The 72089-nt window shown below is 33.4% G+C and overlaps 2 protein-coding genes, 1 long non-coding RNA gene and 1 pseudogene across 3 annotated transcripts; all 4 read left to right on the top strand.

The window, feature by feature from the left end:
- Window positions 1–41723: 41723 nt before the first annotated feature.
- LOC125423321 (uncharacterized) lies at window positions 41724–43625 on the top strand. Its single transcript, XM_048477047.2, has 2 exons — window positions 41724–42320; window positions 43004–43625. Exons 1-2 carry the CDS (start codon window positions 41844–41846, stop codon window positions 43115–43117), a joined length of 591 nt encoding a protein of 196 aa, XP_048333004.1. The 5' UTR covers window positions 41724–41843; the 3' UTR covers window positions 43118–43625.
- A 3901-nt stretch (window positions 43626–47526) lies between these two features.
- On the top strand, window positions 47527–49391 carry LOC107422721 (uncharacterized). Its single transcript, XM_025075340.3, has 3 exons — window positions 47527–48119; window positions 48635–48712; window positions 48855–49391. The coding sequence occupies exons 1-3, from the start codon at window positions 47643–47645 to the stop codon at window positions 49047–49049; spliced, it is 750 nt and encodes a 249-aa protein (XP_024931108.3). The 5' UTR covers window positions 47527–47642; the 3' UTR covers window positions 49050–49391.
- A 1665-nt stretch (window positions 49392–51056) lies between these two features.
- LOC112492231 (uncharacterized) lies at window positions 51057–52034 on the top strand. The gene is made up of 2 exons (XR_007242246.2): window positions 51057–51778; window positions 51863–52034. It is a non-coding gene; the product is annotated as an uncharacterized LOC112492231 (long non-coding RNA).
- A 3340-nt stretch (window positions 52035–55374) lies between these two features.
- LOC132803144 (uncharacterized) lies at window positions 55375–59532 on the top strand (annotated as a pseudogene).
- The last annotated feature ends 12557 nt before the right edge of the window (window positions 59533–72089 follow it).

Here is a 72089-nt window from a genome sequence, read left to right as displayed (position 1 = left end):
CAGTTTGTTTGTCCAACAAAAGCATAACCGGAATGGAATTCTTCCACAATGTCAAGAATCCATCAGGCAGGACAGAAACGGATTATCCACCGGAGCTCAATGGACCGTCAAGTTCGTACCCGACTCCAATGTCAAGAATCGCTTTTTTATTTTATTTTATTTTATTTTTTATTTTTATTTTTTATCTCTTACTGTATGTCATGTATGTCTAGTAACCTCTCTCCTCTCTTCCCTTTTGCATATTCCCGGTAAAGTTAGAAAGCACTTCTTTTTTCTTTCTTTCAATATATAAATGTCAAGATATATTTTCTTTGTCCTAGTAAAGTTTGGGGCATAGTAGCGTTCTTTTCAAGGGATTTTAGCTCTTTCACATATTCAAGTGTCAAGATTCTCATATCTTTGATTGTTGCTGTACTTTATAAAATTTCAGGCATTGATTCCATATCCATTAAGGCAAAAACATTGACAATGGCTATAAATAACTAGAGCAGAATAAAGATGGTAAAAAGATGCTGGTGGCGAAAAAGATTACCCATGATACACACCTTAGAAGCAGGCCGGTCGTGGAATTTTGGGGGGTTTAGGCCAATTTTATAGATTAGCTTCTTATTTTTAATTTTTTTCATGTTCAGATATATATATATATATATATTATATATATATATATATATAATAATAAAATTAATTAAAAACCGATAGAGCTTTAAATATTAAGCAGTTGGTAAATAATAGAACAACAATAGAACCTGATTGATTTTGTAAAGCTTTCTAATTAAATAGACAAATAATATTCTTCTTTGAACTGCAAAAATAATAAGAATCCATTAAATTAATTAGTTTCAATAAAAATATTTTTTTAAGAAAAAAATAAAGGGTAACTTTTTCATAAAACCATACCAAAATGGATATCTTAGTATACATCGAAAACATTTGTGATCTTAGAAAGAAAAGTTAGATTCAGATAGGAAGACATGGAAGATAGTTGGAAAGATTTAAATGGTAAGAAATTAGATGAGTAAGAATCTCAAATTTTTTTTATTTCTGCCTAAGAGTGTTCTATTCAAAAAGAGTGATTTATGTAAATGATCAAAAAAGAATGATTATGCACGAGATAAATATTCCTATAAAAGATAATCAGGGGCTGTAATGTTTTTTGGAAAATTACAATGGCATTTAAAGATATTAATTGCCATCTAATAAGAGCGAGCAGCCTAAAATCAAAAAAGGGCCCAGCTTATTTTTATTTTTATTTTTACTAGGTCATTTAATATTTTATCTTAAAAAATATGTCATTTAATATTTCAATATATTTAATTATTTTATATATTTTTTGAAAAAACAATTATTTTATATATTTTTTAAAAAATTACTCACCAAAAGGGGCTTGACCAAAAAGAGGTCTTTGTGTTATTGCATACCAAACTCATGATCGGGGCCGGCTCTGCTTAGAAGTTAATAACTTGATTAATGATGAGAAATAAGAGAAAATTAGTTTATAGGATTTTGTCTATATTAAGATTATTGGATGTAACGCTTGACACCTTTGTTTTTTTTGGGGTGTCACAAACTGTATTGTGGTTTTGATTTTTTTTTTTTTTTAATTGCACCAAGTAAACTGTATTTGTGGAATTGTATTTTTTTTTTTTTTAGTTGATCATAATATCATATTATTTACCCATTTAATTAATGTAAAATATTTATGTAGTAGTATAACATAATAAAAATTATAATATGATAAGGGTATTTTTTTTTTGTCTTACAAAACTATTGCAATTATTTTTTAATTACAAACTTAACGTTATGATTTAACTGTACATCTTTTTATAATATAAGAGGTTTTTTGTTATTAATATAGGTTGAAGGGTTATATGTTACTAACAAACAGTATAGTGGTTTATCTGGGAGGCTTCTCATGAAACAGAGATTAAAAGCGACCGAACGGACTTCTGGTGGATCCATCTTGAATGGTCTTCTGATGTCAAGGAAATGAAGTAGAAAATTAATGATTTCACAGGAAATATTTGTCATGATTTATTTCAAATCCGGCATAGGTAGACCACAATTTAGTTTGCAGAGTTTGGTCACAAAACATTCTCTTTTATTTGGCTATTGTTTTTGTTTTATGTTTCAATTATGGAATCTATTCCCAATGTTTTGCAAAAAAGTGTACTTCTAGCACAGGATCAAGCCTATAAATATTTTTATTAATTATTATTATTATTCAGAGTTATAAGTACGCTAACCAAAAAGTCCAAAACAATAACTGTAAAGCATTTGAAGTTTATATTTGGGTCTGAATGGAATTCTTCGACAAGGTGAAGGTGGTCGCATTCCGCAGAAACCATGAAAAATATTTACATGCCCACGAAGACAAAGAATCAGTGAGGCAGCATTCAGATGGATTACTTGAGATTCCACATCGGTTAGAAAAGATAACGAAGCATACTTTATAAGAGGATGTTGATACATTTCCCTTGAGATGCGTTTTAACAAAACCGTGCAGGCTGAGCCCAAAACGGATAATATCTCATGCGGGTGGACTGGGCTGTTACAGTTGGTATTAGCTAGGCCCCAAGGGGGGTGGATTGTAGACTGGGCTATTACAGCTGGTATCAGCTAGGCCCCAAGGGGGGTGGATTGTGAGATTTCACATCCCTTGGAAAGGGGAACGAAGCATTCCTAAAGCATGCCTTATAAGAGGGTATGGATACCTTTTCCTTGAGACACGTTTTGACAAAACCGTGTAGGCTGGGCCCAAAGCGGACAATATCTCATGCAGGCTAATGGTTCCTCATGGATACTTTTTTCTTGAGACGCATTTTGACAAAACCGTATGGGCTGGGTCTAAAGCGGACAATATCTCATGCGGGCTAATGGTTCCTTAGGACCAATGGATACTGGCCTCCTTGGAGGAATTGGATCACCCACTGTCCAGTCTCATGCGGGCTAATGGTTCCTCATGCTGAGCTGTTACAGTTGGTATTAGCTAGGCCCCAAAGGGGGGGGGGGGGGGGGGAGATTGTGGACTAGGCTATTACAGTTGGTATCAGCTAGGCCCCAAGGGGGGTTGATTGTGAGATTCCACATCCCTTGGAAAGGGGAATGAAGCATGCCTAACGCATGCCTTATAAGAGGGTATGGATACCTTTTCCTTAAGACGCGTTTTGACAAAACCGTGTGGGCTGGGTCCAAAGCGGACAATATCTCATGCTGGCTAACGGTTCCTCATGGATACCTTTTTCTTGAGACACGTTTTGACAAAACCGTATGGGTTAGGTCCAAAGCGGACAATATCTCATGCGGGCTAATGGTTCCTTAGGACCAATGGATACTGGCCTCCTTGGAGGAATTGGATCACCTACTTCTCATGCGAGCTAATGGTTCCTTATGGATATCTTTTTCTTGAGACGCGTTTTGACAAAACAATATGGGTTGGGTCCAAAGCAAATAATATCTCATGCGGACTAATGGTTCCTTAGGACCAATGGATATTGGTCTCCTTGGAGCAACTGGATCACCCACTGTCCAACTGATGGTCATGGAATACTCCACAACTCTGACTTGGAATGGCAGGTTAATATCCTTGAAACACGTCAAGGGGTCAGTGTACAAAAAAATTTGAGTTTTTATTATTATTATTATTTTTAATAGACAATTGGTGCGTTCGCGTACTGCAATTTGTTCCCTAAGTTATTATTATTGTTATTATTTTTTTCTGGCATTTATTCCCTTGAATCCATACATTTGTCCGTTTTAAGGATTTTCGCTCTTTTTCATCAATTCTCTAATGGAAAAATGCAATTGTACATCATCAATATGCTTTTTACAAATTCTTGTTTAATAATTATTAGTTTTATATTAAAAGTGAAGAGATACATATTCAAATTATATGTGTCAGGACCCATCTAAAATTTCTCACTGGAACCTTAGACAAGCCTTGATCTCAGGGAAATACTATCGAACCTTCCAGTGGAAAATTCAGCAGCATCTCCTCTAAGGGTTGGACTTACCACAAATTTTTCCTGCACATAAAATACACTCCAATAAACACCACCTTACTACAATTTGTTTCCACAAATTTACAGCACTCCAAAATAATAACAGGGAATCTGTAAGCAATTAAACAAATATCTGTCCAATCCATATACAGAGTGTTATACAAATAAATATGACTTTAATACAATGACAGATAAAGAAACAATACAAGATGAAGAGGAAAAAAGGGAAAAAATGTTTCTTGGACTTTTGGCAATGAACTGAGAAGTCGGACTCGCCCCGGACGATCAACGTCTCCCAACCTGGGCCTAGGGGAACAGAATTTTAAAATATGAGATGCTAATCATCTCAGTGAGTGACCCTATCTAGTATACAATTATAATATTAACAATATAATAATAAAAGAAATTTAATTAATCAATATCAAACAATTAAATAAATAATTATAATAAATATTTCAAATAATGTTTTCTCTCAAAAATCCTTACAGTTCACTCAGTTGGAAAAGTTTCCCTTTTAAAACATTTTCACAAAACCCAATAATTGTATCCCAAAAATTAAGAAATAATTAATTAAATAAATTATAAATAAGATACATTAAATTGAAGATCTAGAATGTATAATAAGAAACAAGAATAATTTTAATAACAATTATTAAATTGTACACAAAATGTCATAAATAAAATAGGCAAAATCACAATAAAATTTACAAAAAAATAATCAAGGAAATATCTAATTAAACGGAATACAATAATTTAGAATGCACATAAATACAAATATTAATTTAGAACTCAATATATACATTGAAAACATTTAAAAAATCCGATAATTAAATTTAGAATAAAACATCACTAAATAAAATCATAAATAAACTTATATTAAAGAAATTTGGCATAAAACAAAAATAAACTCAGTATATAAATTATAAAATTTATTATTTAAATCAATGAAATAATCAAGAAAATATTTTAATAGATTTTAAACCTCAATTTAAAATAGATAAAAGAATACAATAAAATTCATGTTAAAATCTCAAAATTTAAATAAATAATATCAGCATGGTAAAATAAAATTCTAAAACACCAATTTAAAATAATTGACAAAAATATGAATAAATACATTTTAGAAAATACTAATTGTAAATAGGTGATAAAACAAATTAAATACATTTAATTCAAATACGACTTTAAAACTTTAGGATTTGAAATTTATATCTGAGAAATAATACTTGACGCACCACACTATATACCAGTGATGCCCTAAGATACCCAGCGTCCCGAGCACCATTTGGCGGGAGGTTAAAAAGAGAAACTTGCATACGATCTCTTCGGCGTCCCGACAGTGCCGCTGCTTAAACCGTCATCCCGGCCATAGAGGGGGGCGGCTTATGGCCAATATCAAACTTGCATACCTTCGGTCCAATGGCAACTCACGGGAGATATTCTAACTTGCGCGCTCATCCACATATACAATACAGAACACCAGTACTATATGAGTGCGTCTAAAACAAATAACCATATTATTTGTTATATGATACTTTTTTCAAAATTCACTGTGGAAATCATACCATTTTTCAAATTCACAATCCCATATTTTTTCTCTAATATCTCCTGTGTAAAACCATCAATAATAATATATAAATAACTTTTTCCAATCATAAAATTAATCAAATAATATTTCAAGTGCAAAAATATATATTTTGAAAGCACCATAACTTAAACCAATATTTTTCTTGAAATCTTTAAAATCAAATCATGCCAAAAATATTATTAAAACCATATGAAATTCATATATTCTCAAAATAATGTAAACGCATTTGTTATGCATTATAAAATCAACATCAAACTCAACAATAATTAATTAAAACCTTAAACCATAATTCCTTTAAAATCCCAAATACATTTTTGGCAACAACACATATATTAAAACCATGATAAAATGGCATTGTAAAATTAAATGGAAATTCCTTCGAATATTAAACATATATTAAAATTCACATGAAAGCATTTCTAATCACATAATATTCCAACAATAAAATTTAACAATTATCAATAAAATTCCATATCCATAAAATTCTTGAAATCAAAATATTTTTTGATGCACAAATAATTGTAATTCATTCAATTTTGGCATCAAGATTCCAAATATAAATTTACTAAATATTCAACACATCAAATATATTTTTTCAAATAACTAATTAACATAAAATATATATATATTTTAACATCCCAAAATAATTTTGAAGGTGGGTCACTCACCTTGAGCACGCAATTAACCCAAGGTCATCCATAGGATTCATTCCACAACTCACTCGTGCTCCTAGAACAACAATATTACACAATTCAAATCAATTAATATTTTATCCGGATAAATAATACCCGGTATTCAGGGTTTTAACACAAACGGTGTCCAAAATTCACAAATAGATGCCTATGGAAAGCTAAGGAGACGAGGATCACATTACTGGCCTCCATTGACTCCAATTCCGCCAGTGGTGGTCGGAATTTGGCTGGGAAGTGCCGGCCGAACTTCACCTCCTCATAATTCGCAAACCACTTTGAATTTAAACATTTGGAGGCCATATTTGGACTCAGAAGACCCAAAATAGGGGGAAAGTGGTGGAAAATCGAATCGGACTGGCCATAAATGGCGAGAATCGCCGGAAAACTCAAACCCACCGCCGCCGAATTCACCAACCCGATCTGGGCACATCCCGCGACATTTGGCAAGGAAAATTGGCAGTTGGTGTCGTCGGGGAATGGGCTCCTTCCTTGACCGGCGCATGTTACCATCCGGCCACTGAAATCCGGCCAAAACGATTTGTCAAAGAGAGAGGGGGAGAGAGTCAAGGGGGAGAGAGAGAGAAATACCTATATGTGTTTTGCTGGTGCTTGACGAGCTCGGGGAAGAAGGAGAAGGGAAAGAAAGGAAAAGAAAGAAAAGAAAAGTGTTTTCCCACGTGGGGAAAAGGAAGAAAAGAAAGAAAAAAACAAAAGACAAAAACAAAAAGAATAAATAAATAAATATTAAAATCATAAAATAATAATATATAAAATAAAGACAAAATAATATAATATAGTATTTTCTTATTGCTGACATGTGTCACTTCTAAAATATTACACATGGTGCATCCCACTTGGTGACACGTGGCACAACTATTTACATTTTTAAAAATAATATTAAAATAATATTATATTTGTAAAATTTTGCAAGTCCATAACTTTGTAACAAAATGTCCAAATCAAGTTTACCACTAGTCTATTGACTCGTATCGGCGAGTACTTCACAACCATGCATGAGTCAAATCTCAACTTTGCATGAACAAAAAGTCAACTTCGGAACTCCTTGGACAGTTTGGACCTCAAATTGTTTTGCTCATAACTTTCAAACTATAGCTCCGTTTTTTACGTGCTACTAGTTTATGAACTCGTGCCAACGTGTACTTCGTAACAAGACCTCAGTCAATGTGAAATTCCATTAGGAGCAAAAAGTCAACATTTGATCCCTTCTCAGTTAATGATGATCAAATTCGGTCAACCTTTGTCAAATTTTAGAAATTTCCGATGTATTTCAGGACGGGGTGTTACAATATGTGTCTAGCAAATACTAGAATTTGCTATTAGGATATTATAAAGTAAATATGTCTTATAATTTTTAAAGCTAGTAGTGGGTTACAATTTATCTTCAACAAATTTTTTTAATATTTTTGCAATTAAATGTTGTTTTCTAAAAATTAATTATGACATTACCAAAACACTAATAGATTCAAATTAATTATAAAATTTATCAACTTAAAAGGTTTTGTTGAAAATGTTTATGTACACACACATTTATATATATATATATATATATATATGTATGAAAAAGTTTCGTATACAAAGTTTTTTAACAAAAGTATTTGATAAATAATATAGTTTTTTCACTTTATCTAATTTAAAAATTCATATTTTTCAATTAAAACCCTTCAATATCTTATATTTATATCCATATAATTTTTATTTTCTACCTCAATTATTTATTGTTTCCAAAATAATTTTGTTTTCTTTCCTCAATCTCAATCATCTCTGTTCTCTTAATCCCTAATCCTCCTTTTTTTTTTTTTGTTTTCTTTTTTCTCTCTCCATTATTTTTTATTTATATATATATATATTAAAATAGATCCATGTATTTTCATCTTTCTTTTTCCTTAATCTCCAATCCTTTTTTTTTTCTTTTTTACTCTTCAATATATATATATATATATATATATTTGAAATAGATCATATATTCTTGCAACCTCTCTGCAATAGATCCTGTGATTCATGAAGAAGAATGTCATAGCTTTAATAATTTTTAACACAAAAAATTATATGTTTTTCTTTTTTTTTTTAAGAAAAATTAATATATATATATATATATATATAAAAGAAGTGTTTTAGATTATTTAATTTTTGAAATAATAAATTGTAGAAAGAGTATATGGACAGCCATTTTAAATAGTATATTAGACCTCATCACAAGCATCTCCTGTTGCAGGGTACGACGTCTCAAATGCCCGGCTACGGTAATGTTCCTGCTCTTGGCAGTGCTCTACCTTCAGTTGTGGCCTATTATCGTCCTGCTCCTACACAAGTGAGTTAAAACTTTGAAAAGATGAAGCAGAAGCGACCTCATCAATAAAAAAATTAAAAAATTTTAAAAAAAAGGTTTTTATTCTTTTTTGAAGACGTCGATGTTAACTGCAGCGTAACGATTTGCGTATGGAAAGGCCGGAGCTACTTGTTGGGGCAGGAAATCTGCTAGTAAGTGCAGCAAGTCTAATGTTGCGAGACTCGGATGCGGATTACGAAGGTGCATCAGGGGCTGATGATGTATTTGGAGTTTTAGATGCGATCGGAAATGCGATGATGCAGCTGGAGATGCTTGTGATCAAGACTATTAATTAGTTTTGAAAATGATAAGCATTCTACTGCCCATTTGGGAGGTCTAATAGAAGATGTTTGTTTGCGAACACGTGCAGCCAGTAATTGTCCCGCCATGTTTAACCAGCTTTATCATATTTTAGTAGTCAGTTTGATTAAAGTGAATTAAATTTAGCAGTTATTTAACAAATTTATGCTGTATTTGAAACTCTAGTTTAATATAGATAGCTTGAGGGCATAGCTTTGCATAATATATTCATGTCACATGATCAGTTTTTAAGATATATATATATATATTAGTTAGATTGTTGTTAATTTTATTTTTTTTTTGGCTGAAATTGTTGTTAAAATTGTTGAGTGAGTTAGTTTGTCTGTGACATACGATCAGCTTCATCATATTTTAAGATAACATAGTTTAATGTGTTCATCTTATAATATTTCAAAATATATTTTCATTTATCTTAAAATATTTCACAATATATTTTATTGTATAAATAATATATTTTTAATCATTAAATATATGAATATTTTGATCTATTAGAAAAATAAAATAAAATAGTAGAGAACACGTGGCTGCATGTATGAGGTTTGTAAAAAGTAAAATGAATATTTTATCCTAAAAAATATTGAATCAAAGGCTTATTATTATTATTATTATTGTTGTTGTTGCTGGTGCTGGTGCTGGTGCTGGTGCTGGTGCTGGTGCTGGTGCTGTTGTTGTTTTTATTATTACAATGATTTGGCGAAGTTGAATCTAAAACTTAGGGCACATTTAATATATAAAATAATTTTAAAGTTATTTATATATGTCTTAGTATAAGATAATCAATATACTTTTAAATATGGTAGTATATTTATCTTTGAAATGAAGGACCGATTTTGAATGTTTTAAAAGTAATAACTATTTTTTAAAATGGAATATATGTATTCTCATGGAAGAGGTATCAAAATTGAAAATATTCCAAACAAAGAAATGATAAATTATTTAAAAAAATATTTTGTTTTCATATTTATTCTACATATTAAACATGTGTTTTATTGTTACTAAACAAATTAGTGTCGCAATATGAACATAGAGAATATATTCCAGCTGTTTTCTCAACCTAATATGTTATTTTTTATTTTTTTGGTAAATATATGATTCTTTCATGTCCATTCAAATTAATATCAACATTATAACACTTCTTATTGCAATTATAAGAATTTAAAATCTTATGCTTGTTTGTCTAACCAAAGCATAACCGGAATGGAATTCTTCCACAATGCCAAGAATCCAGCAGGCAGGACCGAAACGGATTATCCACCAGAGCTCAATGGACCGTCAAGTATGTACCCAACTCCAGCCTCCATTATCCAAATCTCCGAATCTAGAAATAGGGGTTTCTTATTTATTTTTTATTTTATTTTTATTTTTATCTCTTACTGTATGTCATGTATGTCTAAAACTTCCATAGCCTCTATCCTCTCTTCCCTTTTGCATATATTCCGGTAAAGTTGGAAAGCACTTATTTTTTCTTTCTTTCTTTCTTTCTTTTTTTTTCTTTTTTTTTTTTTTTTTCCTCCTAATATATAAATGTCAAGATATGTATTCTTTCCTATTTTGGGGCCTAGTAGCGTTCTTTTCAGGGGATTTTAGCTCTCACATCTTTAATTTTCAAGATTCTCATATATTTAATTGTTTATGAAGTTATAAAATTTCAGGCATTGATTCCATCTCCATTAAGGTAAAAACATTGACAATAGAAATGACACGTGATATACGCCATAGAAATAGACCGATCTTGGAATTTTGGGATATAGGCCAATTTTATAGATTGGAATTTTTTTTTTTTTTTAATGTTCAGATATATACTTTTTTCAGACGTGATAAGATTACTTAAAAATAGATAGAAGTTTAAATATTAAGCAGTTGATGAACAATAGAAGAATAATAAAACTTGATTAATTTTGTAAAGCTTTCTAATCAAATAGACAAATATTCTTTCTATTAAATTAATTAGTTTCAATAAAAATATTTTTTTTAAATGGGTAATTTATTCATAAAACCATACCTAAATGGATATTTTAGTATTCATTCAAAATATTTGTGATCTTAAAAAGAAAGTTGAAATAAGAAGTCATAGAAAATAGTTGGAAAAATTTAAATGGTAAGAAATTAGAAGACTGAGAGTCTCTCACAGTTTTTTTTGTCACACCCCAAGTCTATATACTCGAAATGTGATAAAACTAATACTTATTAACATTTAATAAAATTTAAAATACGGAACATAAAAAGTCTCCAAACATCAATAATAAATAATATCTAAAAAAGATTTCCAAAGAAAATGAACAAAAATAAACTCCACCACCCAAGAGATCTTTCAAGCCAACTGATAAAAATAAAACAACTAAATACCATTATCCTATGCCAAATCCAGCTATCTTGAAATTATGGTATACCTGAAACCATAACAGTAAATAATAAGTATAAAACTCAGCAAGCTATTGAGTTTTTCATAAATATAAAATAAGAAAATACTTAAAATTATAACAAATAAAGATCCAAAAATAATCTTTAACAACATAAACATAATTTTCATATAAACTCTAATTGTTAAATACTTAGTAGGACTTTCCATAACATAATATTATCCGTCAATAATTCGAAATCCGAATCAAATCGTGTGTGAGGCATGTAACAAGTGGGGAAACATAAATTTTAAAAACAAACACTCACACCCGAAGATATAAGTCATACCCTTACTGTGATCATCAGTAGGTACTCCCACATGAAACAATACGTTTAAACCCGAACGTAAAGAACCATAAATCATTAGGAAATACCCTTAAATGATTCATCTCAACACCCGAAAACATATCATAACATATCCATAAATGCCTACTAAATACCAACAACTAGAGCAAAAATATATATATCAATTATCCAACAATTTATTTGTACAATGCATATATATTTCATAAAACATAAGCTTGTAGAAAAACATAATAAATCAATAACACAAGTACATATTTGCTATGGTTTCAGTTTTAAAAAGTCCAGTAACTTACCTTGATCAGCAAAGTCCACAAAAGATTAACAACCTATGAATAATACCAATAGTCTCTCATCAGTATAAAACAGAACCATCATATACCATAAATATCTTACGTATAAATCTCATAATCAAGCTCTTAAATTCAAAATAAATGAATAAGAGTTGATACCAAAATATTATCATAGCCTAAGCCCCAAACCTTAAAATCATAAACTTAGAACAAGATCAAACCACTAACAGTCCAATAAAAACCTAGTAATCCATAAACAGTCTCTCAACAAGAAATTAAATCTTTATTTAAACGATATCATCTAAGTCTGAAAAGTTATGAGGATATTGTACACATGCATAAGTAACAGTGATTAAAACAATTTCATAAAATAATAATGAAAAATTATTCAAAACTCATTGAAAAGTTAACAAAGAAAATACTGAAACTATTAGATTTTCAGAAATCTTCATTCAATGCTCAAATTGTTTCTCTTTCATGAAATTTTGTATTTATTTTAAAATTTACAGATTAAAACTAGACACACTTATATACTTCTATAAAATTTTAAAATCCAAAAAAAGGTCGAAAACATGGTCAAATTAAGTTTAATAACTAATTGATAGAAACTGTAAATCAGCACTTCACAGGGAAAACCGTCTATACAAAAATTCATTAAAAATAAAATAAGTTTCCCAAAGCAGTAATATTTTTCGTTGTGTAACTATATAGAGTAATAATGATATATAAAAATTATTAGGTCAAATAGAGATCGAAAACTATTTCAAATCGAATTTTATTCTTCCCTAAATGGACCAAAAAATAGATTCAGACAGATGGATGTAGGTAACTCAGAAAATCATCATGGCCAAAATATAAATAATTTGAAGCTAAATTTTTTTATACTAAAATCAGACATATAGAGAGAATAAATATGCAAATTTTAGGTAAAATAATTTTGTTTGAATCTGTTTTGAAATTTTTACATACAAACCATACTACAGTCACACAAAAAAACCAGACAGAATGCATAAATTTAAAATTTCGTATTAAATTGAAAACAGATCCAAATCAACCCAAATAAATTTCCAAGGATTCATAAACATGTCTATTTTCATCCACATAAATTTCAGTGGCAAAATAAACTTTTAAATATTTTAAATAAATTTGAACAGTTACTCCATACAAATCACTATATAAATTCCAGATTAGGGTTTCAACAATAACTCTTCAATTCAACCTTAATCAATACTTATATAATCCCAAAACTTCTCAAATAACATCATATAACAGAAAACAAAAATCAGAAAACCAACCTTGAGCAACTTCAAAGATTTATGATCTTCCTTTCTTAGCCTCAAAACTTGATCAGAAATTGAAATCTCCAAAGATATTGGATCCCTAACAATCTTAAATGGATAGCAAAACTCTAAATTAAGATCGGAAGCCTTTAATATTAACCTTAATATCTTTTATGGATAGAAGAAAAAAAAAAGAAAAAGAAGAAGAAGACTTACCCGATATCCTAGCATCGTAAAGTTGAAAACAACGTAAAAGTAAAAGCGTATTTTTTTTCCTTCCTTTTTTATAAAACCAAAAATAGAGTAAATACCTCTTATTTTGTTTTCAATTTCCTAATAAAATTGAAATACACTTATAACCAAACCTATTAGGATAAAAACTGTATTTTTTTTTCCTTTTATAATAAATAGTTATAAAAACTTTTCTAAATATATATATATATATATATATATACATAAACCACATATTACAAATCCCCCATTCTTAAAAGAATTTCGTCCTCGAAATTGATTTACCTTAACAATCGAATAGATGAGGGTACTTCTCGCTAACCTCATCTTCATGTTCCCGAGTAGCTTATTCTACTGAGTGATTTCTCCATAGAACCTTTACCAAATGAATCTTCTTAGTGTATAGTTCTTTTTCCTTTTGATCTACGATTCGGAGTGGTAACTCTTCGTATGTAAGGTCCATATTGAGTTGACAAGGCTCAAAACTCACCACATGTGAAGGATCATGAACGTACTTATGGAGCATGGATACATGGAATGCATTATACACTCCAGATAACACAGGTGGTAAAGCAAGCCTATAAGCTAAATCACCTACTCTATCCAGAATCTCAAAAGGTCCAACAAATCTTGGACTTAGCTTGCCCTTTTTCCCAAATCACATCACCTCTTTCATAGGAACAACCTTAAGAAACACCATATCTCCTACAAAAAACTCCAACTCTTTCCTTCGATTGTTTGCATAACTTTTATACCGATTATGAGCTGTCTTCATTCTCTCCTTTATCTTAACGATGACTTCACTAATTTTTTGAATAATCTCCGGCCTTAAAATCTTTGTTTCTCCAAAATCATCCCAGTGCACCGAAAACCCACACTTACGTCCATAAAGTGCCTTATATGGGGCCATTTTAATACTTGCGTGATAACTGTTATTATAAGCAAACTCTACCAAAGGTAGATTCTTATCCCAACTACCATTAAAATCCATCACACATACTCGAAGCATGTCCTCCAAAGTTTGTATGGTCTTCTCTGACTGTCCATCTATCTGGGGATGAAATGCAGTACTAAAGTTAAGCTTCGTACCCATAGCTTTATGTAGACTCTTCTAGAAATTCAAGGTAAACCTCAGATCATGATTAGAAACAATCGATAAATGGACTCCATGCAACCTCATGATCTCATTAACATACAACTGAGCATACTAATCCATAGTGAATGTGGTACGTATAGGCAGAAAATGTGTAGATTTCGTCAAACTATCCACAATAACCCATATAGCATTATAGCCCTTCAGTGTCTTCGGCAACCCAACAACAAAATCCATTTTAATTTGCTCCCACTTCCATTTAGGTACCATCAAAAGTTTCAACAAACCAGATGGTCTCTGATGCTTAGCGTTAACCTGCTAACAAACTAAATATTGCTCGACATAGTGAGCAATTTCTCTTTTCATATTCACCCACCATAAAGTCATTTGTAAATCATGATACATTTTTGTACTACCTAGATGAATTGAATATGGAGAGTTATGCACTTCACTGAGGATTTCATGCTTCAAATCTTGATCATTAGGCACACACAATCTATCTCCAAAACATAGCACTCCATCATTTGATACTCTAAACTCGGGCCTTTTTCCAATCCTTATTTCATCTTTAATCTTAAGGAAAAGAGGGTCATCAAATTATTTCCCTTTTATCCTCTCAAGTAAAGTTGGTTTCACAAATAAAGCTACTATAAATGCATGATCTCCATTCTTCACAACCAATATTTCTAGGTCTTCCAAATCCTTTAAAATCTGCCTTTGTGTAGTTAACAAAACTGCCGTAAAACTAGTAGACTTCCTACTCAAAGCATCAGCCACCACATTAGCCTTACTAGGGTCATAATTAATCACACAATCGTAGTCCTTCACCAACTCCAACCAATGCCTTTGTCTCATATTCAACTCTTTCTGAGTGAAGAAAGAGTTAAGGCTCTTATGATCTGTATATATTTCACACTTTTCACCATATAGATAATGCCTCTAAATTTTAAGAGCAAAAACTACCGTTGCCAATTCCAATCATGGGTAGGGTAATTTTTCTCATAATCGTTCAATTATCTTGAGGCATAAGTAATGACTTTCCCATTCTACATCAACACACATCCAAGACCCTTATAAGAAGCATCACTATAGATCATAAATCCACCAGAACCTATTGAAATGGTCAAAACTAGAGCGGTAACCAAACATTGTTTGAGCTTTTCAAAATTCTTTTCACATTCATCTGTCCACTGATACTCAGCATTCTTCCTTGTCAACTGAGTCAACGGTGAAGCTATCCTAGAAAAGTCTTGCACAAAATGATGGTAGTAACCAGTCAATCCTAAAACTTCACCTACTGAAGTCGGTCTAGGCCAATTCATCATTGCTTTTACTTTACTAAGATCAATAGAAATTCCTTCTTTGGACATCACAGGCTAAGAAATGAAATTCAATTCAACCAGAATTCAAATTTCTTGAATTTGCATACAACCAATTGGTTCTTAACACCTCTAACACCTTCCTTAAATGATCTTTGTGTTCCTCATGAGTTCTTGAATAAACTAATATGTCGTCAATAACACAATAACGAATTTATCCAAGTAGTTTTTGAAAACTCGCTTCATTAGATCCATAAAAGCTACAGGAGCATTAGTCAACCCGAATGACATCACTAAAAATTCATAGTGACCATATCTAGTTCGAAAGGCTGATTTTGGAATATCTTCCTTTTTTATACATACTTGATGATATCTAGTTCGCAGGTCAATCTTTGAGAATACACAACCTCCCTGTAATTGGTCAAACAAGTCTAAAATTCTTGGCAGTGGGTACTTATTCTTTATAGTTACCTTGTTGAGGTCCTGATAATCAATGCATAACCTCATAGTCCCATCCTTCTTCTTAACAAATAACACTGGCACTCCCAAGGTGAAACACTTGGTCTACTGAACCCTTTGTTAAGTAAATCCTGCAACTGCGCCTTCAATTCCTTAAGCTCTGAAGGTGTCATTCGATAAGGTGTTTTAGATATTGGTCTTGTATTTGGTGCTAGATCGATCTTAAACTCTACCTCTTGCTGAGGTGGAATTCCATGCAATTTGTCTAGAAGACATCAGCGAACTCATTAACAATTTGTACATCAGATATTGTCAAGTCTTCTTTTGAAGTATCCACAACACTGGCCAAAAAGCCTTTACAACCTTTTCTCAAACATCTTCGTGCTTGCAAAGCTGAAATAACTCGAGGAAAAAGGTGTAGTTTAACACCTACAAATTTTAACTCATCTTCCCCTTTAGGTTGAAACATAACTTCCTTCTCAAAGCATTTCACACTGGCATGATAGGCCACTAGCCAGTCCATGCCCAAAATTACATCAAAGTGTTGCATATCCAAGATTATCAAATCCGCAACTAGATCTCTCCATCAATACTAATAATGCAAGACTTCAAAACTTGAGTAGCACACATTATCTCCTAGAAGGGGTAGCTACACACAATACAAAACCTGAGTGTCAAATTTCGAAAGCTTATACAACAAATAGATAGTCCTATGGATTTGGCATTTAATTTATTGTCTCTAAAGCTTTATCTAATTGTCTACAAGACCTTATATAAACCTTAGCTCTGATACCAAAACTGTCACACCCCAAGTCTATATACTTGAAATGTGATAAAAGTCATACTTATAATACTTAATAAAACTTATAATGCGGAACATAAAAAGTCTCCAAACATCATTAAAAATAATATCTAGAAAAGATCTCTAAAGAAAATGAACAAAAATAAACTCCAACACCCAAAAGGTTTTTCAAGCCAACTGATAAAAATAAAACAACTAAACATCATTATCCTATGCTAAATCTAGCTATCTTGAAACTATGGTGTACCTGAAACCATAACAATAAATAATGAGTATAAAACTCAGCAAGCTACTGGATTTTTCATAAATATAAAATAAGAAAATACTTAATATCATAACAAATAAATATCCAAAAATAATCTTTAACAACATAAACATAATTTTCATATAAACTCTAGTTGTTAAGTATTTAATAGGACTTTCCATAACATAATATTACCCATCGGTAATCTGAAATCCAAATTAAATCGTGTGTGAGGCATGTAGCAAGTTAGGAAACATAAATTTTAAAAACAAACACTCACACCCAAGATATGAGCCATACCCCTAGTGTGATCATCAATAGGTCCTCCCACATGAAACAATATGTCTAAACCCAAAGGTAAAGAACCATAAATCACTAGGAAATACCCTTACATGATTCATCTCAATACCCAAAAACATATCATAACATATCCATAAACATCTACTAAATATCAACAACCAGAGCAAAAATACATATATCAATTATCCAACAATTTATTTGTACAATACATATATATTTCATAAAATATAAGCTTGTAGAAAAACATAATAAATAAATCAATACCACAAATACATATTTTCTATGGTTTTAGTTTTAAAAAATCCAGTAACTTACCTTGATCAGCAAAATCCCCAAAAGATTAACAACCTATGAATAATACCAATAGTCTTTCATCAGTATAAAACAAAACCATCATATACCATAAATATCTTACGTATAAATCCCATATTCAAGCTCTTGAATTCAAATTCAAACTAAATGAATAAGAGTTGATACCATAAGATTATCATAGCCTGAGCCCCAAATCTTAAAATCATCAGCTTAGAACAAGATCAAACTCCAACAGCCCAATAAAAACTTATTAATCCATAAACAGTCTCTTAACAAGAAATTAAATCCTTATTCAAACGATGTCATCTAAGTCTGAAAAGTTATGAGGATACTTTACACATGCATAAGTAACTTTGATTAAAACAATTTCATAAAATAATAATGAAAAACTATTCAAAACTCATTGAAAAGTTAACAAAGAAAATACTGAAACTATTAGATTTTCAGAAACCTTCATTCAATGCTCAAATTGTTTCTCTTTCATGAAATTTTGTATTTATTTTAAAATTTACATATTAAAACTAGACACACTTATGTACTTCTATAAAATTTTAAAAGCCAAAAAAAGGTCAAAAATATGGTCAAATTAAGTTTAGTAACTAATTGATAGAAATTGTAAATCAACACTTCACAGGGAAACTCGTCTATACAAAAATTCATTAAAAATAAAATAAGTTTCCAAAAGAAGTAATATTTTGCATTATCTAACTATATATAGTAAGAATGATATAACAAAATATTAGGTCAAATATAGATCTAAAACTATTTCAAATCAAATTTTATTATTTACTAAACGGACCAGAAAATAGATTCAGACAGCTGGATGTAGGTAACTCAGAAAATCATCATGGCCAAAATATAAATAATTTGAAGCTAAATTTTTTTATGCTAATATTAGGCATATAGAGAATAAATTATACAAATTTTCAGGTAAAAATAAGTTTGTTTGGATTTGTTTTGAAATTTTTATATATGAAACCAGACAGAATGCATAAATTCAAAATTTCATATTAAATTGAAAACAGATCCAAATCAACCCAAATAAATTTCCAAGGATTGATAACCATGTCTATTTTCATCCACATAAATTTAAGTGGCAAAATAAACTTTTAAATATTTTAAATAAATTCAAATAGTCACTCCGTACAGATCCCTATATAAATCCATATTAGGGTTTCAACAATAACTCTTCAATTCAACCTTAATCAATACTTCTATAATCCCAAAACTTCTTAAATAATATCATATAACAGAAAAAAAAAAAAATCAGAAAACCAACCTTGAGCAACTTCAAAGATTTATAATCTTCCTTTCTAAACCTTAAAACTTGATCAAAAATCGAAATCTCCAAAGATATTAGATCCCTAACAATCTTAAATGGATATCAAAACTCTAAATTAAGATTGAAAGCCCTTAATATTAACCTTAATAGCTTTCAGGGCTAGAAGAAAAAAAGAAAAGAAAAAGAAGAAGAAGACTTACACGATATCCTAGCGTTGTAAGGTTGAAAACAATGTAAAAGTAAAAACGTATTTTTTTTCTTCCTTTTTTATAAAACCAAAAATAGAGTAAATATCCCTTTTTTGTTTTTTTGCAATTTTCTAATAAAATTGAAATATACTTATAACCAAACCTATTAGGATTAAAACTTAATTTTTTTTTTCCTTTTATAATAAATAGTTGTAAAACATTTTCTAAAAAATATATATATACACCGTATATTACATTTTTTCGTCTTTATTTGTTCATTTTTTTTATTTATGCCTTAACAGTGTTTTATGCAAAAAGAGTGATATATGTAACGAATAAAAAAGAATGATTATGCGAGAGATAAATATTCCAATAAAAGATAATTAGCAGTTGTAATATTTTTTTTTGGAAAATTATAATGGCATCTAAACATATTAATTGTCATCTAATAAGGAAAGCCTAAAATAAAAAAAAGGATGTGAGATTCCACATCGGTTGGAAAGGAGAACGAAGCATGCCTTATAAGAGGGTATAGATACTTTTCCCTTGAGATGCATTTTGACTACTGGTGTGAGATCCCACATCGGTTGGAAAGTTGAACAAACGACCCTGCTCACCTCATCACGTGATTTTAACTGATGGTGGAGTGGGAGCCGATCAAATATGGGAATGGTATCAGGCTGAAGAGCTGTTACAACCAGTGGTTCCTCCGGGCGAATGGATACTGGCCTCCTTGTAGGAATTCGATCACCCATTGTCCAACTGATGGTTGTTGAGTACTTCATAACTCCGACTTGGAATGGCAGGTTGATATCCTTGAAACACGTCAAGAGGTCAGTGTACCAAAAAAAAACAAAAAAGAGTTTTTATTATTATTATTTTAATAGATAATTGGTGCGTTCGCGTACTGCAATTTGTTCCCTAAATTATTATTATGTTATTATTTTTTTGGCATTTATTCCATTGAATCCGTACATTTGTCCGATTTAAGGATTTTCACTGTTTTTCATGAATTCCCTAGATGGAAAAACAATGTTGTACATCATCAATATGCTTTTTACAAATTCTTGTCAAAATAATTATTTTTTCTATATTAAAAGTGAAGAGATTTAATAAAGAGATTCGTATTCAAATTATATGTATCTAGAAAATAATAGAATTTGCTATTAGGATATTATAAAATAAATGTCTTATAATTTTTAAAACTAGTAGTGGATTACAATTTACCCTCAACAAACTTTTTTAATATTTTTACAATTAAACGTTGTTTTCTAAAAATTAATTTGGAAATTTATTAACATAACCAAAACACTAATAGATTCAAATTAATTATAAAATTCATCAACGTAAAAGTTTTTGTTGAAAATGTTTATGTACTTATCCACACATACATAAGTATATAAAGTTTCACATACAAAATTTTTTAATAAAAATATTTGAAAAATAATCTAGTTCTTTCAATTTATCTAATTTAAAAATTCATATTTTTCAATTAAAAACCCTTGAATGTCTCATATTCATATCCATATAATTTTTATTTTTCTACCTAAATTATTTATTTTTTCCAAAATAATTTTTCTCTTTTCTCCATCTCAATCATCTCTCTGTTCTTAATCCCTAATCCTCCTTTTTTTTTTCTTTCTTTTTTCTCTCCATATTTTTATTTTTATATATATTTTTAAATAGATCCATGTATTTCATCTTTCTTTTTACCTAATCTCCAATCCTTTTTTTTTTCTTTTTTACTCTCCAATAGATATATATATATATATATACATTGATATTTGAAATAGATTATATATTCTTGCAACTTCTCTAGAATAGATCCTGTCTAGAATAGATTCATGAAGAAGAATTTCATAGCTTTAATGATTTTTGACACAAAAAATTATATGTTTTCCTCTTTTAAAAAGAAATTTAATATATATATATATATATATAAAAGAAGTGTTTAAGATTATTTAATTATTTAAATAGTATATTGTAGAAAGAGCATGGACAATCATTTTAAATAGTATATTGGACCTCATTACAAGCATCTCCAGTTGTAGGGTATGACGTCTCAAATGCCCGGCTGCAGCAATGTTCCTGCTCATGGCAATGCTATATCTCCGGCCTATTATCCTCCTACTCCTATACAAGTGAGTTGAAACTTTGAAAAGATGAAGCAGAATAAACATCATTAATAAAAATTTTAAAAAAATAAAATGTTTTATTCCTTTTTAAAGACGTCAATGTTAACTGTACGTATGTGTGTGTATATGTTAATTATTATATGCAGCGTGACGATTTGCATAAGGAAATGGAGGAGCTAGCAGCTGGGATAGGAAATCTACTAGTAAGTATAGCAAGTCTAATGTTGTGAGACTCGGATGTGAATTACGAAGGTGCATCAGGGGCTAATGCTGGAGTTTTAGATGCTAGCGAAAATGCCGATGATGCAACTGGTGATGCTTATGATCAAGAGTATTAATTAGTTGAAAATGATAAGCGGTAATTCAACATTGTAACTGTCAGGATCTGTTCAAGATTCCTCACCACAACCCTAGACAAGTCCTGATCCCAAAGAAAATCCTTCCGTATCTTCTAAGGAAAATCCAGCAGCATTCTCCCTAAGATTTAGACTTACCATAAAATTTCCTACATGAAATGCACTTCTAAAAACATCTCTTTATTCCTCCTACCTTACTACAATGCATTTCCACAATAATCAGCACTTCAGTAAACTAAACAGGGAACTAATACAGTATTTAATAAAATATATCCAATGTAGTATACGAAGCATCATAGGATACAATTAAGTATGAAAGTTATACAACATAGGATAAAAAGAAATATTACAAATAGAAATAAATAAAAAGAAAGAGAACTCCTCGAAACACGACAACAACGAAGGTCAAGCTCGCTTTGAAAGAACGTCTACCAATCTTTGTACCTAGGAGAACATATTTAGAAAAATATGAGATACTAACCATCTCAGTGAGTGACCCCATCTATTATATGATGGATTAATAATAACAATAAAATATAATCAAATTGTTTAATTAATATTAAACAAGTATAAATATAATTAATAGTAATAATTTAAAATAATTTTCTCTCAAAACCCCCACACTTTGCTCCATTAGAAAAGTTTCCATTTTAAAACATTTTCACAAAATCCATTATTATAACCCCAAAATCAAGAAAATAATTAAATAAGTAATTAAATAATCAAAATACAAATAAAATATAATAAAATAAATTTAAAATACTTGCATTAGAGGAATGTAACATAAAAGTGAAATTCAATATATAATTTGTAAAATTTGATTTAATAATTTAATATAAACAGTGTAAAAATAATAATTTAATAAGTTACAAACAACCATGAAAAATAAGTGGTAAAAATATTATAAAATTCATATTAAATATTATATCAATCTATATAATAAAAATATGGCAAGATTCATTTTAGAAACATTTATTTAAAATAATTGACATAAAATATGCATAAACACATTTTAAAAAATACTAATTGGAAATAGGCGATAAAACAAATTAAATACATTTAATTTAAATATGACTTTAAAACTTTGGGATTTGAAATTTATAGCTGAAAAAATAAATACTTGAAGCACCACACTATATACTAGTGATGCCCTATGATACCTAGCGTCCTGAGCACCGTCTGACGGGAAGTTAAAGAGAGAAACTTGCATATGGTCTCTTCGGCGCTCCGTTAGCACTGCTGCTTAAACCGTCATCCCGGCCATGGAGAGGGTGGCTTATGTGCACTATATAAAACTTGCCTGCCCTCAGGTCCATAGCAATTCACGAGAGATCCTCTAAAAGATCAACTTCACCATCCACACGTGCACCTAAAATATCAACATTACACAAAATCAATTAAATTAATATTTTAATCGAGTAATTCACAAATGGGTACCCAGGGAAGTAGACACAAATGACAACCAAAATTTACGAATGACATACCGAATCGAAGCTTTTGAAGTGAGGATTACAGACCTAGTCTTACTTTTCGAAGATCGAACCTGTGGTGGCTAGAACCTCACCGAAAAGCTCTCAGGTTTTAGGCCCTCATTCTCACAATCCGTTAAGAATTGGAGAAAAAGGACAACGGATTTGAGTTCAACGGGTCGAAATTAGTAGGAGAAGATGGGCGGTGTGCCTGGGAACTTGCTGGAAATTAGTTTCCCGACGAGCCACCATGGTCACCAGAAATGATCACTGTCGGTGGCGCCTCCAGTGGCCGTTGGTCATGATTTTTGGAGGAAAAGTAGATCGAAGAATGGGTGAACTGATGGGACCAGCGGTGAGGCAAAGGTAGGCCGAACTGGGGAGAAATCTATGTGGGATGGTCGGTTGGCTGTGGGATTTGGTGGGCTGGTCGAAAATGGAAGGAGCAAGGTGGTGGTCAGGTGCATGTAAGGAAGAAGGGGCCGGAGGATGGTGAACGGAGAGTGGTCGTGGGTGGTGGCTCCTCTCTCTCTCCTCCCCACTCTCTCTCTCTTCTCACATGGCTCACACATGGATTTGAGCTAATAAGAAGCCATCCTATGGCTGCCACTGAGCACTCATAGGATTGGCTGAGAGCTCGACACATGGCACATGTTTTACAAAACAATAAAATAATATAAAATAATACAGTATCCGAAGAACTTTGCGAGTCCATAACTTTTTAAACAGATGTCAAAATTAGGCATGCCGCTAATCTATGTACTCGTCTCAATGAGTACTTTACATACACATAAGAGTCAAACTAAAATCTTACAAGATTAAAAAGTCAAACTTGGCACCTTGCTAGCTCTGCTTTTTATGTGCTACTAGTCTATGAACTCGGGTGGATGTGTACTCTGCAATAGTGCGTCAACCAATGCAAAATTCCATCTGAAACAAAAAGTCAAAATTTTTTACCCACTCGATCAACGTGCAAAAATTTCGATGTACTTTGGAAGGGGATGTTATAGTAACTGCCAATTTGGGAGGTCTAATAGAAGATGTTTGGTTGTGAATGCATAAGGCCAATATTTGTCCCTCCATGTTTAACTAGGTTCATCATATTTTAATTGTCAATCTGATTAGAGTGAATTAAATCTAGCAGTTATTTAGCAAATTTATGTTGTATTTGAAAATCTAGTTTAATATAGAGAGTTTGAAGGCATATGTAACAACCCAAACCACCCGCATGCAATATTGTCCTCTTTGGAAGCTAGGTGGTGAGCCCAATCTTACCCCTCACGGTTTTATTTTCCCTCATGGGAATGCGTCGCAATAGTTATGGGGAATCCTCTTACAACCCCTACCTATCAGTCCCACTGGCACGGGCCTCCCAGGCCCAATCACGATATTGTCTGCTTTGGGCTTGGCCCGTAAGGTTTTGCTTCCTCCTAGGAAGGCCTCGCAAGGGAAAGGTATCCACATCCACTTATAAAGCATGCTTCGTTCCCCTTTTCAACCGATGTGGGAATGCACAATCCTCCCCCCCTTGGGGCCCAGCGTCCTCGCTAGTACACCAATCCGGGTACTGGCTCTGATACCATCTGTAACAGCCCAGATCACCCGCATGCGATATTTTCCTTTTTGGAATCTAGGTGGTGAGCCCAATCCTGCTCCTCGCGGTTTTACTTTCCTTTATGGGAATGCGTTACAATGGTTAAGGGGAATCCTCTTACAACCCCTACCTACCAGTCCCCCTAGCACGGGCCTCCCGGGCCCAATCATGATATTGTCTGCTTTGGGCTTGGCTTGCACGGTTTTGCTTCCTTCCAGGAAGGCCTCACAAGGGAAAGGTATCGACACCCCCTTATAATGCATGCTTTGTTCCCCTTTCCAACTGATATGGGACTTCACAAAAGTAAAAGATGGGAAGATGAATCCCATCTCAATCCCATGCAGAAAAAAGGGATTTCTTATTCGGTAAATTAAACGATTATCTTGGGAACTTTGTATTCTTTTATCCTTTTGGACAATAGCACCACCAAGCAAGATTTGGGATAAAATTTAACCCATCACAGCTTATCCGATGCACCAAACGCACCCTTTAAGTCATCTGGAATTAATTTGAGGATTAGTTGTACAATTAATCAGCTAACCGTTAGATACATCACAATTTAACTTTGTACTGATTGAATTTTTTTGGTTTAATTTTCAGAGAAAAGGAGACAAAGTATAAGTAAATGTTACAACATTCTAGTCAGCACAGGAAATCTTATTTTCGCTTCCCAGTTATGCAACATTCTAGTTCTTATTTTATTATTTTTTCATTTTTATTTTTATCTCTAACTGTCACAACCCTTTTAAAATTTCTTATCGAAATCCTAAATAAGTTGTGACCGGGAAAAACCTATCATATATTACTTTGAAAAATCCGACAACATCTTCCTTAAGGGTTGGATTTGCCACAAAATTCTCTGAATAGAAAACATACTTAAATAAAATACCACTATATTCCACCCACTTTACTATATATTTTTTCACAAGGGCAGCATTTCAAAGATATTAAAAGCATACTGGTAATATTTCAAAGATAGAATTTAATACAAAGAATAGGACATTATAAAAAAAAAATATATATATATATATATATATGACAAGAAAGAAAGGAAAAGAGATGCTCTTCATGAAACATGGCAACGGATATATAACATCAACTCGCCTTCGGATGGTCAACGCCTACCAACATCTGAGTTTAGAGGAATGGATTTCAAAACGAAAACCAAAGAGATACTAATCATCCTAATGAGTGGCACCTAAGTATGAAAACAATGATATAATATAATATTACAAAATAAGGACAATTAAGAATAAATAAATAATTAACTAATTAAGCAAGCAAGTAAATAAATAAATAAATAAATATTAAAATTTTTCTCTCAAAACCTTCACTACTTTACTTAGTTTGAAAAATTCCCCTTTTTAAAGTTATTTTCACAAAATTCATAATTTTTATATTCCCCAAGAATCAAATTAAGAAATAAAAATATAATTAAAATAAAATTTAAAATAATATTAGAAATAATTCTATAAATGATTAGTAATTTAAGTCAAAATATAATAAAATATAATTAGAATATTATATGGTAATTTGGTATAAAATAAAATAGAATAAAATGAGATTAAAAAAATAAAATCATAATAAAATAATTTGGAAATATAAATGATATAATGAGGTAAATTTTAAATTTAACAATTTAAATATTTTGTAAAAATAGGAATTTAAATAATTTAAAAAAATAATTTTAAGTAAATAAGTAAAATATATTTTAAAATAATTTAATTTTTAAAATTTAAATCAAGAATAAATATGATATACCATACTATATACCAAGTGGTGTCAAGTAATACTCGGTATCCTAACTATCATTCTCATGAGGAGATAAAAGAGAAATACCCGTAAATGGTCACCTTGGCGTCCCAAGGTGCCGATGCTAATATTCTTTCTTTCAATAGTCAAGATAGGACAACTGATACTCATTATGTAAAATACTTGTCAATTCTCTCCCGCATAGCTCTCACAGGATGGGTTATAAATATCTATACACTAATCACAAATACAATACAGAATGTCAATATTGTATGATACATCTAAAACCATAAAATTTGGCAATATCATAAATACCAAAATTTTCATAAAATACCATCGGGTTTAGCATATTTTTCTAAACTTTTAAAATTACATATTTCCTTTTAAAATTTCATTATAAATCCAACAATTTAAATAATTCATTTTTTACAAAAATAAATCCAATTTCATAAATATTTAAATACACAAGTATATTTTTATACACAATAAATTTAATACGATTATTTTCTTTAAATCTTTAAAATTAATTTGTGCAAAAATTATACAAAAATTATATTAAATCAGATAAATTTCATATATAGTTAAATACACATAAATATATTTTGTTATGCACAGTAAAATTTAACATTAAATTTGACACAATTATATATAAAACTACATAAATTACACAAAATAATATAATAACAATTTTTATTTAATTTAAACTATATCATAAAATTTTCAAAAAATTATACAACATAAATATATAATTATAATGACACAAAAATAAATTAGGAAAGTGGACCCCTCACTTAAAATAAGTGAATCACTCTAGATCTTCCATAGGCACGATTCGCATGGGTGCCTAAAACATCATCAAAACATAATACTGATTAAAATGATATTTTAATAAGATATATTATACATAGTTTATCTAGAAGGGCTAATACAAATGTTGTTCAAAATAAGCAAATTACATACCAAAATGAAGCTCATGATGTAAGGATTACAAAGTGGGTCTTACCTTTCAGAAAACGGACAGGCAGCGGTTGACATTTGATCGAGCATCTCAAATACTAATTGTTCCTAGATTTCCCAATCTAGACAGAATCGGACAAAGCAGACCTCGAATTTGCACTCAAAGGGTCAAAATAGGTAAGAAGGGGTGGAAAACCCATCCGAAACTCGTTGGAACCAAGGAAACCAATAAGCCATCAAAGTACGACTCCAAATGCCACCGTGTTCAATTGCCATTGGCTGTCAAACTTCGTGGAAAGGATTGTTAGCAACTGGGCTACATGGTGGTATAGATGGTGAGATTTGGGAATTGCTGGATTTGAAGAAATCGACTAGTGAAGCGGACGATGCCGTCATAAAAAATCTAGTCGATCCTGGTTCATCGCCAACATGCTCACTGCGGAATTCTATTGACCAACCAGTCATGAGGCGGGTTACGTCATAGGCCTGTGCATGTAAGTCATCGGTGATTGAAGGTTGGTGAATCAGTAGTGGTTGGTTTCTCTCTCCTCTCTCTCCTCTTTCCTCTTTCTCTGTCCTTTTTCTCTTTTCTCTCAACCGCTAATAAAGCCGCCATGGATACTACTATGCATTTACATGTTGGCTAGATGATTAACAAGTGGCATAGTATCAATGGGCACTATGCAAAACCGTAAATCCAAATTAAGTGGGCTATCAGGCTATGAACTCGTATCGATGAATATTTTATAATAATCTACAAGTTAAAACCAAATTTTACAAAAATAAAAAGTCAAACATAGCATCGCTCGGATAGTTTGGACTACAACTTATTTCATCTATAACTTTTGAATCACAACTACATTTTTAATGTCAGGACCCATCCAAAATTCCTCACCAAAATCCTAGATGAGCCTTGATCTCAAGGAAACACCACCGAATCTCCCAATGGAAAATTCGTCAGCATCTCCCTTAAGGTAGGATTTAGTACAAAATTCCCTGCAAAGAAAAATACACTTCCATATACACCATCTTACTACAAAGTATTACCATAAATTTTAGCACTTCAATAATTAACAGGGAACCAATGCATAATTAAATAAATCATGTCCAAATAGTATACAGAGCGCTATCAATTACAATTGAATATGAAATTTAATACAATAACAGGTAAAAGAAATAATACAAGATAGAAAGGAAAGGAAAAAGCTTCTTGGACTTTAGGCAACGAACCAAGACATCGAGCTCGCCCTCGGAAGATCAACACCGACTAACCTAGGCCTAGAGGAACGGAATGTAAAAACATGATATGCTAATCATCTCGGTGAGTGACTCGGTCTACTAAACAGTAATGATAATAATAATAACAAATAATATTAGAAAATAACATTTGCACTCAAAATTCTCACAATTCACTCAGTTGGAAATGTTCCCATTTTAAAATATTTTTCACAAAACCCAATATTCGTATACCAAAAAATTCATAATGTATTAAATTAAAAGACAATAAATTAATAATCCAAAATTCATAGTGAGAAATAAAAATATAAAAAATAATGCTAACAACAAATTTGAAATGAATAATAGAAGCATGATAAATAATAGAATTTACATTAGAAAGATTTAGCACCAATCAAATTAACCAAACAAGAATTGAATCGATGAAATAATCAAGAAATACTATTTAATAAATAAAATGCAATTGATATGCAATAAATAAAATCATGAGAGACACCAATCAATTAAGTAATAAAATCGCGATTAAATACCTTTAGTTTCAAATAAAATTTGAAAACATTGATCGAAATAAGTAGGATAAAACACAATTAAATCCATTGAATATTGAAATATGATTTTAAAATAGATTTTGTTTAAAAAAATTTCATATCGAAATATCCTGACGCACCATACTATATACCAGTAATGTCCGACGGTACCCAGTGACCCAAAACACTGTCTGACGGGGAGGTTAAGAGAGAACCTACATCCGGTCATCGTAGTGACCCACCAGGCCTATGCTATCAACAGTCACCTGGCTATGGAGGAGGTGGCTGATGCTCACTGTGCATTATACACTGCCAACCCTCAAGTCCAATGGCCTAATCATGCGTGCTAATCATATCTATGTAAATCCAGTATAGAATGTATGAGTGCATCTAAAAATCATAAAATCAATATATTTTTAAATATTGAAATCACATTTCACTTTTCAAATCTATTGGTTCACATTACCTTTAAACCCACAATATTTCCACATTTCTTTTAAATCATCCTCATAAATCCATCAAGTTCAAATTCATCAACTTTCAAATCCATCAATTTTCCAATCCACAATATTAAAATGCGTAAGCAAAATTTTCAAATAATATCCTTGAATCCTTAAAATTCAAGATAAGCATAATTTCATTAAAATTACATAAAAATTCCAAAATTCATAAATCCATATAAATGCATTTTTATTACTTGAAATAAACTCACAAACAAATTCAACAATAATTCAATAATGTTAAATTCTTTCACAATTTCTTTAAATTTCCAAATATATTTTTAGCACCAAAACATATATTAAAAATTATCATAGATTTAGATATAAATTCTCTTAATATCAAACACATAAAACATATTTCTCAAATATTTAATTATACAATATTTCAAAAATAAAATCTAATATTTATTAATAAAATTCCTAAATCTATAAAATCCTTAAAACCAAAATATTTTATAAAGCACAAATATTTGATTTCGCTCAATTTTGGCATCACAATTCCAAATTGAAATTTACTAAATATTTAACACATAAAATATCAAATCCAAATATTTAATTATCACAAAATAAATATAATTTAATACCCAAAAATAATATTGAAGGTGGATCACTCATCTCGAGCACGCAATTCAATCAAGATCCTCCATAGGATCGATTTCACAATCCACACGTACTCCTAGAACAATAATATTACATAGGATCAAATAAATTAATATTTTATTCGGATAAATAATACCCTGTACCCGAGGGTTTTAACACAAACGGTGTTCAAAATTCATAAATAAGGTATCAACAGAAAGCTAAGGGGACGAGGAAAAAGTTGCCAATCTTCGTTGCACTTAGCTTGATCGGAGGTGGCCGGAAAGTGGACGAAAGGTTTTGGCTGAACTTCCCCCTCTTGTATCTCACAATCTGTTTAGAAATTGATCAAATGGAGGTCATTTTGGGAATCAGGGGGTGTCGAAGTCCTGGGGGAAGGACCAACCACGGGACCGATGGTCGCCGAAAAATCGGCCAACCACCACCTCATCGACCGCCGACTTTGGGCGCCAATCCTGGCCGCATCTGCTGGCCAACCAGCCGGTGACTCGGCACCCAGACTCGCCCAGTCGTGGGCTATCACGCAATCTAAAACGTGTGGCCGTGCGGCAGCTGGAAGAGATGCAGCAAGGAGAGAGAGATTGATGGGGAGGAGAAAGAAAAGAAAAGAAGAAGAAGAAGAAGAAAGAAGAAAGAAAAAGAAAGAGAAGGCTCATGGGGCATTTTCCCCACGTGGGGGAGAAAAAAAGAAAGAGAAAAAGAAAAAGAAAATAAATATATATAAAATAATATTAAAATAATACAGTATTCGAAAAACTTTGCAGGTCCATAATTTGCAAACCACATGTCCAAATTGGACGTGCCACTAGTCGATGAACTCGTATCGACGAGTACTTCACAATCATGCATGATTTAAAGCTCAATTCTTCAAGAATAAAAAGTCAACTTAGGTATCCTAGGACAGTTCGGACTTCAACTTGTTTTGCCCATAACTTTTAAACCATAGATCTGTTTTCGACGTGCTACTAGTCTACAGACTCAAATCGATGCGTACTTCACAACAGTGCCTCGGTCAACTTGGAATTTTTATCCAAATCAAAAAGTCAAAGTTAGACCCTCTCTGTAACATCCCATTCCAAAGTACATTGGAATTTTTGCACGTTGACCGAGTGGGTAAAAAATTTGAATTTTTGTTCTTGATGGAATTTGGCGTTGGATGAGGCATCGTTGCAGTTTATACATCGATCTAAGTTTGTAGACTAGTAGCACGTCGAAAACAGAGTTACAATTTGAAAGTTATGAGCAAAACAAGTTGAGGTTCAAATTGTCCAAGAATGCCCAAGTTGACTTTTTATTTTTATAAAATTAAGCTTTAACTCATGCATGGTTGTGAAATACTCATTGATACAAGTTCATAGACTAGCGGCACGCCTAATTTGGACATTTCGTTGAAAGTTATGGACCTACAAAGTTTTCTGAATGCCTTAATATTTTAATATATTTTTTAATTGAGTGAACAGTGTGTGCCATGTGTCATGTTCTCAGCCAATCCTGTGAGTGAACAGTGTCACCCACCTTGAAGCCCACCTGAAAACCGACCGGCCAGCCAAAAATTACGGCCAATCGACCATTGATGCGCTTAGATGGAGGCAATTTCCGATGGCAGTGCCAAATCCTTCTCTAGTCTATTTCTCCCAAACCAAACCTTTGTTTGCCTCACTGCCAGTCCATTGAGTCACTTGTTCCCCGATCTACCTTACCACCAAAAATCACGACCAGTGGCCACTGGACATGCCGCCGGCAATGACGGGTTCTCTTGACCACGGTGGCTCATCGAAAAACCGATTTCTAACGAGTTCTCCCATTAATTCCAACCCTTTGAACCCATATCTGAGATTGGTTTCCTCCAATTTGCAGCAGTTTGTGAGATCTAAGGATCCAAAACCCAATACCTTTCCGATGAGATTCCGGCCACCTTGGGTTCGATCTCCATGAAGTAAGACTAGATCCGTAATCCTCGTTTCATAAACTTCAATTCGGTATATCATTCATAAATTTTGGTTGTCATTTGTGTTCACTCCCCGGATACCCATTTGGGAGTTATCCGATTAAAATATTAATATAATTAGTTTTGTGTATTGTGGATTTTTCGGTGCACGTGTGGATAATGGAGTTAATCCTACTGAGGATCGCGATTGATACACATGCTTGAGGTGAGTGGCCCACCTTTAAAACTATTTTTGGGTGATTAGTTATATTTATTTTGTGTTAACTTAATATTTAGAAAATATGTTCATGTGGTGGAATTTATTTATAATTGTAGTAAATTTGTATTCTTAATTTTGGTGATTTCTTTTATATATATATATATATATATATATACACCTATTGATGCTAAATTAAGGTTTGGGTTATTGATGAAATTCTTGAATTTTATTATTGTGATTTAATTGAATTTATTACGCTTGATCAAGGTGTTTCTTTAAACTAATTGTACTTGAATTCTAGATGTATTTTAATATTATTTTTGTCATGATTTGATTTTAAAAATTTCAAGAAAAATATTGGTTTAAGTTATGGTGCTTCAAAATATATATTTATGCACTTGAAATATTATTTGATCGATTGTATGATTTGGGAAAAACTCTATATATATTATTGATGGATTTGTGCTGGTGATATTAAAGAAAAATGTGGGATTGTGAATTTGAAAAGTGGTATAATTCCCACAGTGAGTTTTGGAAAAACTTGTTATTTTAATAATAAATTTAGTAATTGATTTTAGACGCACTCATACAGTACTGGTATTCTGTACTGTATACGTGGATGAGCGTGCAAGTTGTAATATCTCCCATGAGTTGCCATCGAACCGAGGGCAAGTAAGTTTGATAGTGCACATAAGCTGCTCCCCTCTATGGCCGGGATTACGGTTTAAGCAGCTGTGCTGTCGGGACGCCGATGCGACCTTATGCAAGTTTCTCTCTTTAACCTCTCGTCGAACAGTGCTCGGAATGCTGGGTATCGTAGGGCATCATTGGTATATAGTGTGGTGCGTCAAGTATTATTTTTCAGATATAAATTTCAAATCCTAAAGTTTTAAAACCGTATTTAAATTAAATGTATTTAATTTGTTTTATCATCGATTTCCAATCAATATTTTTCTAAATTGTGTTTACTCATATTTTATGTCAATTATTTTAAATCAATGTTTCTAAAATGCATCTTGCCATATTTTTATTATATAGATTGATTGAATATTTCAAAATAAATTTTATAATATTTTTACCATTTATTTTACATGGTTATTTGTAATTATTTAAATTATATTTTTGACCCTGTTTATATTGAATTATTAAATCAAATTTTACGAATTATAGATTGAATTTTACTTTTATGTTATATTTCTCTAATGCAAGTATTTTAAATTATTTTATTGTATTTTATTCGTATTTAGATTATTTAATTAATTATTCCTTGATTTTTAGGGCATACAATATTGGATTTTGTGAAAATGTTTTAAAAGGGGAACTTTTCCAACGGAGTGAATGATGAGGGTTTTGAGGGAAAATATTATTTTCAATTAATTATTATTTATTTATTCTTAATTAATCAAGTATACTATGATTATTATTACTATTATAATTATATAATAGATTGGGTCACTCACTGAGATGTTTAGCATCTCATATTTTTAAATCCGTTCCCCTAGGTACAAAGATTGATAGACGTTCGTCCGAAGCGAGCTTGACCTTCGTTGCAGTTGTGTTTTGAGGAGTTCTCTTTCTTTTCATTTATTTCTATTTGTAATATTTCTTTCTATCCTTTGCTGTATAACTTTCATACTTAATTGTACCCTATGATGCTTTGTATATTTTATTGGATATATTTTATTAAATACTGCATTGATTCCTGGTTTAATTTATGGAAGTGCTGATTATTGTGTAATTAAATTGTAGTAAGGTGGGAGAAATAAGATGGTGTATGTAAAAGTTTGTTTGCAGTACAGAAAATTTGTGGTAAGTCTAACTCTTAGAGGAAGTTCTACTGGATTTTCTATTGGAGAGTCTGATAGGGTTTGCTTGGGATCGAGACTTGTCTAGGGTTCCGGTGAGGGATCTTGGACGGGTCCCGACACTTTCGGTCAAAGTCGATCAACGTCCAAAAATTCCGATATAACTTGGGACAGGGTGTTACATTTAACATATTACTAGTCTACAAATTCGAATTGACGTGTACTTTGCCATAGTGCCTTGGTCAATGTGAAAATCCATCCACTATAAAAAAATCAACCATAGCCCTACTCAATCAAACCTGGTCAACTTTGACAAACTCAGCCAACGCTTGAAAAATTCGGATGTAATTCGAGATGGAGTGTTACATTTACTGTATGTCATGTATGTTTGGAACATCAATAACCTCTCTCCTCTCTTCCCTTTTGCATATTGCCGGTAAATTTAAAAAGCACTTCGTTTTTCTTTCTCTCTTTTATTTTATTAAATTATCAAGATATAAATTCTTTTTTCCTATTAAGAGTTTAGGCCTACTAGCCTTCTTTCCAATGGATTTTAGCTCTTTCATATCTTTAATTGTTAGGATTCTCATATCTTTAGTTGTTGTTATACTTATAAATTCTCAGGCATTAATCCCATCTCCATTAAGGTACAAACATTGACAATGGCTATAAATAATAACTTGAGGAGAATATAGTAAATGGTAAAAAGTTACTGGTGGCCAAAGAGATGACACATGATTGTAACACCCCGTCCCGAACCATGTCGAAATTTTTGCACGTTGATCGAGGTTGACTGTTGACCGTTGACCGAAGGGGTCAAAAGTTGACTTTTTGACCCGGTTGGAATTCTAGGTTGACTGAGGTACCGTTACGAAGTACACGTTGGCACGAGTTCGTAGACTAGTAGCACGTTGCAAACGGAGCTACGGTTTGAAAGTTATGAGCAAAACAAGTTGAGGTCCAAACTGTCCAAGGGGTGCCGGAGTTGACTTTTTATTCATGCAAGGTCGAGCTTTGACTCATGCATGGTTGTGAAGTGCTCGTCAATACGAGTCCGTAGACTAGTGGAACGTCCGATTTGGACATGTGGTTTGAAAGTTATGGACCTGTAAAGTTTTTCAAATACTGTATTATTTTAATATTATTTTGTTAAACGTGTAACGATGTGCCACGTGTGACTTAATGAAGGTGACCATGTGTCACCATGTTGAGAAGCCACATGTCAACCATGTGTAATATCAAATTATTTTAATTATTATTTTAAATAATAATATTATTATTTAATTATTTTTATTTTATTTTCTTTTTCTTTTTCTTTTCCTTTTTCTTTCTTTTTCTTTTCTTTTCCCCACGTGGGAAAACACCCTCTCTTTTCTTTTCCTTTCCTTCCCTTCTTCTTCCCCGAGCCCGACAGAGGCAAAAATGCAGAAATTTTTTCTCTCTCTCTCTCTCCTTTGACTCTCTCCCTCTCCCTGTTTGACCGACCTCTTGGCCGGATTTCAGTCGCCGGAATGCCACACGCGCCGGCCACCGGTGTAGCCCATCTCCTTGCAACCTCAGCCACCAAATTTCCCGGCCAATCGTCGCCGGACGCGCCCAGATCGGGCTGGTGAAGTCCACGGCGGTGACTTGAAATTTTCCGGCGATTCTCGCCGTTTTCGACCAACCCAGCCTGACTCATACCTCTATTCCACCATTTTCGACCCCTCTGAGTCCAAATATGGCCTCCAATTTCCAAAACTTGAAGCGGTTTGCAAGATACGAGGAGATCAAAATCGGCCAAAGCTTTCCGGCCAAATTCCAGCCACCTCCGGCGGAATTGGGGTCGATGGAGACCGGATTTGTAATCCTCGTCGCTCAAGCTTCGATTCTGTATATTATTCGACTATTTTGGTTAACGTTTGTGTTTGACCCCCCAGGGTACCGGGTATTATTTACCTGATTAAAATATTAATTTATTTGATTGTGTGTGAATTGTGTTCTAGGAGCACCGGTGAGTCGTGGAATTGATCCCATGGTGGATCATGGTTTAATTGTATACTCCAGATGAGTGACCCACCTTTGAAAATATTTTTGGGATAATTGATTATATTTATGTGGTGTTAAATTGATATCTGTAATTTGTGCTCATGTGGCGTATTTTAAATATAATCGGGAAAAATATTGTTTTATATATATAATTACCCATAGGTGCTAAATGGAATTTGGGGGTCATCAAGAAATTCTCGATTCTTATTTTATGGTGATTAAATGATATTTATTACACATGAGCAAGTATTTTCAGTAATTCGTTGTGTTTGGATTTTATATTAATTTCGGGCATAATTGGGTTAAATATTTTATGAAAATATTTGCTTAAGTTGGTGGTTTAATTTTATAAATTATGCCCGCGGTATTTTAATTGTTGCACCTCGTGTTACGAGAAAATTATGGTTTATTTGTTATTGATGTTTTCGTACCGGATTGTGAAAAGGAAATATGTGGAATGGTATTTTGTGAAAATTTGGTATATTTCCCACGGTAATTTTGGAAAAACGGTACGGTTGGTTTAATAATTATTTTTAGACGCATTCACACAGTATTGGTGTTCTGGTATATATATATGTGGTTCAGCGCGCAAGTATTATTATTTCTCCCGTGAGTTGCCATTGGACCGTGGGCAGGCAAGTCTTATATAGTGCACACAGCCGCACCCCTCCTTGGCCGGGATGATGGTTTCAGCAGCGGTACTGTCGGGACGCCGAAGTGTCGTTTGCAAGTTTCTCTCTTTAATCTCCCCGCCAGTCGTTGCTCAGGACGCTGGGTATCGGAGGGCATCACTGGTATATGGTGTGGTGTGTCAAGTGTAATTTTCAGATAAAATTTCAAACCCCAAAGAGTACAAATTATTTATTATAATTTATTGCAGTTTATTTATATTTTGGGTATTTATTCATTTATTTGTTGTTTATTAAATTAATTGGTCCCTTGGTTTTCGGGAAGCACGAATATCGGGTTTTGTGAAAATGTTTTAAAAGGGGAACATTTCCAACGGAGTGAATAGTGAGGGTTTTGAGAGAAAGTATTACCTTCAAATATTTATTTATTTATTTATTTATGTAATTGTTCGGTATGGATTAATTAAATCCCTTTATTTGGTATATTATTAATATTAAAGGTGTACAGTAGATAGGGTCACTCACTGAGATGATTAGCATCTCACACTCTTAAATTCCGTTCCCCTAGGTCCAGGTTGGGAGACGTTGATTGTCCGGGGCGAGCCCAACGTCTCAGTTCGTTGCCGAAAGTTTAAGAAGTATTTCTTCCCTTTTTCCTCTCCATCCTGTATTACTTCTTATCTGTCATTGTATAAATTCCACATTATTTGTATAATGCTCTGTATACTATATTGGACGTGTAGTTATTATTTATGCACTGGGTTGCTGCTGTTATTATTTGAAGTGCTGAAATTTGTGGAATCAATTTGTAGTATTGTGGAAGGAATAAGGGGATGTTTATAGAAGTGTGTTTTCAGTGCAGGTAATTTTTGGTTAGTCCTACACTTAGGGGAGGTGCTGCCGGATTTTCCGTTGGAAGGTTCGGTGGTATTTTCCTGGGATCAGGGCTTGTCTAGGGTTCCGGGGAGAAATTCTGGACGGGTCCTGACAGTTGGTATCAGAGCTCTAGGTTCTAGTATTCCTAAGGGACTGTGCATTGTTGTGCATCCCATCCGTGTCTAATCTCTCGTTTTTCCCGTCTTAAAGCGTTCTTTCCCTTTATCTCAAAGTAAATTCGTTGCCCGAGTTTGAATAACTCTAATCTTCGAGGGTGTCAATTCGAATCACCTATCCTAACGGGGAATTCCTATGGCCCAGTCGATGGTCGAGGATTGCCTTTTCTGTTTGAAGGTCAAGTAATGGGGCAGATCGAATTCTGTGAATCTTTTGGGATCTGAAGCGATCCTAGATATGGATCGAGTGGTTATGCAACTTATGTTTATGGACCGCTAGCATAAAGGAGTAAAGTCAAAGTGTTTCAGCTTACCTGAAGTGGTGCTTCGTGGAGGAGTTAGGAAGTCTTTACGGAGGTTAATTTCTGCAGTCATTATAAGGAGCTATCGGAGGATGGTTGTTAAGGGTCTATGGCCCAAGTGGTTGATGCCAAAGAAGATGGTGAGCATTGGAACCACTAATAGTGGGAAGCAATTTAAAAAGGATATCGAATCATTATTGATTTGGCTTTGGACACCGATCTATTTCAGTACCGCCATGCCGTGTGACTCCAGTAAAGTTAAAGGACTGAAAGGTTCAGCTGCAAGATTTGGTGGATAAAGGTTTCACTAGGTCAAGCTTATCATCGTGAATGGTATCCGTTGCGTTCATGGAGAAGAAGGATGATTGTCTAAGGGTGTGTATCGGCTATCAACGGTTTAGCAAGGTCACCACCCATAATCGATACTCGTTGCCGAGTATGAATGTGTGTCGATCAATTTCAAGGTGTCCAGATATTTTTCCGATCGATTATTAAAAATTAAACTCTTTTCAAAGTGGTATTTGAAATTAAAAGTATTTTATTCAAGTATTGTTTTGTTTATGTTCGTACATGTATTTGTATGTTATATTGTTTGATATTATACTGCACCATACAGAGGCGGCGAACCATTGTGGTCCATGTAGAGCTAGCCCCATACTGCACCATATGTTATATTGTTTCGTCTCAGTTCGTTGCCGAAAGTTCAAGAAGTATTTCTTCCTTTTTTCCTCTCCATCCTGTATTACTTCTTATCTGTCATTGTATAAATTCCACATTATTTGTATAATGCTTTGTATACTGTATTGGACGTGTAGTTATTATTTATGCACTGGGTTGCTGCTGTTATTATTTGAAGTGCTGAAATTTGTGGAATCAATTTGTAGTATTGTGGGAGGAATAAAGGGATGTTTATAGAAGTGTGTTTTCAGTGCAGGTAATTTTTGGTTAGTCCTACCCTTAAGGGAGGTGCTGCCGGATTTTCCGTTGGAAGGTTCGGTGGTATTTCCCTGGGATCAGGGCTTGTCTAGGGTTCCGGGGAGGAATTTTGGACGGGTCCTGACATGATACACACCTTAGAATAAGGCCCGTCCTCAAATTTTGGGGGCTTTAGGCTAATTTTATAGATTAGCTTTTTATTTTATTTTCATGTTCAAATATATAATTTTTTTTTTTTTAGACATAAGAAAATTAATTAAAAGCAGATAAAGGTTTAAATATTAAGCAGTTGATAAACAATAGAAGAACAATAGAACCTGATTAATTTTGTAATGCTTTCTAATCAAATATTCTTCTTTGATTTGCAAAAATAATAAGAATTCATTAAATCAATTAGTTTCAATAAAATATATATATATATATATATAAAGAGTAACTTGTTCATAAAACCATAAATAAATGGATATGTTAGTATTCATCCCAAAAATTTGTGATCTTAGAAAGAAAAATTGGATTCAGATAAGAAGACCTGGAAGATATTTGGAAAGACCTAAACGGTAAGAAATTTGAAGAGTGAGGGTCTCAAAGTTTTTTTATTTCTTTTAAATTTTTTTTTAATGCCTAGGAGTGTTCTATGCAAAAAGAGTGATTTATGTAAATGATCAAAAAGAATGATTATGCAAGAGATAAATGTTCCAATAAAAGATAATTAGGGTTTGTAATGTTTTTTGAAAAATTACAATGGCATTTAAAGATATTAATTTTCATCTAATAAGAAAAGCCCAAAATAAAAAAAAGGCCTAGCTTTTTTTTATTTTTTTATTTTTACTTGGTCATTTAATGTTTTATACTAAAACAAAAAAAAGGTCATTTAATATTTCAATTTTTAAATTATTTTATATATGTTTTTGAAAAAAAAAATTGTTTTATATATTTCTAAAAAAATACTCACTAAAAGTGCCCTGACCAAAAAGAGGTTTTGTGTAATTGCACACCAAACCCATAATCGGGGCCGGCATTGCTTAGAAGTTAATAACTTTAAACTTGATTAATGATGAGAAAGATGAGAAATTAGTTTATAGGGTTCTATCTATATTAAGGCTATTGGATGTGACGCTTAACACCTTTTGACTTTGGGTGTCACAAACTGTATTGTGGTTTTGAAATTTTTTTTATTGCACCAAATAAACTGTATTTGTGTAATTGTATTTTTTTTTTTTTTTAAGTTGATCATAGTATCATATTATTTACCTATTTAATTTATATAAAACATTTATGTAGTATAACATAATAATAATTATAAATATGATATGGGTATTTTTTTTTCCTCGTCTTAACATTAGGATTAACTTTATCATCTTTCTATACTATAGGAGGTTATTTGTTATTAATATAGATAGAAGGGTTATATGTTACTAACAAACAGTATAGCTGGTTTACCCGGGAGACTTCTCATAAAGCAAAGATTAAAAGCTATCCAATGGGCTTCTGGTGGATTCATCTTGAATAGTCTTCTGATGTCAAGGTAATGACGTAGAGAATTAATGATTTCACAGGCAATATTTGTCATGATCTATTTCGAATCCCGCATGGTTGGACCACAAAGCATTCTCTTTTATTCGGCTGTTGTTTTTGTTTTGATGTTTCAATTATGGAATCTATTCCTGATGTTTTGCCAATTTGGCCTTCAAGGAGGCCATGGGTCCTTTGTAATCTGTTGTTTTCATCCTTTTGGTCATCTTTTTGTGCATAATGCAGCTTTATTCGCCATATATATATATATATATATAAAAGAGTATAGAGGTGTTTTTTGTTTTTCTTTTTATAGCTTTAATTCAGTGTGATGCTTTTTATCTCTAGAGGATATATCATTGCCTTAAATCAAAATCGAATTGGACTGTACTGTAAAAACTACTATGCAGGGTTCCAACGTTAGGTAATATTGATTTTCGAGTGAAACTAATTAAAATTATGATTCCCAAAAAAAAAAAAATTTTATTAAACTAGTTTGGCAAAAGCAATTGGCTTAATCTGGTGCGTTCAAAAGTTTGATAATGGTCAAAGTCCACAAAATTCTTATCAATTAGACGCAGGAAATTTGGAATTACTGCTTATCACTTCTTATCATGATTCCAAAAAAAAAAAAAAAAAAAATTATTCTTCTACCAAAACAGGAAAAAAAAAAAAAAAAAAAAAAGAACAAGAAGTTATCCTCTAGTTTGGCAAACACGGGAAATTATACTTTTAGGATCAAGCCTATGAATATTTTATTAATTATTATTATAATTCAGCGTTATAAATATACTAACCAAAAAGCCAAAACGCCCATTGTAACGCACTTGATCTCAGTTTATATTTGGGTGTGAATGGAATTCTTCCAGAAGGCCAAGGCGGTCGCACTCCGCAGCAACCATGGAACATATTTACATGCAGACGAAGACGAAGGATCAGTGACGCAGCAGTCAGACGGATTATCCAAGGGATGTCGATGGACCGTGGAGCTGGTAACCCGATCCGACGCCGTTATCCGCCTTAAGAGCTGCTACGGCAAGTATCTCACCGCCACCAACCATCCATTTATGATCGGTTTGACCGGTAATAAAGTTGAACAGAGGACCCTGCTCTCCTCATCACCTGCTCTTCAGTGTACGGTGGAGTGGGAGCCGATCAAACATGGGAATCGTATCAAGCTGAAGAGCTGTTACAGCCAGTGGTTCCTCAGAGCCAATGGATACTGGCCTTGGACTACTTGTATCACCCACTGTGCAGCTGACGGTCCTGGAATACTCCCCGACGCCGACTTGGAATGGCAGGTTGATATTCTTGAAATACATCAAGATCAGGTCAGTTTACAAATTGAAAAATATGTGGATTTTTTTTTTTAAATAGATAAATTGTGCGATCACGTATTGCAATTTGTTCCCTAAATTATCATATACATATATATATATATATATATATTAAAAAGTTTTACATATAAAGTTTTTGAAAAAAGATATTTAACAAATAATCTAATTTTTTAATTTATTTTAATTTAAAATTTCATGAATATTTCATGTTCATATCCATATGATTTTTATTTTCCTATCTAAATTATTTATTTTTCTAAAATATTTTTTTTTCTCAATCTCTGTCATCTCTCTCTCCTTAATCCCCAATCCTCCTTCTTCTTTTTTTTTTTTTTCCTCCATTATTTTTATTTATATATATCTTTTGAAATAGATCTATGTATTTTATCTTTCTTTTTCCTCAATCCGCAATCTTTCTTTTTTTCACTCTCCATCATATATATATATATATATATATATTTGAAATAGATCCATGTATTTTTGGAACACCTCAACAATAGATTCATGAAGAAGAATTTCGTGGCTTTAATGATTTTGGACACAAAAAATCTTATGTTTTTCTCTTCTCAAAAGGTGCTTAAGATTATTTAATTATTTAAATAGTATATTGTAGAAAGAGCAAGGACAAGCATTTTAAATGGTATATTGGACCTCTTCACAAGCATCTCTAGTTGCAGGGTACGACGTCTCAAATGCCCGGCAATGTTCCTGGTCGTGTTTATGCTCCACCTCCGGTTGTGGCCTATCATCGTCCTGCTTCTACAAAAGTAAAAAGTGGGTTGAAACTTTGAAAAGATGAAGCAGAAACGACATCACCAATAAAAATAAAATAAAATAATATATGTTAATTATTATAAGCAGTTTGACTATTTGCACATGGAAAGGGCGGAGCAGGTAGCGGAAGTAGGAAATATACTAGTAACTTAGTAAGTACAGCAAGTCTAATGTTACGAATTACGGAGGTGCATCAGGGGCTGATGATGTATTTGGAGTTTTAGATGCTATCGGAAGTACCGATGATGTAACTATGATAAGCGGTAATTCAACATTGTACTGTCGATGGGAGGTGTAATAGAAGATGTTTTTTTTTTTTTTTTTTTTTTTTTTTTTTTTTGGTTGTGAACACGTACTGCCAGTATTTGTCCCTCCATGTTTAACCTGCTTCATCATATTTTTAATAGTCAGTCTGATTAAATGAGTTAAATTTAGCAGTTATTTAGCAAATTTATGTTGTATTTGAAAACCTAGTTTAATATTAGATCGCTTGAGGGGATAGCTTTGCATAGTATGTTTATGTCACATGATCAGTTTGTTAGATATATATTAGTTAGATTGTTGGCAAAAAAAGAAATATATTGTTTTTAAATTATACAAAATGAGTTCATCTTATAATATTTCACAATATATTTTATTATCTTTTAAAGTTCATCTTATAATATTTGACAATATATTTTATTATCTTTTAAAATAATATATTTTCAATCGATTAAATATTTTGTTATTACATAGTGGAGAACAGGCGGCTGCATGTATGACGTTTTCAAAAAAGTAAAATGATGGGAAATGAATCCTATCTCAATCCCACGCAGAAACTTATCCGGAAAATTAAAGGATTATTTTGGGAACTTTGTATTCTTTTATCCGTTTGAACAACAGCGTCACCAAACAAGATTTGGGATAAAATTCTAAACCATCCCGGCTTATCCGCTGCACCAAACGCACCCTTAAGTCATCTGGAATTAATTTGAGGATTAGTTATACAATTAATCAGTTAATCATTATATACATCACAATTTAACCCTGTACTGATTGAGTTTTTTTGGTTTAAATTTTAGAGAAAAGGGGACGGAGTATTAGCATATGTTACAACATTCTAATCAGCACAGGAAATCTTATTTTCACTTCCCAGTTGTGCAGCATCTTGTGAATGAACAAAATAAATCACCTGTCGATGCACGAAAGACACCAGTATAGAAGAAATCCTTGGGAGGAAAATTTTATATATGTACTACACAAATTTTGAATATGAGCTTTTGTCTATTCTTTACATATTTTGTAATTTTGAAACTATTTTTGACTGCTTGGTTCGTAATTAATTTGATATATATATATATATATATATATATTGTTTGATAAACTTTTTCTTTTTTAGGAATATTATATCTGAATCTTCTCAAATTTATATCAATTATAGTTTAGCTTTAAAGATTTTAATTATAACTAATACTTTTAAAGAGTGTAAATAATACTATTTTAAAAATTATGAATAAAATAGTTGAAGAAAAAGATAATCCCGGTAAAGTTAGTAAGCACTTCTTTTTTCTTTCTTTGTTTCTTTTCTTTTTTATTTATTTATTTATTTATTTAATATATAAATGTCAAATATATTCTTTTTCCTATTAAAAGTCTGGGGCCCGGTAGCCTTCTTTTCTGGGGAATTTGGCTCTACCATATCTTTTTTTTGGTGAATTGGCTCTACCATATCTTTGATTGTTAAGATTCTCATATCTTTAATTATTGCTGTGCCTTATAAAATTTCAGGCATTGATTCCATCTCCTTTAATGTTAAAACATTGAAAATGGCTATAAATAACTAAAGCAGAATAAAGTAGATGGTAAAAAGATGACACATGATATCCACACCTTAAAGCAGGCCGGTCGTGGAATTTTTGGGGCTTTAGTCTAATTTTATAGATTAGCTTTTTAATTTTTTTTTCATGTCTAGATATATACTTTTTTGTAGATATAAAAATATTAATTAAAAACTGATAGATGTTTAAATATTAAGCAGTTGATAAACGATAGAACATTAATAGAACCTCATTAATTTTGTAAAGAAATAGACAAATATTCTTCTTTAAACTACAAAAATAATAAGGATCCATTAAATTAATTACTTTCAATAATTTTTTTTAAAATAAAAAATAAAAACAGAGTAACTTGTTCATAAAAGTATACCTAAATGGATATCTTAGTTCATCCAAAAATTTTGTTATCTTTTTTTTTTTTTTTGAACAATTCACTTAAATTATAATCTATCCAAATTTTTTTCTTTTTTATGACTAGAGCTCATACTCTCGTGGGTACAAGTAAAAATGCTTAACTACTAGAGTTAATCCTCTTTGTCAAAAAAATTTTGTTATCTTAGAAGAAAAAGTTAGATTCAGATAAGAAATATAAAATAGTTGGAAAGATTTAAATGGTAAGAAATTAGAAGAGTGAGAGTCTCAAAGTTTTTATTTGTTATTTTTTTTAATTTATGCCTAAGAATGTTTTATGCAAAAAGAGTGAATACTGTAAATGATAAAAAAGAATGATTATGCAAGAGATAAATATTCCAATAAGAGATAATCAAGGATTGTAATGTTTTTTTGAAAAATTACAATGGCATTTAAAAATATTAATTGTCATCTAATAAGAAAAGTCTAAAATAAAAAAGGGCCCAGTTTATTTTTATTTTTATTTTTACTAGGTCATTTAATGTTTTATCCTTAAAAAAAAAAAAAAAAAGGACATTTAATATTTCAATTTTTTTAATTATTTTATATATATATTTTTAAAAAATACTCACCAAAAAGGGCCGGACCAAAAGGGTCTTGAATAATTGCACACAAACCCATAATTCGGGCTGGCTCTGCCTAGAAGTTAATAACTTGATTAAACTATTGGATGCAACGCTTGACACATTTTATTTTTGGGTGTCAAGAACTGTATTGTGGTTTTGAATTTTTCTTCATTGCACCAAATAAACTGTATTTGGGTAATTGTATTTGTTTTAGTTGATCATAATATCATCTTATTCACCCATTTAATTAATGTAAAACATTTATGTAGTATAACATAATAAATTTATAAATATGATAAGGGTATTTATTTTTTTTTTGTCTTACAAAACTATTTTAATTATTTTTTAATTACAAACTTAACGTTACGATTTAACTGTATCATCTTTCTATAATATAGAATGTTATTTTTTATTAATATAGATTGGAGGGTCATATGTATAACAAACAGTATAGTGGTTTACCTGGGAGACTTCTCATTAAGCAGAGATTAAAAGTGATAGCATGAGGTGGATCCATCTTGAATGGTCTTCTGATGCAAAGGAAATGACGCAGAAAATTAGTGATTTCACGTGGAATATTTGTCATGATTCAGTTCAAATCCGGCATAGGCAGGTCCACAATTTATTTTGCAGAGTTGGTCTCAAAGCATTCTCTTTTATTTGCCTGTTGTTTTTGTTTTGATGTGTCCGATGTTCCTGATCTTTTGCCACTTTGGCCTTCAAGGAGACTATGGAACCTTTGCAATCTGTTTTTTTTTTTTTTTTTTCCCCTCTTTTTTAGATCTTTTTGTGCATGATACGGCTGTATTTGCCACATATATATATATATATATATATTTAGAGTATCGAGGTGTTTTGTGTTTTTTTATTATAGCTTTAATTCAGTGTGATGCTTTTTATCTCTAGTGGATATATCATTGCCTTCAATCAAAGTCGGATTGGACTGTACTATAAAAACAACTATGCACGATTCCAACGTTAGGCAGTATTGGTTTTGGAATGAAACTAAGCCATATATCCAATATCTATGTATTTTTATTTTTTTGATGGGATATATGTACATATAATTATATTATATTGTAATATCGTATCTGTTATCGGTAGGAATGGTATACATTTTTTCCTATTCAATCGTCCAAATAATTTCAAAGATTTTCGATGCGCGCGGAATTCACCATTGTTTGGGAGTGCTTTAGTATTGTCACTTGTTTGTCCATATATTTTTGGCAGCATTTTTGTCATAAAAAATGGTGGAATGTTAATGAGAGATTTTTCATATATGGTGTCTAATTAGCAACTCTGTTAGACAATTCTTTTAGCAAAAAAAATCTTTGTTAAGACAGTACTATCAAAAACAAATATGTAGCCTTTTACCGCACCTTCTAGTCCTCGAAGTTCAAGAGACTTGACAGTTATATAAGAATATTTAATATTATGATAAAACAAAAATTAATAAATAAATAAAAAATGTTATTTTACTAGTTTGGCAAAAGCTATTGACTTATTATGGTGCGTTCATATCTTTGATAATGATCAAAGTCCACAAAACTCTTATCAATTAGACACAGGAAATTTGCTATTATTCCACGCTTAACCACTAGCGACTACTATTAACTTAGAAAAGTATACTTTTAGCACATGATCAAGGCTATGAATATTTTTATTAATTATTCAGCGTTATAGGTACGCTAACCAAAAAGTCGAAAGCAATAATTGTGAAGTACTTGAACTCAGTTTATATTTGGGTGTGAATGGAATTCTTTCACAATGCCAAGGCAGTCGCACTCCGCGGCAACCATGAAAATTATTTACATGCCCACGAAGACAAAGAATCAGTAAGGCAGCACTCGGACGGATTATCCGAGGGATCTAGATGGACCGTGGAGCTCGTAACCCGATCCGACTCCATTATCCGCCTTAAGAGCTGCTATGGCAAGTATCTCACCGCCACCGACCGTCCATTTGTGATCGGTCTGACCGGTCGGGAAGTTGAACAGACAACCCTGCTTTCTTCATCACGTGATTTTGACTGTATGGTCGAGTGGGAGCCGATCAAATATGGGAATGGTATCAGGCTGAAGAGCTGTTACAGCCAGTGGTTCCTCAGGGCCAGTGGATACTGGCCTCCGGGGGGGCATTGGATCACCCATTGTGAAGCTGATGGTCATGGAATACTCGACGACTCCAACTTGGAATGGCAGGTTGTTGTCCTTGAAACACATCAAGAGGTCAGTCTACAAATTGAAAAAAATATATGTTTCTTTTTTTTTTTTTTTTTTTTTTTTTTTTTTTCTATTTTATAGATGATTGGCGCAGCCGTGTATTACAATTTGGTCCTGAATTTTTTTTTTTTAATTTGTTGAATTTAAGGATTTTTACTATTTCCCATCCATTCCCCAAATGAAAAACGCAGTACATCATTTACATGGCTTTTCACAAAATTCTGTTCAAAATAATTATTTTTTCACTTTTGTTTTTTTCTTTCTTTTGTTATCCGATCACATTTTATGTATCCAGTTATATTATATGTAATTCATTAGATAATATAATTTGATTACAATCTATCTTGAACAAACCTCCTTAATATTTTTGCAATTAAAGGTTATTTTTTAAAAATTAACTATGAAATTTATTAACGCAAACAATACAGCAAGCGATTCAAATTAATTATAAAATTTATCAACTTAAAAGGTTTTGTTGAAAATGTTTACGTATAGACATATATACATGTATATATATGCAGGGTACGGCATCTGTTCCTGCTCCTGCCTGTGCTCCGGCTCCGGTTGTGGTTCTGGCTTATCCTCCTACTCCTATACCAGTGAGTTGAAACTTAACCCCCGAAAAAAAAAAAGTGTGAACTCTCATGCACAGAAAATAAAGTTCATGTTTTAAGGTTTTATATTTTATGAAGATGTTAATGCTAACCGTATCTATATGTATATGTTAATTATTATATGCAGCGTGACGATTCGAATACGGAAAGGGCTGAGCTAGTAGCTGAGGTAGGAAATCTACTAGTAAGCACAGCAAGTCTAATTTTGCAAGACTCGGAATCGATTTACGGAGGTGCATCAGGGGGTGATGAAGTATTTGGAGATTTAGATGCGATCGGAAATGCCGATGATGCAGCTGGAGATGCTTGCGAAGAGTATTAAGTTGAAAATGATCAGTGTGTGTATTCAACATTGTACACTATATTTGGGAGATAAATTGAAGATGTTTGTTTGTGAACATGTACGGCCCAGTGATTGTCCCTCCAGTAATTGTCCCTCCATGTTTAACCAGCTTCATCATATTTTTAATAGTCAGTCTGATTAAAGTGAATTGAATTAGCAGTTATTTAGCAAATTTATGTTGTAGTTGAGAATCTAGTTTAATATAGATAGCTTTGAGGGCATAGCTTTGCATAATTTGTTTATGTCACATGATCTGTTTGTTAGATATATATTAGTTTAGATTATTGTTAAAATTGTTAAATTAGTTTTTTTGTTTACGTTGCATGATGATCAGGTTCATCATATTTTAAAATAACATAGTTTTTAAGCAAAAATATAGTATATTATTTTAAATTATGTAAAATGAGTTCATCTTATAATATTTTACAATATAATTCAATTTATACAATATATTTTATTATATTTTGAAATAATATATTTTCAATAAAGTGAAAGATAAAATTAAATAATGGATAACACGTGGCTGAATGTATGAGGTTTTCAAAAAAGTAAAAAGAAGAAGAGATGGGAAGATGAATCCTATTTCAGCCCCACGGAGAAAAAGGGGATTTCTTATCCGGTAAATTAAAGGATTATTTTGGGAACTTTGGAGTCTATTATCCGTTTGGACTATAGCGCTAACAAACAAGATTTGGGATAAAATTTTAACCCATCCCAGCTTATCCGGCGAACAGGATTAATTGTACAATTAATCAGTTAATCATTAGATACATCGCAATTTAACTTTGTACTGATTGAATTTTTTTGGCTTAAGTTTCAGAGAAAAGGGGACGGAGTATTAGCAGATGTTTCAGCGTTCTAGTCAGCACAGGAAATCTTATTTTCACTTCCCCATTGTGCACCATCTTGTGAATGAGCAAAGTAAATCACAGTCCATGGTGGAAAGACCCCATTATTTACATATGTACTACACAAATTTTGAATATCATGGATATGAACTTTTGTCTATTCTTTACATATTTTGCAATTATACTTTAGATCTATATATATATATATATAAATTACAGATAATCACATAGGATTATAATTATTTTTCTGATAATCCATTGTATTTTTTCCCACTAATCCAATACTTTAACCTTAAATAATTTTAAATCTTTTTCCAAGCGCAATTCTGATAAATGCTCTTATTCACCACCAAAAAAATTAAAAAAATAAATATCTCATTAGCATCTTTTTCAATGTGTATTGACACTTCCAATATCACTCATCAGCCTTTTTAGTAAATATCACTTATCAGCCTCTGATACGATGATACAATTTGCACTGGAATTTGATCTGATTCATTGCTTTAAACAATAAAGGCCCCACTTGCCAATTGACAGCTCATTCATTATTACGCTTGCTTTCACCGGTCCATCAATGCCCTTTCTTTGTGCGACAAAATTCTAATCTTCAACTTTTTCAGTTTTTCTATCATGCACGTCTTCCATTTCCTATGGACTATTCCAACTCATCCTTATTTTTTTATTTTTTTATTTTTTTGGGTGCTACTAAAGCGTTTGGCGTGTGGTCCACTTACTTTGAAGGTTTGAGGCGTTCAGACTTTGGGTTTGAGTATCAGCTAAAGAAATAGACTAAATATCCAGAATCAGCCAAGCTGCTAACAAAATTTAATATCTCACTGTTGATATCGTCATTGTTAACAAAATTTAATATTCTAATATCATCATTGTTAATACTCCACAAGCCGAGTGAAAAAAAGGCTAATCAAGTCATGACTTGAAACATTGTATTATATTTTTCCAAATCACTAATTACATAAATTTCACATTTTGTCTTTTGCTTGAATTACCCAATTAAATACTTGCCGACAAAAAGTCCTCCTTGATTTGGTTTGGTTTATTTTATTTATTTATAGAATTGAGAAACTGACAAATTTTATTGTTGTTTGATTTTTACATTTATCTTTTTATTTTCTTTTATTTTCTTTTATTTTATTTTTAAAAGTTATTAAACAAACACGTAAAACACGAACCAAAGTTCAAACTAGCCATTCTGTCCAAACAGAAAGAAAACATTTCAATGTTGAATTTTTACCATACATATGACACTGAAGTGAGATTCTATCACCATAACTGATTCACTGACAGAGATTGGAAAAGAAAAAGCGAGCGTGGGAAGCATTAAGAGAGGCTTTTTTGAGTATTAGATAAGAGAACAAAGCAACAGAAGCTTTTCCTCCTCCTCTCCCCTGTTTTTCACTCTGCAGTATTTACATTATTTGTGATTTGTGTTTAGGTCAAAGTTTTTCACCTGTTTGCAAATTATATAATTCAACGTAGTTAACACAACCAGCTGCTGCTAAACCCCCCATCCAGAATGCAGCGTCGTCAACAACACCCAGCAGCCGCTAAACCACCCAATTTAGGATCAGCAGGCCTGCAGCTCACAGGCTAAAAGTGCCAGGCCATCAAGCTGCAGTCCACCATGCCGTGGTTCATAAGCCAACGCGTCAAGCAGCAGCCCATGAGGCAGCTTGACGTGAGGTCGCACGTCAAACAGCAGCAGAACGTGCAGGACCAAGGCCAAGGGTTCATCAAAAAGCAAGAGCAGGACGTGAGCTAGGGGCAGAAGCAGAGGCAGAGAAAGTTTGACTTGCCAGCAGATTAGAGGAGGAGGCAACGTACTATGCAGTAGCCCGTCATGTAGTCTATCGCAAGTTGCGCTTAAAATGTAATATATATATTTATGGAGGTTTAATAATTAATTGAGAGTGTTTTTATGTACAGGATAGGAAATTTTTAGAAAATGCGAGGTAGGCTGTTCGTGCTGGAAATGTGATAGTGCATGCTGCGACTGTGGAGTCTTGATCAGCCTGCTGCATCATGTGGAATCATTTTAATTCCAATTAGTTTGAAGGTTTCTTTTATGGACATTGTGATTTACAATATATATTTCTACATAATTTGTAGCTTTAGTCAAACTATTAGTCCATAAAAACCAATTAATCTGGTTGAATAAGCCTCTGGCCAGTGTTTTTGGCCTTCATGAACAACCAAGTGCTCTAGTAAATTGAAGAATCTTTACGTGTTGGAAGGAGCTAAATTATACAGGAATGGAAAAAAGGTGCAAATGATATCTCAAAAGTTTAGTAAGTTTTGAGCCTCTAGAAAGGGAATATTCTTTACTTGTGGAAGTTTTGAGTCCACGAAGACGAGACTCCGTTTTCAATCTCTGCATTAACTGATTCCAGATGGTGGCAAACCTCTCTTTCTAATAAATTAAGTACGAAATTATATTTCTAACTTATTCTCTCTCTATCTCTCTCTCTCTCTTTTTTTTTTTTTTTTTTTTGGTAGAAATATTTCTAATTTCTGTCTTAAGGAAAAATTTCTACCAAGTATGTATGAACATTTACTAATTTTTTTCTTTTTTCTTTTCTGAGACCTTTTTTTGACCAAACTATCTTCATGCCCCTCAAGGTATAGAAAAAAGTAATAATAATAAATCTCAGATATGTGAAATAAGAGGAACGAGAAATTGAGAAATAAACCCAACTATATCAAAACTCTAAAAATTTTAAAAGGCATTAGTGCAAGGTTATAGCACATGAGCTTCAATATGCATTTTCAAATTTATCATTAACATAAAAGGTTCTATTAAGAAACATCTGCATTTTTTTTTTTTTTTTTTTCTCTCTTTCGGGCCAAAACTAAAGGCTATGATTTTATTTAATTCTTTTTTCAGGGCACTTGCCCCAAAAAATATATACAAAGCAAAAAAAGCCCAGTACGGTTTTTTGAAAATCCAATACATTACATATGGCTTAATCGGGCAAGAACCTTATCTGGCCCATCATCATAAAAAATAAAAACGATGTCGTTTTAACCCGCCCCTTCCCTTCTACGCCTCCATGCCGCTGATCTCCACCGTCCTCCCTAAGGGTACTTTGTTTATTCCTTTTCAATTTTTGTTTTCACTAGCATCGTATTGTATTCAGAATTTAGTATAATATGCAAGGAATTTAATATTAAACCTCATAATGCTTAATCCTAATTTATTCAATAATTGCTGTAACATAAACTATTGAATTTGTCAAATTGTAGCTTTTAAATACTAATTTGACCTAATTAAGATCTAAAGAGATCATGCAATTCTATTAAGATCTAAATTGAAGTTCGAATATGGCATGCTAAATTAACCTGTAATTCATCAAAACCTAGCTTTTATATAAAATCATATTGTGCAAATCAATTATAAAAAGAGGTTAATTAAAAAGCATGGTTTTGACAATAAATCGGAACAAAATCCAAAAATGATATTATTATTTTTTGTAATTCCTTCTCTTTCACTTAGATATAGAAAATAACATAAATGAGTAACTTTTGATAACATTTAAACATAAAATAACCAATATTTAATTATAAGTAAGTTAAAAAAGCAAGTACATTTTATACCTGATAGAGTTTATTTTTCCAGATAAAACTTTAGTATACGACTAAATCTATATTAGGTTATTAATTAACTTTTATATTTATTCATTTAAATAAATATTAATAAAAGAATACATGATGCTAAAATCATTAACTTGATGTAACTAGATTATTTGATTGATTTGCTAATTTTACCATTATGATTTTTTTTTTTAAAATCTTTGAATCACTTTAAAGGTTTAAATTAAAAAAAAAATTTATTTGTAACCATTTAGATCTCTACATTATTCACTTTACCCAAATAAAGTTTTAGTTATATATATTACTAAACTCATATTTTGTTAATAATTAATTTTTTTTTTTATCCAAAAGCTAGTAATAGAAGATCTTATGCTAAAATATCAAGTTCACTTAATATGAATATAACTTTATATATATGAAGTGTGCAATTAACAAACTGGTTTTTCCCCAAAAAAAAAAAAAAAAAAAAAGCAAAATGGTGAAACTTATAATCAACCTTTCACAATCAAAATATCTAAACTCCACCACCCACGTACCCAGCATGATTTTACCAAACCTTGGCGAAGCTAGGAAATATAGGGGGGCCATTTGATGGTTTCAAACCATTACTTAGAGGTTTTGCACCTTACAAAAAAGAAAATGACTTAACATTATCTTAGAGTAGTTAAATACAAACAATTTTGAGAATTGAGTTTTAAAACAACTTTATATATATAATCTTTGAAAGGAATTCATATTTTACATATTTTTATTTTCTAATTGGTTATAGCAATGCAAAAAAAAAAAAAAAAAACAAAACAAAACAAAACAAAACAAAACAAAACAAAACAAAACAAAAAACAAAAAAAAAAATACAAAAAAAAAATACAAAAATACAAAAAAACCACAGTTTCAAAATGTATTTAGCTAGCAAAGCGGAAAACAACATATACCCACAAAATTAAGTACTAAAAGAAAAAGAAGAATCAAACTAAAATGTACACTAACAAAAAAAAAAAAAAATCTAGAACAGAAGTTCAAACTAACGAAGCGCCAAAAAAGTCTAACTAACTGAGTATTAAGCATGATCAATTCTTTTCATCTACTAGATAGAAATTTATATTACAAGATGGATGAATTAATATATTGATAAAGATATGTCTTTTTATGGGGTTAATATTATGTAGATTCTCTGTGATTTACCTCTAGTTTAAAAAATATCATGTGGTTTTAACATTCTAAAAGCATCCTTGTAGTTAGTCAATTTCCTTATATTTAACTGAAAAATGGTAAAATAGTAATTTAATATTATTAATTCTCTTATAAAAATAAAAATAACAAATTTTTATTAAATTAATAATTACTATATTTTACAAAATTAAAAAAAATTAAAAAAATTTTAAAAAATGTATTTTTTGCTTGATGTTCTGCCAAGCCTAAAACACCCTTCCTCTTACTCCTCCTCTTTCTCATCCTTCTCCTTTTTATTCTTCTTCTTCTTGTTTGCAATACAATCCAGCAGGTATCTCATGGTGGTTTGCACTTGCAGATTGGTACAACCTAGCATAAGGTCCCTCTTCCTTTTCTTCTTCTTCACGATACAACTCTATAAGTACCTAACGGTGGTTTGCACTTGCAGATCGGTACAATCCAGAATAAGATCCGCTTCTTCTCCTTCTTCTTCTTCAATATGATCCATGATTTGCAGATCAAAAAAGGAAAAAAAAAAAAAAAAAAAAGCAAATCGGTACAACCCAGATCCCGGATTTGCAGATGGAAAAACAGAAAAGAAACCTTCTTCTTTCTTCAATCTTTGACTTTTAATAATAGTAATAACAAATAAAATACAGAGAAATTATAATCAATATATGGATGACATATGCCTGGCTGCTGTAGCATGCGCTATAAGTTTGGAAAAGTTGCCACAATTCGTCTAGATATATACATACAATAATGACCAAAACAAAAAGAAAGATATAGATTATAACTCGTTTAGCTATATACAAGCAATAACAAGTGTTTAGCGACAAAAATGGATTTTTCCTGAATTGCGGACTCTGTTTTTAAGCCTATAGGACCCAGATTCTTTATACTGCAGATATTAGCTTTGTGATAATGCGTTTGGAAAATTTTTCCTGATTGTTTTGTTCTTCAGTTCTGGAACTGGAAGTGGGTCTTTAACAACATCACTTGCAAGGGGACGGCAGCTCCTTTAGGACATGTTTATACATTTGATTTCCTTCAACTTGGAGCAGCTTCAGCAGGTAAACCGAAAAGTGAAGAACAATCGTAAAGTACATTCTAGTTCTGAAAAACATTTATTTGACAAGGAAAATTTTTGAAACCCTGTACTGAGAAAGAGCTTTAATTTTGTAAAGCTATTTGCTAGAGAAATTATAAGTCATACGCTCTAATCAAGTAGAATATCAGTATGTTATCGGTATGTATTAGAAGTACTGAAAAATTAAGCTATATACTTGTATAGAGAAGATACTGAGAAGATGGGATTAAGCAGCAAGGCCAATGTAGCAGTTAGGGATACTCGGAGTGATTGATTTCCAGATCAATCTTCTGGAATGGCAGATTCTGTGTTCCTTGAATTACCTCAATCCTGTTTGGCCATTCATTTAGCTGGAAAAAAAAAATGTTGAAACAAGATGGGATCTAATTGTGTTCAGTTTTCCTGTGTATATAGCAAGTTCAACGTTCGTGCAAAATTCTCAAATCAAATTTTGCAGGTAACGTTTTGTGTCAGGACCCGTCCAGAATTCCTTCCCCGGAACCCTAGACAGCCCTGATCCCAGGGAAACCCTACCGAACTCTCCAACGGAAAATCCGGCAGAGCCTCCCCAAAGGGATTTACTTACCACAATTTACCTGCACTGAAAACACACTTCTAAAAACATCCCCTTATTCCTCCCACATTACTACAGATTGATTCCACAAATTACAGCACTCCAAAATAAATACAGTAATCCAGTGCATAATAAATACAACAAAAGTGAAAGAAATATTACAACTGCAATAAAAGAATAACGGGTACTGCCGAACTAAAACAGCGAGGAAGATCAAGTCCGCTCCGAATGAACACCGACAACCTGGTACCTAGAGGAACGGAATTTAAGAGTGTGAGATGCTAATCATCTCAGTGAGCGACCCTACTACTATACCATATAATATCACAGTAATAAGTATAAATAATAATTATTTCCAATAATTTCTCTCAAAACCCTTACAATTCTCTCAGTTGGAAAGGTTCCCCTTTTAAAACATTTTCACAAAACCCTTTATTCATATTCCCCGAAAACCAATACATCAAATAAATATCCGAACAGTAATAGTAATTTTAATTCCACTACAGTTTTAAAACATTTTATTCTTAAAACACAGTTCCGAAATCAGTTGATGCACCCACTATATACCAGTGGCGCCAACAGTACCCAGCGTCCCAAGGTACCGCCAGACAGGAGGTTATAGAAAGAAACCGGCATACGGTCGCGTGGCGTCCCACTGCGCCGCTGCTAACCTGGTGTCCCGGCCAATGGGGGGTGGCCACCCTCTCCGATGGCATCCACAGGACACCCTCATAATATCACCTGCGCGCTACTCACACCCACCTGCGCGCTAATCATATCCGTGTGCACAATATCCATATCACATATACCATATCACATAATCAGAACACCAGTACGTGCACGGTGCATCTAAAAATTATAAAATCCATAAATTTAAATTATAAAACAAATTTCACATTTTTCATAAGCATAGCGGGCATAATCCATCCGCTTGAACCGGGAAATTCTCCACAATTTCTTTATAATTAATACCATAAATTCCATGATTTTCAAAACCACCAACTTCCAAATCCATCAATTTAAATATCCACATTTTTCCAAGCATAAATAATTCTCGAAATATCATAGTCAAATCTCATAATATTCCATGGGCATATTTTATAAAAATTGAAATCAGCAACATAACCAAATATTTTCTTTGAAATATTTGAAAATCAAATCGTGCCCAATTTACCATTAAAACCACACCAATTTCAAAATCCTCAAAACCATAAAATAATTCCACACGGCATAAATTTGTAGAATTCGCATTTTCTTAAATCCAATAAATTCATAAATAATTCTACAATAAATCCAATAAATATTTGGCACATAGAAATTAAATTCCAAATATTTAATTCACACATAATATATTCATCAATTAAATTCCCCAAAATTAATTTGAAGGTGGGTCACTCACCTGGAGCACGCAATTAACCCACGATCCACTACGGGATCAATTCTACAACTCACCGGTGCTCCTAGAACAAATTTCACAGACAGTCAAATAAATTAATATTTTATTCGGGTAAATAATACCCGATACCCGGGGGGTCAAAACACAAACGATATCTAGAATTTACGAGTTATATACCGAATCGAAGCTCGAGTGATGCTAATCACAGATCCGGTCTTAATTTTCGATGATCGTACCCGACGGGGTTTGAATTTCGTCGGGAAGCTTTTCGGGTTTCGGCTTCACAATTCTCCCAAACCGTCGCGAATTGGCGGAAACGGATGCCGGATTCAGGTTCAGGAGGTCGAACACAGCGGACTGGAGCTGGCCGGAATTTCGGGTACTCGCCGGAACAGTAATTTCCGGCGGGCCGCCAAGGTCACCGGCAACCGTCGCCGGCTGCGCGTGCGTGCGGTGGCTGTTGGCTGTGAAATTTTGCAGATTTGTAGATCGTGAGGAGAGCAATCCAACGGGACCGACGGTGAGCAAAACGGAGGTCGGACGGCGGAGAAATCACCGTTTGAAGATTTCCGACCCCTCGCCGGAAAACGCTCCGATCCCGGCGCGTCGGTGGTCCGATGGCCGTGATTTTTGGTGGGTAGGCCGGACTTGAGGAGAGGATCAAGGCTGTCAGGCGCGTGTGGCCGGAAAATGGCCGGAACAGTGCCGATTCGTGGTGGCCGGCGGTGGAGGGGGAAAAATCGCCGCCAAACTTCGGACGTCCGATCCGGGCGCGTCCGGCGGCCGTTCGCCGTGAAATTTGGAGGTTTTGCCGGAAATGAGGTGGGCAATCTGGCTGGCCGGTGCATGTACAGTAACTAGGCCGGAAAACGTGAAAATGACCGGCGGCCGGTGACTCTCTCTCTCTCTCTCTCCTCTCTCTCTTTCTCTCTCCTCTCTCTCTTTCTCTCTCTTCCCCGAGTGTTTTAACAAATAAAACCCCTGCATGACACTGTTCATGCCACGTGGACCAATCAGAAACTGACACGTGGCGTTTCACTGTTCACCGACCCAAAAAACATTAAAATAATACGGTATCCGGTAAACTTCAAACGTCCATAACATTTTAACCGGATGTCCGTTTTGAGCGTGCCGCTAGTCTGTGAACTCGTATCGACGAGCACTTCACAACCATGCATGAGTCAAAGCTCAATTCCCCATAAACAAAAAGTCAACTCCAGCACCCCTTGGACAGTTTGGACCGCAACTTGTTTCATCCATAACTTTCAAACCGTAGCTCCGTTTTCGACGTGCTACCAGTCTACGAACTCGTGGCATCGTGCACTTCGCCACGGTACCCTAGTCAACTCAAAATTCTCACCGAGTCAAAAAGTCAACTTTTGACCCCCTTCGGTCAACGGTCAACGGTCAACCTCGGTCAACGTGCACGGATTCCGGTGCGATTTGGGACGGGGTGTTACATTTTTAGTCAATTTTGCTACCTAATTTTGCTTGTTCAACATGTCGATTAATTTTTCTTTTCGTTTTAAGGTATTGATTCCAAACCAAATCAATAAATGTAACATATTCTTGTGTATAGTAGATATAAGGACATTCGGCATCCTCCTTCAAGCATACCAAGTTGAAGAAGGGAAGTGATATATACTGCTGTCATCAGGGTGAAGTGAAGTGAAGGAAGCAATGGAACAGAGAGCATGAATTCTACCATGGTAATGGATAGGCCTTGCAGTGAAGCTAAAGGTCACAGAGGTTTTTTGACATTTGCAAGACTTTAAAATGCATCTCATGAATCGTGAATAATTTAGGAGATTGTAAGTATTCTGTTCTTGCACCTCTTTTGCGATCATTAAAATTTTTTTTCACTTCTTCATGAAAAAACTATGATTAGTGATTTTTGATCTCTTTTAAGGTTCTAAATTCTTGGTACAATTAATTGTTTTACTTTGAATAGCATGTATACATAGTTTATAGTATCATAGTCAATTTATTTATTTATTTTGGGAGTATGTAAGCCAAGTATTAACTCAATTGGATGTATGTAAGTTTTATTTCAATCAGTTAACAAAACATACGTATTTTCAAGATAAATTCCTCAAAAATGAAAACAGTATCTTTATCAACATCAACGTTATGAGATTGAAAGTTTAAATTATGCATCTCAAAAGTACTTAAATTACATCCAAGAAAGTAAACAAGTACAGGAATGCATTCATATGAAGATGCTAGAGGCAACGCACCAAATAAACAGTGGATGATGGGGAGGCACAAGAACATGATTTATATTGAGAAAGACGTCGGTAACACTAAGACCGAAAAAATATGCGTCAAATATGAAGAATAGAGCTAAATGGGTAGAATATAATTTGTATTCTTGATTCTGGTAGTTAAGATTCGACATTTTTAGATATTTATTCAACTATAGGACTACAAATTAAAATCACAGCAAGCAAATTAAAATGACCCAAAAGAAATATCAAATTGTAATCGAACGAAGAAAGAAGTTGAAGTAAAAGTTGAAAATTCCTACATTCTTTCTTTTTATTAGAGCAAGAGAAAAAAGAAAAGAAAAGAAAAGGAATTTAAGATCAACATAATTAAATTGAGGACAAAACCAAATAATACAGTATTAGACTATTAAAATCATATAATTGTTTTATATATTAATTGATTAATGACATTGATATATGTTGAAAAATCATGGAGATCGCATGTTCAGTTAAATCAGTTTCTCTTTGATTAAAAATATACGATTTACTCTATCGCATGGCATGTTGATGCACATGGCCAATTGAACAGTGCCATGTGAGAAATAAATCCAAGCCATTAAAAAAAAAAAAAAAAAAAAAAAGATATCCAATAGGCATTCTCTAAGGTTTTAATACCATGTTTTATTTATTTATTTTTATTTTCTTTTTATCTGCTTCTCACTTTCACTTCCCTCACGCGTACTCTTTTCCAAAGTAACAAACCAGAAGTCCCTTCTCCACTGATCTTACCAGATCTTTCTTTAAAACCAGCTACTTGCATGACTTGAATGTGCAAGAGGAAATGACGCTGATGTGGATAAAAATGGAAGAACGTCATAATTGTAATAACCAATCAAATTTTTAACATCAAAGATTAATATTATTAATATGAAGATTAATATTATGAATTCCTTTTCAACTTTCATATTATATTAAAATTTAAAATTTAAAATTATATTTATCAATTATGAATTTGTAAATAATTTTATCTTATTGGTCGTCTTGACTCTCCGATGGAGTGGGGGCCAGTCAAGTGCGGCAACTGCATGCATGAGACTCAGGAGCCGCCACATGGCCACAGCTTCCTGAGAGCCAATGGAGGGCTGCCACCTTGGTGGAAAACTGTCACCCATTTTACAGGTAATGAAACCCCAAACTCCAACTTGGAATGGAATGTCGACATTCTTGAGATACATGAGGTTGGTGTAAAAGATTAGTAAAAGTAAATAAATAAATAAATAGATATTTTTAATTTTTCAAACTATGGTACGTCTTATTAGTGGTTCCCTTGTGATGATCTCGGGTTAGTTGTTGGATGACAGGAGATTGTGACTGAGATCGTGATTCATGGAGGATCAGATGGTTCACATGAACTTGTTCTATGTAGGGAAGCAGCATCATATTTTTTTTGGTGTTTCACGGGAAGGCTTTTCACATTCGGGAACTGCAGGAGAGATGGAGCCTACGGTGGCATCTTGGAAATTGGAATGCGATAAAAACGTATGTGGTGATGAGAATGGAGGAGTGGTAATTAGCTTTACTGGATATGAATGCATAGTATTTGAGTTAGATAAGGAATGTGGTAGCAATGGGATTAAATAATGAGAGTAATAATGGGGATAGGAGCTGTATTATCTATGGGTTTGATGGGATTTGCTGATGTGGCAGATAAGGAAGAATATGGAAAAATGGACTCTATGAGCTTAAACATGTCTAGATTTGAAAATTCGATTCTGCTGTAAATCAAGACAACGGTACTCATTTAAGAGGGTAAATAGCCAAGCAATATACAGGATTAGGATCGAAACTCTAATTTATATCTTGTATATGGTTTTAATCAAGGAAAATAAAGACATCTAAAGCTTTAAGACCAGAGTAGTTGGGTGGTTTATGAAAAACGTTTTGAAATGGATATGGTTTTAATCAAGGGAAATAAAGACATCTAAAGCTTTAAGAAGAGAGTAGTTGAGTGGCTTATGAAAAAAGTTTCGAAATGGAGATGTATTTTGAAGTATAGATGTGGATAGTTTATTAATGAGATATACTATCCAAAATTTATTTGATAAACCATTTTGAGTGAGAAGAGACATGCATTTTTCCTTGATGTGTCAGTGTCTACTGTAAAACCATTTTTGGGCATATGTGAAGAAGTTAGAAAGTAATGCCATGCCTGACAAAAAAGGATTTTAATTTGATAAATTCTCTACCTTTATCAGAATACATTGAAATATTTGAGATTTAAAAAAACTTTTCCACGATGAAATATACGGCTTTTGTGAAACCATAAGTCCAAAATTTACTCAATAAACAGGTTTGAGTGAGAAGAGACATGTCTTTTTCTCTGATGTGTCAATGTCTACATTCTGCAAAACCATATGCCTGTTTCCTTGATGTGTCAATATTTACATTCTGCAAAACCATTTTCTGGCATATGTGAAGAAGTTAGAAAGTAATGTTTCCCTGATGTGTCAATATCTACATTCTACAAAACCATTTTTGGTATATGTGAAGAAGTTAGAAAGTAATGCCATGTCTGACAAAAAAAGATTTGAATTTGATAAACTCTCTACTTTTGTCAGAATATATCAAAAATTTTTAGGCTTAAAAAAGCTTTTCCACAATGAGATATATTGCTTTGTGAAAGCATACGTCCAAAATTTACTTGATAAACCGGTTTGAGTGAGAAGAGACATGCCTTTTTCCCTTATGTATCAATGTCTACATTATGCAAAACCATATGCCTATTCTCTAATGTGTCAATGTCTACATTTTGCAAAATCATTTTCGACATATGTGAAGAAGTTAGAAAGTAATGTTTCCCTTATGTGTCAATGTCTACATTTTGGTTTTTTTTTTTCATACATGTGAAGAAGTTAGAAAGTAATGTAACACCCCGTACCAAAAAATATACATGATTAAACAAGTTTGACCAAGTGAACAATATATGGGTTCAAGTTGATTTTTTCAATAGCCAATATTTTTGGTTTGACTGAGATACCATTGTATAGATCTCGTCGATACAAGTTTATAGACTGGCGGCATACCAAATTCTGAGTTATGGATAAAAAGTTATGGTACTGAAAAGTTTTAAGCATAAGTTTTAAATCGGTGCCTAAGCCAGTCCCCAGTTTTTATCTGTTACTGAGCCAAGGCTTTATATAAGCCTAGGTAAGCATGTCAAATAGGAAACAAAGCCCAAAATACCCATTTCTTCCCCAAAACCCGAGAAATTCTCTCTTCAGTGGGTACGAACTGGGTCGTTTCGACCCGTTTACATTCGAACCGTGTCATCGCCATTTTGTCCATTTTCGGCCAACCACCACTTACATGGGCCAGCCAACTAGAAAGGTCACTTGAAGGCAAGCTCATCCGTTAAATTTCACGGCAAGAAGCGGCCGGACGTGCCCAGATCGGGCCGACGAAGTCTGCGGCTGCTGGTGAGGTGGGTCACTGGATTTTCTCATTTCTTGGCTATTTCAGGCCAACCCATACACCTTTTCCACTATTTTCGACCCCTCTGAGCTCATTTCCATGGTTATTTTGTCCAGATTCCTCACCGTTTGAAAGATCCAACAACAGAAAATTTAGCCGATGGTTCAACAGTGTTTTTGGGCCACCGGAGGAAACTTTGGACCAAGGTGAGCATACTGGTAGGTTCCTTGTCTCTTGGGCTTTCCGTCAATATAAAGTTTGTGAATGTTGAAGGTCGTTTGATAATTTTTCCATTTTTGGGTCAATTAGTTAATTTTCGGATAAGTTGGGGATTGTGTTTGGACAAAATGGGTCAAATTAGTTAAAATTGTAGTTGAATTAGTGAAATTGGATATTATTAGGACCCATTAGGTGGTTCGATTTCGAAATATTAGGCTTCGGATGAAAATCTCCAATTTTAGGTACTTGGTCCTAAGGACACGCGGTATAATTAAACTGTCCGGTGTCCAATTTATGCAATTTTGTAGTACTGTAAATCATTTTGAGACATTTGGGCTATACAAGTGTCTCTGGTTTAGTTTTTTGAAACCTGAGAAATATTTTATTATATTATAGGCACTCGAGTTGAGCCTGGAGGTGATTCTGTAGAGGAGCATGCGTGAGCATCTACAGTACTGTGAGTGGTTATTAGTTTTAAAAATATTTTGGGTATATAGTATAATATATATATGTGGTTTGAGTATTTTACTTATACCTATCGTTTGATTTAAATGTTCATTCTATAGATGCATGAGGATCTGCTTTTACATATATGTATTATCATTTTATATGACTTTTGTCAATATTTTAAACATTTGGAAATTCTAATGAGTTCATAAATGAACTTGTGGTATTTAAATATTTTGGTATTTGAATTGAGGTTTTAAATCACTTTGGAAATTAATCGATTTGAGAAGGCATATTGAAAATTATATGATTTTAAGCATGTTCAAATATTTTGAAAATTTTTAGATGCTTAAAATCGGTTTATGGTGAATATATTTCATTGTGGTATTTTCTTATTTTAGTAAGAAATCGTGATTTGAAGTTTTTTTTGAAATATTTAGACAAGCGGTTGAGCGTGAATATTAAATTATGATTTATGATACGGTAAGATACTGTATCGGTTATTTTAAATTGCTGTACCGTATAGTACAAGAGTTTGGTTTAGTATTATATTACAGCGCGCTGGGTTTACCACTGTGCCGTGATGTTGGTTTCATCCAACGGTTATCTATTATTACCACGGACTGTGAGGTCGGGTTTATCCGACGGTTTATTATTATTACCACGGTGCTATGAGGTTGGTATCATCCAACGATTTATTATTGCCATGGACCGTGAGGTTGGGTACGTCCCGATGGTTAATTGATATTTCCACGACACTTTTAGTATATTAAGGGTCGTAAGATGGGTGTCTCCCACGGGTTACAGATTGGTACATCGTTTGGTACATTGTGTACATTGAACATATTGTTGATTTACAAACATTGTGGTGATTTTTACATTTTTATATTTATTTGGTGGAACTGTATTTATTATATTTTATGCTCAAATATTTATATCTTGATTTGAGACATTTTATAATATTACAATGACCATTCATTTTATATTTGAGCATTGGTTTTATGATATAGTAAATTGGGATACAAGTTTGGGTTTTGTAAAATGATCTTTAAACGGGAAACTTTTCAAACGAGTGGAACGAGAGGTCTTAAGAGAAAGATTTTTCAGAAATAAATTATTATTTTTCTATTATACTATGCCACTCGATGAGATTTCTTTATCTCACATTTTATTGTTTTAAATTCGTCCCCTAGACCCAGGTAGCTAGTAGCAGTCTACCTCGCACACAGCTTATAGTTTTGTTTCTTCCACGACAGCAGCCGTATTTATCTTTCCTTTATCTACTATTATCTTTTGGATTTATTTATTACTTATTTGTACTCCTGGACTTCGTTGATACTTTTAGAATGCTCTGATTTTAGATATGGGACTCAGTAGAGACCATGGTACTTATGCGTGTAGTTATGGCCTGTAGTACAATAGGCCGGTTGTAGACTTTACGCTATTGTGGATTTATTTATTTATTTTTTTATATACATATTGAGGTATTATTGTTATCGCTTGTGTTTGTTGTCCATGTTTTAAGATGAGATTCCCTTGGATATTCTTTAGGGATTGTCCAGTGGGACTTCACTAGGCGGGGCCACCCGGGGGATCCTGGGAAGGTTCCCGGGGCGGGTCCTATCATGTCTGACAAAAAAATATTTTAATTTGATAAACTCTCCACCTTTATCAAAATATATTGAAATATTTGAGGTTTAAAAAAACTTTTCCACAATGTTTCTAAATTTTATAAATATAGAAAGTACCTTAGATTTGAACTTGGTTGAAATAACCATGCGTACCGCGCTCAATGTGATGGTCCCCAAACACCAGGGTATGATAATTGAAGAGGTTTTGAACTTGACATAGAAAAAATTATTTTGATATCCAGGATTCCTTCTCCATTTTTGTCAAGCTTCCTAATGATTCTCGAATTTGGTATTCTACAGACGAGCTTACAGAAGATCTCAACGTAATCATTGATGGCTAGCCTCCCATCTCCATTCAAATCCATTGCTAAGAAAATATTTTAGGCATTGTGTTTTTGCTATTCCAGCATATTATGTAATAAGCTAAGGCAATTTCACGTATTTCTTCCATTTGTCTGGTCTTAGTTTTTTCTCTCTTTCTCTAAACCTTCAAATTAAATAGCATTCCTCTAATTAAGAAAAATTCAACATGAATACAAACTACGGTACGTATTATTATTGGTTCCCATGTGATGCTGTGGGGTAACTATAATGCTATTAGTGGTCCCTTGTTAACTATGGTACCTATTATTAGTAATTCCAATGTGATGCTGTGGGGTAACTATGGTACTATTAGTGGTTCCCATGTGACGCTGTGGGGTAACTATGGTACATATTATTATGTCGGGTTGGCTGTTGGATGATTGGAGAATGTGGAAGATAGAAATGTCGACGGCGCAGGGTGGAATCGGTTTTTAAAATCCCATCCCCGTCCCCATGGTTTTTCTTGTTTTTTTATTGGCAGGACGGGGATGGGGATTCCTCAATCGGGAATGGAACAAGGCGGTTTTTCTCACTTTTTTTTTTATCGTTCATATAATTTTTTTTTTGAAAAATTTATATAATTTTTTTATGAATAAAATGTAAATAAAGTGACTAAAACAAAACAAAAATACAATAAACTACATCGATGGCTACAGGAAAAGTTGAGGGCTTAGTGTTGGACCTTGTGAGAAAAGAAAAAAAATGATGTTTTACATAAATGAAACTAAAAAAATTAAAAATAAATAAATAAATATATATACCGGGCTGGATTCAGGACAGGGTGTTTATTCCCCATCCTTGGCCCTTTCCCGATTTGGATTTTAAACTTTTGCCTCGAGCCAATCCTGTAATTCTGATTTTTTGGGGAAAAACCGCCCCGTTAGGCTCAGTACATCACAGGGATCAGGTCATGCGGGGCAAATTACCATTCCTAATGGAAGATCAGATGGCTCCAGTGAAGGTGTTGTGTTTCACGGGAGGATTTTTCAGGGAATAGCATGATCTTTTGAGGAAACAAGAAAGAAAGGTGGAGCCTACCGTACGGTCAAATTTTAGGAGTTTGGACAATATAATATAGCAGGGTCCGAATAAGTCTCGTGGTTGGTCAACGTTGTTTGCGTGCATGGAAATTAAAATATTTTGTTTTTGTCTTCTGTTTTTTTATATTTTATATTAGTTTTCTATACAATTGTTGGATTAAGTTTGATTAACGAAACTTAAAATAATTTGGGAAAAAAAAACTTAAAATAATCCAACTCAGTTTAGTTTTTTTAGAACAATACTATTTTAATTAATTTGTCTAGTATAGATTAAAGTTTTTTAGGTGATTGGGAAAGAATTATTCTGACTAACTTTAAAATAACTTCTTAGACATTTAATTTATATATAATGTAACTACACGTATAGAATATGTGTGGTTTGACATCTAGAACTAGTTAATTGGTTGGATATGTTAGCGTATTTTAAGGGGGAAAAAAATAAAGAGTAACTTAAAAAAGTAATAGTAACTAACGAGGACGATGGTGACAACAATAATAGTATATCTTTTGGAAAAAAAAGTATTTTCATCATGTGGTTATTATGTTATTAAAGGAAATTTTTTTGTTTTTTGTTTTTTGGTTCATTAAAAGGGCTGAATATTTCTTCTTAATTTAATATTGAAACAGTAAAGGCAATTTTCCATCATTCACTTTTATTATGCGGCCCATTATTATTGTAACAAGCTACAGCAATTCCACGTATTTCTTCCATTTGTGGATCTTAATTAAACACATAGTTCAATCTGTCTGTTTGATGGGAAAATAATAATAATAATTGTAGCCACTTCTTCTCAGTTTGTTAATTTGTAAAAAAGAATAAAAAAATAAAAAAAACAAAAATCCGACACGCTTTCTTGTGGATGAATCCATTATATATAAGACATTGGATGATATTGACCAAGCTATTGAAAGAGCCTCTTCTTCGGCAGCCTGAACAACGCTTTGGCTAAAGAAGGAAAGGTGTTGATATTAACGTGCAGTATGTAACAGCCCAGTCCACCTGCATCAAGATATTATCCGCTTTGGGCCCAGCCCGCACGGTTTTGTTTCTGCCAGTCCCACTAGCAAAAGGCCTTTTGAAGGGAAAGGTATCCACACGCTTATAAGCCATGCTTCATTCCCCTTTCCAACCGATGTGGGATGTTATAATCCTCCCCCCTTGGGGCCCAGCGTGATGTGATTCCGCCCGAGCCCACTCCACCGATAACTCGCTGGGGTGCTGACTCGACACGGATGAAGACTAGGCCAATCACAAGAGCTCAAATTAAGAGATTTAAGGGCAACCTGGGAGTATTTATACAGAGGGTAATTGTCAGGACCCGTCCAGAATTCCTCCTCCGGAACCCTAGACAGCCCTGATCCCAGGGAAATACCACCGAACCTTCCAACGGAAAATCCGGCAGCACCTCCCCTAAGGGATTTACTTACCACAAATTTACCTGCACTGAAAACACACTTCAAAAATATCCCCTTATTCCTCCCACAAACTACAAATTGGTTCCACAAATTGCAGCACTTAAAAAAAATAAATACAGTAATCCAGTGCAAAATAAATACAACAAGAGTGAAAGAAATATTACAACTGCAATAAAAGAATAACAGGGTACTTCACGAAGTAAAACAGCGAGGAAGATCAAGTCCGCTCCGAATGAACACCGACAACCTGGAACCTAGAGGAACGGAATTTAAGAGTGTGAGATGCTAATCATCTCAGTGAGCGACCCTGCTACTATACCAGTAATAAGTATAAATAATAATTATTTGGAAATAATAATTTCTCTCAAAACCCTTACAATTCTCTCAGTTGGAAAGGTTCCCCTTTTAAAACAATTTCACAAAACCCTTTATCCATATTCCCCGAAAACCAAAACATCAATTAAATACCAGAAGCGGTAACAATTATATTTTTAATTCCAATTCAGTTTCCAAACATTTTATTTTTAAAACACAGTTCTGAAAATCATTTGATGCACCCACTATATACCAGTGGCGCCAACAGTACCCAGCGTCCCAAGGTACCGCCAGACAGGAGGTTATAGAAAGAAACCGGCATACGGTCGCGTGGCGTCCCACTGCGCCGCTGCTAACCTGGTGTCCCGGCCAATGGGGGGTGGCCGCCCTCTCCGATGGCATCCACAGGACACCCTCATAATATCAACCGCGCGCTACTCACACCCACCTGCGCACTAATCACATCACCTGCGCGCTAATCACACCCACCTGCGCGCTAATCACAACCGTGTGCACACTAACCATATCACATATACCATATCACATAATCAGAACACCAGTACGTGCACGGTGCATCTAAAAATTATAAAATCCATAAATTTAAATCATAAAACAATTTTCACATTTTTCATAAGCATAGCGGGCATAATCCATCCGCTTGAACCGGGAAATTCTCCACAATTTCCTTATAATCCATACCATAAATTCCATGATTTTCAAATCCACCAACTTCCAAATCCATCAATTCAAATATCCACATTTTCCCAATAGCATAAATAATTTCTCGAAATATCATAATCAAATCTCATAATATTCCATGGGCATATTTTATAAAAATTGAAATCACCAATATAACCAAATATTTTCTTTGAAATATTTGAAAATCAAATCATGCCCAATTTACCATTAAAACCACACCAATTTCAAAATCCTCAAAACCATAAACTAATTCCACATGGCATAAATTTGTAGAATTCGCATTTTCTTAAATCCAATAAATTCATAAATAATTCTACAATAAATCCAATAAATATTTGGCACATAGATATTAAATTCCAAATATTTAATTCACACATAATATATTCATCAATTAAATTCCCCAAAATTAATTTGAAGGTGGGTCACTCACCTTGTGCACGTATCTCAATCAAGATCCTCCGCAGGATCGACTCCGCTACTTGCACGTGCACCGAATCGAAGCTCGAGTGATGCTAATCACAGATCCGGTCTTAATTTCCGATGATCGTACCCGACGGGGTCGGAATTTTATCGGGAAGCTTTTCGGGTTTCGGCTCCGCAATTCTCCCAAACCGTCGCGAATTGGTGGAAACGGAAGTCGGATTTGGGTTCAGGAGGTCGAACACTGCGGACTGGAGCTGGCCGGAATTTTCAGGGTACTCGCCGGAACAGTACTTTCCGGCGGCCGCCACGTCACCGGCAACCGTCGCCGGAACAGTAATTTCCGACGGTGGCCGTTTGCTGTGAAATTTTGCAGATTTGTAGATCGTGAGGAGAGCAATCCAACGGGACCGACGGTGAGCAAAACGGAGGTCGGACGGCGGAGAAATCACCGTTTGAAGATTTTCGACCCCTCGCCGGAAAACGCTCCGATCCCGGCGCGTCGGTGGTCTGATGGCCGTGATTTTTGGTGGGTAGGCCGGACTTGAGGAGAGGATGTTGGGTGTATGGCGCGTGTACTGTAGATCGGCCGGAATAGTGCCGATTCGCGGTGGCCGGCGGTGGAGGGAGAAAAATCGCCGCCAAACTTCGGACGTCCGATCCGGGCGCGTCCGGCGGCCGTTCGCCGTGAAATTTGGAGGTTTTGCCGGAAATGAGGTGGGCAAGCTTTCTGTCCGGCGCGTGTACAGTAACTCGGCCGGAACAGTGGCAAAATCCGGTGGCCGGCGGTGGCTCTCTCTCTCTCTTTCTCTCTCTTTCTCTCTCTTCTCTCTCTTTCTCTCTCTTCCCCGAGAGTTTTTCAAAATTAAAACCCTGCATGACACTGTTCATGCCACGTGGACCAATCAGAAACTGACACGTGGCGTTTCACTGTTCACCGACCCAAAAAAAAATATTAAAATAATACGGTATCCGGTAAATTTCAAACGTCCATAACTTTTTAACCGGATGTCCGTTTTGAGCGTGCCGCTAGTCTGTGAACTCGTATCGACGAGCACTTCACAACCATGCATGAGTCAAAGCTCAATTCCCCATAAACAAAAAGTCAACTCCGGCACCCCTTGGACAGTTTGGACCGCAACTTGTTTCGTCCATAACTTTCAAACCGTAGCTCCGTTTTCGACGTGCTACCAGACTACGAACTCGTGGCATCGTGCACTTCGCCACGGTACCCTAGTCAACTCAAAATTCTTACCGAGTCAAAAAGTCAACTTTTGACCCCCTTCGGTCAACGGTCAACGGTCAACCTCGGTCAACGTGCACGGATTCCGGTGCGATTTGGGACGGGGTGTTACAGCCTTCCCCCCTTACAAAAATTTCGTCCTCGAAATTTCCGCACGTCACTGGAACAGATACGGGTACTGCTCACGCATCTGTGCTTCGGGTTCCCACGTTGCTTCCTCGACCAAGTGGTTCCGCCATAAGACCTTAACTAGAGGAATAGTCTTGTTGCGTAGCGTGCGTTCCTCGCGATCCAAAATCTGTACTGGCTGCTCCACATACGAAAGATCTTCCCTTATCTCTATATCCGGACTCTCGAGTACGTGCGAAGGGTCTGCAATATACTTCCGTAGCATCGACACATGAAACACGTTGTGTACTCGAGCTAGCTCTTCCGGTAACGCCAACCTATACGCCACCGGGCCAATCCTCTCCGTAACCTCGTAAGGCCCAATATAACGAGGACCCAACTTACCTCGTCGTCCAAAACGTACTACTCCTTTCCATGGAGATAGTTTTAGGAATACCCAATCTCCTACCTCGAATTCCAAATCCTTTCTACGCACATCGGCGTAACTCTTCTGTCTATCTTGGGCAACCTTCAATCGATCCCTAATGATCTTCACCTTGTCCAAGGTCATCCTTAAATACTCAGATCCGACCGCATTAGTTGTTGCAAGGAGCCTCTCTTCTCCTACCTCACTCCAACACAAAGGTGTCCGACACTGCCTCCCATATAAAGCTTCATACGGGGACATTCCAGTACTCGCTTGATAACTGTTGTTGTAGACAAACTCTATCAGTGGCAGTTGTTCATCCCAGC

Source organism: Ziziphus jujuba, chromosome 3 (genome assembly GCF_031755915.1).
Source record: "Ziziphus jujuba cultivar Dongzao chromosome 3, ASM3175591v1".
NCBI classification, from domain to species: Eukaryota; Viridiplantae; Streptophyta; class Magnoliopsida; order Rosales; family Rhamnaceae; genus Ziziphus; species Ziziphus jujuba.
This window is presented reverse-complemented; position numbering and strand designations above follow the sequence as displayed.

Coding starts and splice junctions, on each gene's coding strand:
- LOC107422721 (XM_025075340.3), top strand. CDS start 47,643: ATGGAATTCTTTCACAATGCCAAGGCAGTCGCACTCCGCGGCAACCAT. Junction 48,120..48,634: donor TCCTTGAAACACATCAAGAG/GTCAGTCTACAA, acceptor ATATATATGCAG/GGTACGGCATCTGTTCCTGC. Junction 48,713..48,854: donor ATCCTCCTACTCCTATACCA/GTGAGTTGAAAC, acceptor TATTATATGCAG/CGTGACGATTCGAATACGGA.
- LOC125423321 (XM_048477047.2), top strand. CDS start 41,844: ATGGAATTCTTCCAGAAGGCCAAGGCGGTCGCACTCCGCAGCAACCAT. Junction 42,321..43,003: donor TTGAAATACATCAAGATCAG/GTCAGTTTACAA, acceptor CTCTAGTTGCAG/GGTACGACGTCTCAAATGCC.